The 72,089-nt window shown below is 37.1% G+C and overlaps 1 protein-coding gene across 3 annotated transcripts; it reads left to right on the top strand.

Moving 5' to 3' along the window:
- The first annotated feature begins 23,741 nt into the window (after positions 1-23,741).
- Positions 23,742-70,911, top strand: SAMSN1 (SAM domain, SH3 domain and nuclear localization signals 1). Of its 3 annotated transcripts, none has more exons than XM_059688094.1 (8): positions 23,742-23,885; positions 44,349-44,420; positions 45,734-45,883; positions 49,598-49,727; positions 51,714-51,865; positions 55,098-55,304; positions 58,873-59,023; positions 70,064-70,911. In XM_059688094.1, exons 1-8 carry the CDS (start codon positions 23,829-23,831, stop codon positions 70,264-70,266), a joined length of 1,122 nt encoding a protein of 373 aa, XP_059544077.1. In that variant the 5' UTR covers positions 23,742-23,828; the 3' UTR covers positions 70,267-70,911. The 3 variants fall into 3 exon arrangements, with proteins under 3 accessions (XP_059544077.1, XP_059544080.1, XP_059544079.1); XM_059688097.1 differs by having other exon boundaries at positions 23,775-23,885; positions 44,354-44,420; XM_059688096.1 differs by lacking the exon at positions 23,742-23,885 and adding an exon at positions 38,273-38,294.
- The last annotated feature ends 1,178 nt before the right edge of the window (positions 70,912-72,089 follow it).

Here is a 72,089-nt window from a genome sequence, read left to right as displayed (position 1 = left end):
CTGCCCACTGTACTAACTATTGGGAACTTAGCCCAACTTCCTCCTTTATCCTCTGCTCACTAGTTACAGGTGTTAGGTCCAAGCCTCTCTGCCTGAGGCCGGACCCCCTAGGATGCTGGGTCTTAGACAGAGAAGCCATGAGAGGTTGTGGGTGTATGAGTCTTTATTGCAGAAACTAGTGGCCACATAGTCATTAGACTAAACAGTTCTTTACAGCAGTCCTATATAGGCAGGCAGCCAGACACACCTGCTGGTTAACATGTACATCTTTCCCACAAAGCAGCATTAGTCTCTGCACCCACAGCCATTATCTGAGCAGGTGCCTGCTGCTCCCTAGACTCACCCCCTCACATCGTAGTGGTACCTAAGCTCTTTGCCTCAGCAGCTTCTCTAGCCTCTCTGGCTCAGCAGCTTCTCCTGTCTTCCCTGCCCAGCACACTGGCTGTTCTCTGTAGCCTCACACAGTAACTACCTCTGAGCTCTTTATGAGCTCTTTTTTTAAAAAAATAAATTAAATCTTTATTGTTCAGATTATTACAGATGTTCCTCTTTTTGCTCCCCATAGCTCCCCTCCACCTGGTTCCCATCCCACCCTCTGCCCTTACCCTCACCCCCTGACTGTTCTCATCCATAGGTGTATGATTTTTGTCCAGCCTCTTCTTGCACCCCCACACCCCTTTCCTCCCCAAGAATAGTCAGTCCACTCCCTTTCTATGCCCCTAATTCTATTATATTCTCCAGTTTATTCTGTTCATCAGATTATTTAATCACTTGATTTTTAGATTCACTTTGTCGATAGATGTGTATTTGTTGTTCGTCTTGCATCGCAGCAGCAGCTCTCAGCTCCATCTGAGCTCTCTAGCCTCTCCTCTCTAGCCTACTCCCTGGTCAGTAACTTGTATATTACTCCAGAGACTAAGAAGGCTAGTTGCCAACAGTGACATCAATCATTTGACCATAGAAGGGCACAGCTTACCATGAGATCGCTGTGGCCTTACAGCTGTGTATGATATCTTAGCCTAGGCGCAGAGTGGCCTTGGACAGGCCTCTGTGCTTTAATTGGCCTTGACTATCAGGCTTCTCTGGCGTGGTTCCCACAGTAAGTGTACCAACTCAGCCACCCCATGCAGATATAGGGTATTTTTTTGTTTAACTTTGCTACTATTCTTAATTGTGCCATATTATCTGTTCAGACTTTTCCTATTTTGGTGATTCTACCACTACTGATACTTACACAAATGTCCATTGCAGAGATACAGGGCACCCACTATCAATATACATATCCATGATCCCTCCCAAATATTTCACATATGTTCTTCCTTGGAGAAAGTGTGTTTTTCATGGTAAAAAAAAAAACAAACTATCATACAATACTGATTAAGGCTTCCAATGTGTATTAAATGTCATTTTGTAGGAACCACTAAGTTCAGAACTCCTGTTGTTTGTGTAGCCATAGCTTAATCGCTGTGGAAGAATTTCCATGATGACAGAAAGCTGCACCACATATGACAAATCTCGGCCTCTAGATCCAGTGCTGCCCCAGCTACCTCGGTTTCCTCCGTCAAGCCTCTTCATCTCTGAGCCTTAACTTTCCAAAATTAATTCTGTGATCTTACGTATCCGTGTTCAAGACATCTGTATACACGAGTTTTTCCATGTTTATTTAGGAATAACCTTAATTTAATAACCTCATCGATTTTTGAATTTATTATATTGTGTACTTCATATTTAAAACAAAGGGAAGTCATTTTAATTTCTCCTTCAGTATAATACAATTAGAAACATATACTTTACATATCTGGTTATGCCATAAAACTAATATTTTGGTAACATTGTTGGTTACAGTTTTCAGTAAATTAGACATGTTTTACATTCATCAAATCATTTATTAATTTGTGCCAATACAACATGTCATGTCTCAGGAGATTATGATGAAGTTGCAGAACAGGAAGCAGAATGCTTTAACTGTGTCTTCTTGCTCTCGTGTGAGTCCTATCACTTTAGTAAAGATATGTCACTTGTAAAATGTGCATGCATTTATGTTGCTTGACATACTGAAAACATACTCATCTTCTGTATTTATAATGGAATCTATTTAAACTATTCAAGATTAGAAAAATCCAGAAAGTATGTAGCTTCAGAGTGTCAGAAGTTTGAATTCCATCTGCCCCATTAGAAAGAAGACATTCGCTTGCATGAGAACTGACAATTATCCTCACATTTCATGACCTTACCAGGAAATACACATAAAAGAAGTAACAGCTGTCCTCTAGCATCCTTAGTATTGGTCTAAGTGATAGTATGTTTCTTAACAAGTGTTTTACTTGCATAGGAATAGACATTTCAAGATACAGATATAGACCAATATTTCCAATGAAGATAAAGATAAAGAAAAACTAGTCTTGGATCTCAGATAGCTTGCTACTGGAAAATTAATTTTATTTAATTCATGGTTATGAGATTTTCAACTTATTTTTTTAATTAGTATCAGAATATCAATATCAAAATCATTTTAATTGTTTTTATTATAGTACTATCATTTTTCATTGTGACATTTCCATCCCTAAATAAGGAAGGCATTCTGGCAGGATTGAATTTAATGCCTCTTTTTTTATTCAGGTAACATTATGCAGACAGGAGAGGTCTGGCATAATGTTTTGAACCAAGCTGAGAAAAGAAGGTGATCTTTTCTCCCTCCTTTTTGGTTGTTTCATAGGTGAGGAGATACTGAGGAAGTAGAGAGGTCAATAAGTTTTAAAACTTTTGCAGATTTTCCCCATTCCATATCTCTAATCTATGCTCCACAGTTCAGCCAAACCTTTTATCTAACACGCAAATCTGGTCGTGTTGCTCTCTTGCTTTGGCAACAGTTCTTCCATAGTTACCATCCCATCCAAATGTACACTCCTATTACATTTAAATCCATACTACTTAACATGTATTAGTTTAGTAGGGCAACCATAATAAGGTACACAAACTGGTTTTGCATATTAAGCTTTTATTATATAGGATTTCTATATCTTTCCAGACAAAACAGGAATTTACCCTCTATTCCTACCCTGCTCATGCACCTTGGATTGATACAGAACACATTACATTGGATCCTACTGTCTATTGATTTGCCTTTCTTCCCACTAAACTAATAACTCTTGGGAGGTATTATCCATTCCTCTCCATCTTTAGATACCTGGTAAAGTGACAGGCCCACACTGGACATTTAATAAATATTTGTTAAACAAGTAAGATAGGACTCCTTCCCCATATATTGGAATATGACAAGAATGAGAAGAGCCCAGAAACAGTAACATGCGCTTGTGGGCATTCAGGTCCTGCCCAGTCTTCTCTGCATGACTAACAGAGTGATTTGGCCAAGTCCTCCTCATCAGTGCAAAGGAGTCACAGGAAAAGCCTTAAAGCATTTTAAGGTTTTCCAATCTGGTGGCCAGAGCTGTGATGACTAAAAGACCAGCAACAGACTTCTGCAGGTCCCAGAAGGGTACCTTGTAAGGATGATACTGGGTGGATTCTGTTCACCCACTAATTGCCAGCTGAGGAGTGACCTTTGCTGCCCGAAATGAAGAAGTTGGCTTTGCATGAACCATATGACATACTGACTGGTTGTACCAAGAACTAGAAAAAAAAATCCACATTTTCCCCCTAAGTATTTATCATTTTGTAAAGAAAGTTTCTTTTCTCTTTTAAAGGAGAAGTGTTAGTTTTCTAAAGCATGAAGATGAGCTGGTAAGTTCAAGTCAAGTTCTAATATTGAGAGAATTAGAGGGCCAGAGTTTTAGTGGACATAGGGATAATAAAATTTTTTTCAATAGGTAAGGAGATATTTCATTTCAATGAATGCTTTGCAGGCTCCGCCTTAGAAGTCCTGTAATCAGGACCTGAGTTGCTAAAAGTGGAAATTCAAATAGTCAGTTTCTCGTATGAATAAAATTACAATAAATACTTCATAGGAAAAATGCTAGGGTGAATGATTTATCAATAACAGATCATTATCATCATTAGGAAAGTATGTTGACATTTCCTATGGATTTCTCCATAAAGGAAAAAGTATTTTTTAAAGTGGTTTATGGTGCCTAAATTTTTTTGAAGATTATTTTATAATGTCTAGTTAAACATTCATTCTGTCTACCTTATTCCTTTGGCTTTGAGGGTATGAATTCTGAGGCTTTGATGCTGATACTTATTAATTCAAGAAGATGATGTGCAAATATATAGAGTTGAGTTTATTCCTCCACTAAACGAACACATTCTGAGCCTCTCTCTGTGCCGTGATCTAGGCTAGAGCTAGCAATAGGCCTGGACTCTGCCTTCTAGGTAATCAAACCAACAACCAATCAAGAGTACTAACAACTAGCAAGCACTTATATGGATTCAGTCAGAGAAGGCCCTCTGTGCAGGTAGCATGAAGGCTGATGCCTTAAGGATGACAAATGAAGGGAAGAGCACTCAAACACAAGACAGGTCTTGGCCAAATGCCCAAGGCAGAAAAGAACTGAATGGTTTATAAGCACAGAGAAAAGACCAGCATGATGGGAGCAGAGAAAGAAAGAAAGAGAGTGGCAGGACTGGAAAGGCCAGAAATTCAGGCCTTCCTGGTCATGGGAAAGGGTGTGGAGTTCGTTTTAAGAGCAATTGCAAATCCACAGTTAAATGCGTATTACCAAATCTAAATGAAAGTAGAACTAAATTTCCCTGTAGAAATTTCTCCTAGCTGGTGGCTTGGAATAAACATAATATGCAAATAGCGTTATAACATGAGACAGTAAGAAAATATCAGATTAAAATAGAAATGGTATATGTACAGGCTTTAGAAATCAGAGGGCAGACATGCTACCAGGAAGTTGGGTAACACTATGACCACATCCTACATGAGAATGGGTCTTGCTTGAATCCCTAGATACCTCAAACATTTTTATCTTTGTATTTGAAGGAGGTGGATGAAACTAGTATTTGTTAGACCTTCTCTGTATTAGAAATTTTGTAGAAATGGTCTTATTCAATCCCAACAAGAATCAGATGAGAAAATACTATATTCTCTCATCAGAGAAGAAAAACTCAAGAGGTCAAATGTTGGACCCAAGTTTATATAGCTTGACTGAACTCAAACAGATGTCAGTCCTCCAAAGTCCTTACACTCTAATCCCACAAGAAGACCTACAAGGGTGGCAGGAGGAAAAGGAGACCCAAACCAGGCTTTCTCAGAAAAGTGCTAGTCACCAGAATGTGTTAGCTGCTATAGGGACCACTTTGGTTGGTTAGAATTCGATGCCCTTAAAAATAAGAGAGGAGATTTGATTTCGCTCCAAGTAGATACTAGTTTTTCATTAATATATTAGTTTTTTTGAGCTTCTGGAAACAGATGTAAATGGCTATTTGGTTCACCATACTACTTCATTAACAAAGAAAAACTGACTTTTTTTTCATTCTCACAGTATAGCTGCAAAAGTTACAGAATATTTTCTTATTAAAAAAGAGAATAGAATTGAGTTGTAGGTAATATCCTTATAAAATCCTGTAAGTGATCACCTGAGTTTTCCCTTCCCAGAAATGACAAATACAAATGCAATAAATTTAGAATACAAGAGTGTTTTCAAGAAGCTGTGCCTCACTGTGGCTTCACGCTATACGTGTAAACCTCACTTCATGTGTGTTGGGTTGGGGAGGGCAATGTGTACCTATTTGAAACAAACTTGGTCTCTAAGAAGATTTTCATTACACTTTGTATGAAAATGAAAAGATGATATTCCATCTAAATAAACACAAGCATATATATATATATACACACACATTTATATGCATATACACATACATACATACATATATGCACATATATGTGATATGTGTGTATAAATATGACATTATAATATTTGACTTTGCGGTGGTAAACATTTTTACATTAAAATTCCACCCCAGCCCTAATGGGTTTGGCTCAGTGGATAGAGCGTCGGCTTGCGGACTGAAGGGTCCCAAGTTTGATTCCGGTCAAGGGCATGTACCTTGGTTGCGGGCACATCCCCAGTAGGGGGTGTGCAGGAGGCAGCTGATTGATGTTTCTCTCTCATTGATGTTTCTAACTCTCTATCCCTCTCCCTTCCTCTCTGTAAAAAAATCAATAAAAATATACATATATATATATATATTTTAAATTCCACCCCAATCATATTTTATTCATTTCTTTGGTTATTTATTTTATTCATTGAACCGATATGCAATTAAAGTATTTCACTTCATAATTATATTATAGGCAATGTTGATGGGATTAAGATCACCTAGGGGTTTTGATTGTTTAAATAAATAGGCTATATATTACTATCTCTTATAGGTTTTCAGCATTAGCATGGTTTCAAACAGTAAGGTCTGAAAAACAATCTGGTCACTCCTGAATCTATTATAAATTGTTCTGACTAGTGAAGGTGGAAAATATATAGAAATTATTTTGTTCTTCCTGTTTAAGAATAGCTTTTCTTCAGCAATGTTTTACTAATTATATTTTTCTTCAGTAAGCAAAGGCAGGAATCATGGTCTGTTGATCAGCCCAGTCTACCTTCCTCTTATGCTTCTGGGGAAAGAAGTATTAATTAAGCAGGGGATTTTAATAGCACATGTGGAGTATACTGTGTTCAGATAGACATTAATTGAACAAACACTTTTGTCCAAAGTTAGTTCAATTTGTTCTGTCAGTATTGTACCATGGACAGAATTTTTTTTCAGCCTAATGAAAAAGGATTCATGCATGTTTCAGGTGGTACTGAATTGCATTCTTAATTTAAAAATTACTTCGAACACTTTTAATACAAATGTAAGTTTTTTATTATTTTATACTATCTATAAAAATGAAAAGGCAAACTATTTCACAGGATACTATATTTCTGAGCTTCTGAGAAGAAATGTGGAGAGAGCACAATTACTTAAGTGTGAGAATGAGCTTCCCTGTAAATTCTTTATGTTTGTATTAAGATTGATTAGGACAGGCCAGTCCTACATCAATCTTAAAAAATTTTTATGGTAGATGTGATGGTGAAAGCGATCAGTTTTATTTAATTAGCTAGACCTTCCATATAATTTGGAGTTTAGCAAATAGGATAAAGAGATGCAAACATTTTATTTTATTTTATTTTTGAATTGATTTTTTACAGAGAGGAAGGGAGAGGAATAGAGAGTTAGAAACATCGATGAGAGAAAAACATCGATCAGCTGCCTCCTGCACACTCCCTACTGGGGATGTGCCCGCAACCAAGATACATGCCCTTGACCAGAATCGAACCTGGGACTCCTCAGTCCACAGGCCGATGCTCCATCCACTGAGCCAAACCGGTTAGGGCGAGATGCAAACATTTTCAAGGGCAGCGTGAAAGAAGAGAGTCAGAGGTAATAAAAATGTGAAGAAATATAGTTGACCAAACTATATTTTGCTTCAATATAGTATACTAGAGGTCCGGTGCATGAAATTCGTGCATGGTGGGGCGGGGGGTGTCCCTCAGCCCAGCCTGCACCCTCTCCAATCTGGGACCCCTCAAGGGATGTCTGACTGCTGTTTAGGTCCGGTCCTGGTGGGCAGTCAGTCATCCCTCTCGTAATCCAGGACTGCTGGCTCCCAACCGCTCACCTGCCTGCTGGCCCAGTCACTCCTAACTGCCCTCCCTTGCCGACCTGGTCACCCCCAACTGCCTCCCCTGCAGGTCTGGTTGCCCCAAACTGCCCTCTCCTGCAGGCCTGGGTGCCCCCTGCCCCAACTTCCCTCCCCTGCAGGCCTGGTCACCTCTAACTGCCCTCACCTGCAGGCCAGATTGCCCCCAACTGCCCTCCCCTGCTGGCCTGATTGCCCACAACTGCCCTTCCCTGTCGGCCATCTTATGTCCACATAGGGGCGGCCATCTTGTGTGTTGGAGTGATGGCCAATTTGCATATTACCTCTTTATTATAAAGGATTATCCACATACATTTACAGAGACAAAGACATATATGATGAAAGGAAAGGAGAAGAGGTGCGTGCCAACTAGTGTATGGGACGATGGAGGTGAATGGAGAACTGGAGGAAGTAGCAATCTCAAAACCTGCAGAAAAGGATGCACACTGAAGTGAGTCAGTGTGTACCACAGACCCCCTGAGAACTTCAGCATTTGAAGACTGCAATGAATATAATCCCTTACTCCACATCCTTCCCAGAACATGAAGCGATTATTACCTGAAGACCCTGAATGGTCTCAGAGAATAGAACTCCAGAAATTGCCATCTGAGGGTCTTCTGATGAAAAGGCTTCCTTGCTGCTGATCCCCCTACCAGCCCACCCATTTACACAGTGGTTCCAGACAGGATTTTCATAACATGTCCTAACTGATGTATCAACAGCCAAGGATCACTAGACATTTGAAGAAAGCCTCAAATATGAAAGACAAAGATCAGAGCAAACAGAAGAAAGATATCAGAAAGAAAAAAAAGGAATGAAAAACACCGAAGTAAAATTATAAAAATTATAACTAATAACCTTAGAAAGAAAACATATTTTATGTATTTATTTAGTTCTTAGTGTCTAGTATATGCCATGCACATTTTTATAAGAGTATCTTAATCCTCATATAAATCCCCTTGAGATATTTAACATCTTAAAATATATCTGTAAAATAAAGGCTTAAAACCTCAAAAATAACCTACCGCCATCTAAGCAGAACCCCCATCCCATCCCCTGACACCCTTTACTCAGGGAAATCATTATACCAAATGCAGTGTTCCTCACTCCCTTGTTTGACTTTTTAAAAAGCTGTGAATGTGGGTGTGTTCTTTTAAAAACCATCATACTATATTTAATCATTTTGGAATTTCTTTTCACTTAATATTTTATTTCCATATTGCTGCATGGCAATTGATTTCATTAATTTACTACTTTATTTTAAAAATCTTCTTCATGAAAAGAAAGAACTGTTGCAAAAATAAAATATTAAAAAAAATTTAGAATAATTAGAAAAACTAATGGAATTTTCTTAAAAATGAAAACAAAACAAAAATGTAAGGTTTTCTGTCAAGATGGTGGCATAGGTAAATGTGGTACTCTAATCTTCCCACAACCACATCAAAATTACAACTAAACTACAGAGCAACCCTCATTCAGAACACCTGAAATCTAGCTGAACAGATGTCCTACAACTAAGGATATAAAAAGAAGCCACAATGAGACTGGTAGGAGGGTGGAAACTCAGAATGAGTCCCACATCCATGTGTGGTGGTTAAAAATTGGGAGGGATATCTTGTGTGGAGGTCCCCCTTAAGAGCAAGGGGTCCCAGCCCTATACCAGGTGCCCCAGCTCAGCCTTCCACCACCAGGAAGAGATGTCCCTATAATTTCTGGCTGTAAAAACCAACAGAGAATGTGGCTGAGTGTGACAGAGGGCTACTAGAGTTCCAGGCATTCCTCTTAGAGGCACACACATGGAGTTACACAGGATCACTTTCTCTGAACTCCAACACTGGGGCAGCAGCTTGAAAGGCACCAAAGACATACAGGAAGGAACTGAAGTATAAGGCATCAGGGAAAGAGGTAGATGGGGTAGCTTTCTTCCAGACAGAGGTGCTAGCAGAGGCCATTGTGCCTTTTCTGAGCCCTCCTCCCCACAGAGCCTGCAGGCACCATATCTGAATCTCCATCAACCTGCCTAACACTGTTAGCCATGCCCTGGTGATTACCTTTGACATCACTTCACCCAGCTTTCAGGCCTACCCAAGCTATTTCCAGTGCCTTTTTCATACTAAAGGCTGCCTTATCTCATGCTTCAGATTTTCCTAAATCTCTCAAACAAGCAGTGTGCCCCATACCTCTCACTAAGTGGCCCAAGTGGCAGCTTGCCTTTGTTTGCAACTTGTCTTCTCCTGGGTACTTCTTAGCCCAATACAAGTAGCAAACATCTGCAGATCATTTTGTAACACATGACAGATGGCTTACAGTAGAACACAGGTGGTGGTTGACCTTGGCCTGAACCTCCCAGGAGGCCCCAGAGAGAGCATATCTGGTGGATAGCTTCAGATCACACGGAAGAACCACCCAACCACCTCCAAAACAACACACTAAGGAGCAGACTCAATGGGCACTAGAGCCCTATGAAAGTAAGTGCTGCTCCATGTGGCGGGCCCCTGCATAGCTGATCCTCCATGGTGGTTGGTGGTCATAACAAATCCTTGCAGCTGATTGCCCTGATGGTAAAACCTTCCCATTGATGTGCCAACAGCAATGAAGGCTCAAATACAACAGGAGGGTGGATAAGCTCACATGAGGTGATGCAGCGGGAGTGACCAGCTTGGGTGATCACAAAGTCTGTGCCACTGGACTCTACAAGAAGACTACTATATAAGACCACTCAACCAAGTCCAGGAGATGTATAAGCTCTACCTAATACATAGAAACAAACACGGGGAGGCTGCCAAAATGAGGAGACAAAGAAACATGCCTCAAATGTAAGAAAAAGCAAAAAACAAACCCCTAAAAAAGAACTGAATAAAATGAGACAAGCAATCCACTAGATGCAGAGTTTAAAACATTGCTTAAAGGATGCTCAATAAACTCAGGATAAGAGTAGATGAACTTAATGAGAACTTCAACAAAAAGACAAGAAACATTAATATATGCTGGGGTCCAACCCCAGCAGGTCCAGGGGTTCCCAAAGGTGTGGATGGAGTCAGCGAAGAGGGAAAGACTCAGAGGCAGCGTTCAGTTGATCAGCATGGTTGGATTCTCTTGCCTGGTTCTATTGCCAGGTTCTGTAGGTTCTCCAGCCAGGTCCTGTAGCCATGTTACCTCGCTAGGTTCTCCAGCCAGGTTCTGTCCAGGTTCTCCAGCCAGGTTCAGTCACCAGGTTCTAGTCAGGTTCTCTTGCCATGTTCTATCCAGGTTCTGTAGCCAGGTTCTGTCTCTAGGTTCTTCAGCCAGGTTCTCTCACTAGGTTCTGTCTCTAGGTTCTGTGGCCAGTTTCTGTCCAGGATCTTTTGCCATATTCTCTCCAGCGAAGTTCTTCTGTCTCTAGGTTCTGTGTAGGTTCTGTATCTAGGTTCTGTGTCTAGGTTCTGTCTCCTGTTGTCTTGTTACATCTGTATTTATACCAGTTGATTCCAATCCTATCAATCTCTATTCCAAAGGTTAGGGCGTTTCTTATCTCCATTCCAGGGAGTAAAGATTATGGAGCTTAAGCATGATTGTTCGTAGTTAAAGTGATTAATTACCCACCTGGCACTTAGTTAAGGGGTTTTATTCCCTCCCTAACTTCAGGGGAAAATCCCTACCTGGGGAAACAACCTTTCTCAGAGAGGTGACCTTGGTTAAAACACAGTGCCAAGAAGGTGAGCAAACATATTAAGAACAGTATGCCATATATGCCAGGTCCCTTGAAACAGCAAGGATGGACCGGCTCCCGGCAAATATAGAGCAAGAAAACATAAAAAAATAACCAGTCAGAAATGAAGATTAAGTTAACTGGAATAAAGAATGCATTACCAGGAATCAACAGTAGAATAGATGAAGCAGAGGATCAATTCAGAGATTTGGAAGACAATAAAGCAGAAAACACCCAATCAGAATAGCAAAAAGAATTTTTAAAAAATGAGAATAGTATTAGAAATCTCTGGGATATTTTCAAGCACACCAACATTTGCATTTATGTGGGTGCCAGATGGATAAGAGAGAGACCAAAGAAATGAAAACCTATATGAACAGATAATGATGGAAAACTTCCCTAACCTGGTGAAGGGAATAGACACACAAGTCCAAGAAGTGCATAGAGTCCCAAACAAGATAAACCCAAAGAGGTCCACACCAAGACACATCATAATTAAAATGCCAAAGGTTAAGAAAAAGAGAATTTTAAAAGCAGCAAGAGAAAAGCAGTTAATTATCTACAACCGAACTCCCATAAGACTATAAGCTGGTTTCTCAACACAGAAACTTTGCAGGCCAGAAGGGAGTGGCAAGAAATATTCAAAGTAATGAAAAGCAAGGACCTACAACCAAGATTACTCTACCCAGAAAAGCTATCATATAGAATCAAAGAAAATATTTAAAAAAATTCCAGACAAGAAAAAGCTAAAAAAGTTCATCACCACCAAACCAGCATCACATAAAATGTGAAAGGGTTTATTTTGTTTTATTTTATTTTGTTTTTAGTTTCTCTTCCTGTGAGTTCATTATTGGTGTATAAAAAAGCCATAAATTTCTGGGTGTTAATTTTGTATCCTGCTACATTGCTGAATTCATTTATTAGTTCTAGTAGTTTTTTGATGGAATCTTTAGGGTTTTCTATGTACAATATCATGTCATCTGCAAATAATGACAATTTTACTTCTTGTTTTCCAATTTGGGTGCCTTTTATTTCTTCTTCTTGTCTAATTGCTATGGCTAGCACTTCCAATACTGTGTCAAACAGGAGTGGTGAAAGTGGGCATCCCTGTCTTGTTCCTGTTCTTAGGGGAAATGGTTTTAGTTTTTGCCCATTGAGTATGATGGTGGCTTTAGGTTTGCCATATAAGGCTTTTATTATGTTGAGGTATGATCCCTCTGTTCCCACTTTGCTGAGAGTTTTTATCAAGAAAGGGTGTTGAATTTTGTTAAATGCCACAATTTATAATAGCTAAGATTTTGAAATAGCCTAAGTGCCCATTAGCAGATGAGTGGATTAGAAAAGTGGTACATCTACATAATGGAATACTACACTGCTATAAAAAAGAAGGAATTCTTACCATTTGCAAAAGCATGGGTAGTACTGGAGAGCATTATGATACATGAAATAGGCCAGTCAGAGAAAGATAAATATCACATGATCTCACTCATTTGTGGACTATAATGAACAACATAAACTGATGAACAAAAATAGAAACAGTCATAGAAGCGTCGAACAGACTGTCCAACCTATAAGGGAAGGCGGGGGGTGAGAGGGGAAGAGATCAACCAAAGGACTTGTATGCATGCATATGAACATAACCAATGAACACAAACGGGGGGTAAGGGGGAGGAGGGAGGGCATGTGCTTGCGGGGGGGGGGGGGGGGGCATGGCCGGGGAGTGGTCAATGGGGGAAAAGGAGACTTATGTAATACTTTAAACAATAAAGAATTTAAATTAAAAAAATAATAAAAATAAAAGAAGAGGATAAAAAATATGTTAATGGGTCTTCTTGAAGAAGGAGAAGAAGGAAAAGAAGAAAAATGAAGAAGAAGAAGAAGAAGAAGAAGAAGAAGAAGAAGAAGAAGAAGAAGAAGAAGAAGAAGAAGAAGAAGAAGAAGAAGAAGGAGAAGAAGAAGAAGAAATATATACGTATATATAGATATAGATATATATAAATAATAAGATGGCAATATATACATGTCTGCCAAAAATTGAATGTAAGAAACAATAAATTAACAAGTAGAACAGAAACAGAGTAATAAAATGGCAATATATACATGTCTGTCAAAAATTGAATGTAAGAAACAAAATAAATTAACAAGTAGAACAGAAACAGAGTCATAAATACAGAGAATATTTGGGTGTTTACCTGATGGTTGGGGGATGGTGAAAAAGGTAAAGAGAATAAGATGTACAAATTCATAGTTACAAAATAGTCATGAGGATGTAAAGTATAGCATAGGAAGTATAGTCAGTAATATTGTAATAACTATGTATGGTGTCAGATGGGTACTGGATTTATCTGAGTGATCACTTAGTAAGGTTATATAATGTCTAATCACTATGTTATACACCTGAAACTAATATAATATTGTATGTCAACTGTAATTTAAAAATTATAAAATATAAAATAACAAAAAGAACTTGCAAATTAGGAAATCATTACTCAAAAGATTGGCAATAAGTTCTTGAGTCACTTAAATATAGAGTTGGTTTAATAACTGTTGTAAATGTAATTATAAAACTATGTAGGGGACCAAATAATTGGAGGAGATATTCTAAAGCAAAAAGTAATATAAGAGACTATATAAACATTTTAAATGAATAAAACATTTTAATGAATAAAATATATAATAATAAAAACATAATATGCAAATTGACCAAATAGTTATCCAGACTTCCTTCTGGACAACCTTCTGGACGAAGTCGGGCCTGCATCTACAGGACTGAGGCAACTGCCGTGGCTGCGAAGGGCTACTTTGCAAGAATTTTGTGCATCGGGCCTCTAGTTATTTATAAAACAGAAAAATCATAAATAAATAAATAAATAAATAAATAAATAAATAAATTTGACAACAGAGAAATATAATACAATGCGAGTATCAATCAATGATGTCTAACATTGATTGAATTAATCATATCCCAGAAAGACAAAACAGAGAAGAAATGATAAATAATTTATCAAAGAAATCCAAACCCAAAGGTGTGTTTCCACTTTAAAAGAGCCATTGAGTGAGCAGTACAAAGAATGAAAAAAAGTAACCCATATCAAGTATAAAAGAAAACTACAAAGACAGAGAGAAAGAGAGAGAAAACCATGCACAAATAAACCAGGAATCATAATGACATTAGACTTTTCAACAATAATTCTGGAAACTGGAAGACAATGGAGAGGCCTCCTAAATTCTGAGAGGAAATGAGGCTAGAATTCTATTTCATGTCAAAATACAATTCAAAGAATTGTAAAGAATCTACAAGCATCTAAAATGTTTTCATTAGGGAGGTGTATTTCTGCAAATGAGAGAGTAGACAAAAATGATGATGTAAGACTCAAGTCAGAGAGAATCCAAACCAAGACAAGATTGAGAAGTTCCATTTCCATTTCAGCCTTATCACTGCATACTTGGATAATAACCAAATCACATTAGAAGAAAAAAAAATCTGAAAATGTTGAGCATTTGAAATTATAATGTGTGAACTTAAATATTCAAAACAAATAAGTTGTTAAATTTGATGGGGCATTTATCTGGGATACATTACAACACATAAAGAATCAACCATAAAAAGGAAGGCAATTATAAACTCCAAAAAATGGATAACAAAGGGAACATAAAGCATTAAGCAATTTGACTTGTCCATCAAATCAACATTATTTACAAAATAATAATGAGTAATAGTTTAACTGAATAATTATAAGGGAGTTGGAAGATGAAAAGAGTAAAGAATTTACAAGGAGAAAAGCAGGAATCATTAGACAATAACTAACACATAAATCAAGAAAGTACAAGCCTATCACATAGAAAAATGAATCTAACAAATGAGAAAAATGATTTTAATACTGGTGGGATCAGAAAAGAATTGAAATAGGAAGTCTGGGAATAAAAAAAAAATATGACAGGGAGCTTCAATTTTTTAATCCTTTAGGGTAAGCATTTTATTTTTTAAAAAAAGTTAAAATGTTATTTAGAAGTGCAGAAGGGAAATGTATTATAGAAATGTAAAGATTATGACTATAATTTGGATGTCACCTTAAGGCAAGAAAAAATGGTAAAATTAATAGTTAATGGATAAGATAATAATAAATACATTTAAAAAACATAAATTGGGATGCTATAACTCCAGATAAATGTAGAAATAAAATATGCTTATAATAGTAACTTCACAGATAATATTATTCATAGATGGATTACTTTATCAAAAAGCCATCAGCAGGAAACTTCAGGACCTAAGGAATTTAATAAAGTGTGGAAAAGTCTAATCTGTGATTCTATCCTGATTTATATAGGCATGAAGTAAGAGAAAATTATTATTTAAACTAGTATTAAAGGGCTCTTGACTCTTCTTGGAATCACAAAAAAAGGTAGCTTTGGTTGCAAAAGGAAAATGAAGTAGTAGTAAGTTTGTCCCTGTGGTGCTGAGTCTGAATTAAAGAAGAGGGTTCTAGATTAGTTGCATACTTAGTGGTTTCAACTTTTTATTCACACTTAATGATTGAAAGAAACATTCTCTCGAACCAGTAGCTCAGCATTACCCTGGACCCAGCCCTTATCACTCCTGTCTCTAACAACCAAGTAAACCACTTCCATTTTATGCCAGGTCTTTGTGTATGCCAAAGCATAACGATGAGATAGAGGGATATTTATGTGCTGAGGCTTTGGATTGAATCCTGACTCTACCACTTACCAGCTGTGCAAATTGGACACATTACCTCACCTCACCTGGAGGTAAGAATGATAACATTAGCAACATGAAGATTTTGTGAAGATTACATGGGAAAAATGTATAAAGCATAGAGCACAATGCCAGGCATATAATAAGCACTTAAAAAAGATAGTCATTATTATTATTACTTTTGAGAATAAGATTATTTCAATAATCTTGTAACTTTTAATCATAAATGGGTAAAATTGCATCATTACTTATTGTGGCAACCACTTAGTATATAATTAGAATTTATTGAAATAATTTGAGTAATTTGTATTTACTTAGAATTTATTCAGTTCCCCTAATTGTTTTAGTCACTGTTGCACTGTGCTCCTTGTATTTTGTTTACAAAGTCTTAGCAAACATTGTTTTCCAACATCTTTCCATGCATAGATATGATGTGAGAAGTTTTTTTGTCTCTTTCTAGATAGTTTGTCCTAGAATAGGTTCACCATTCACCTTAGACCATTGGTCCTTGTTATTTACCTCAATTCTTTATTTTCTCTCTAAGATAATGGAGATAATGTGCCACATTATCTCCATCTAATCCTCCTTACCAAAAAAACGAGAAACATGGTAATTGGCATATGACTGCTACCCTTCCCATTGGCTAATCAGCGAGATATGCAAATTAACTGTCAGCCAAGATGGCAGCTGGTAGCCAGGCAGCTTGAAACTAACATGAGGCTTGCTTGCATCAGTGACGGAGGAAACCAACGTTCCCTGCCTGCCTTGCAGGCCTCTGAGCCTGCAGTTTGAAACATTTTAACAAATATAGAAGCTGCCGAAACCGGTTTGGCTCAGTGGATAGAGCGTCGGCCAGCGGACTGAAAGGTCCCAGGTTCGATTCTGGTCAAGGGCATGTACCTGGGTTTCGGGCACGTCCCCAGTAGGGGATGTGCAGGAGGCAGCTGGTCAATGTTTCTCTCTCATCGATGTTTCTAACTCTCTATCTCTCTCCCTTCCTTTCTGTGGAAAATCAATAAATATATATATATATATATATATATATATATATATATATATATATATATATGCTAAAAAAAAACCCAGAAACAAGCTTTCAGAGAGCTGGGATCTCAGAGCTGGAGTCAGAGCTGGAGTTATACATTGTTTCGAACCAAAACAAACCAGATACCTACTTTCAGCAGCAGAGGCCTAAGAGCTGGAGCCTCAGAGCTAAAGCTGGCCCAGAATTAAAAAAGAAAAAAGAAAAAAAGGAGCGGTTGGGAGCTTTAGTCACCCGCCAGCCTGAAAACAGCCCTCAGCCCCTCACCCAGGCTGGCCAGGCACCCCAGTGGGGACCCCCACTCTGAAGGGTGTGTGACCAGCTGCAAACAGCCATCATCCCCTCACCCAGGCTGGCCAGGCACCCCAGTGGGGACCCCCACCCTGAATGGTGTGTGACCAGCTGCAAACAGCCATCATCCCCTCATCCAGGCTGGCCAGGCACCCCAGTGGGGACCCCCACCCTGATCCAGGACACCCTTCAGGGCAAACCAGCCAGCCCCACCCATGCACCAGGCCTCTACCCTATATAGTAAAAGGGTAATATGCCTCCCAGCACTGGGATCAGCTTAGCCGAGAGGCCTCCCGACACCGGGATCAGCGTGACTGGGGGCAGCGCCCAAACCCCCTGATCGCCCTGCGGCTCTGTGTGTGACAGGGGGTGGGGCCACAACCTCCCTATCCGCCCTGCTCTGTTTGTGACAGGGGAAGGCGCCCCAACTTCCTGATCAGCCCTGCTCTGTGCCTGATACGGGGGAGCTCCCCAACCTCTGAACGCCCTGTGGCTCTGTGTGTGACAGGGTGCGGCGTCCCAACCCCCTGATCGGCCCTGCTCTGTGTGTGACAGGGTAGAGCCATAACCTCCCCATTGGCCCTGCCCTGAGTGTGAGAGTGGCGGTGCCCCAACCCCCTGATCGGCCCTGCTCTGTGGGTGATAGAGGGTGGCGCCACAACCCCTCCCCCCCCCCCCCGCCACGGGCCCTGCTCTGTGTGTGATGGGGTAGAGCCATAACCTCCCCATCGGCCCTGCCCTGAGTGTGACAGTGGCAGCGTCCCAACCCCCTGATCCACCCTGCTCTGTGTGTGACAGGGGGTGGGCGCCCCAACTCCCCTATCAGCCCTACTCTCTGAGTGAGAGGGGGGAGCTCCCTAACCCCCTGATCCGCCCTGCTCTATGCGTGAGAGGGGGGAGCTCCCCAACCTCCTGATCGACCCTGCTCCGTGCGTGACAGGGTAAGGAGCCCCAACCCCCCTGATGGGCCCTGCTCTGTGTGTGACAGGGGACAGTGCCCCAACTTCCGGATTGGCCCCGCTCTGCGCGTGATAGGGGGTGGCATCGCAACCTCCCGATCCACCCTGCTCTGTGCATGACAGGGGGAGGCGCCCCAACACCCCCATCGGCCCTGCTCTGAGTCCGACCAGGGGCTGCACCCAGGGATTGGGCCTGCCCTCTGCCACCCGGGAGCAGGCCTAAGACAGCAGGTCGTTATCTCCCGAGGGGTCCCAGACTGCGAGAGCGCACAGGCCAGGCTGAGGGAACCCCCCACCCTTCCCCCCGAGTGCACAAATTTTTGTGCACCGGGCCTCTAGTTTAAAATAAGAATAATGTTGCAGGGCCAGACTTCCTACCAAAAGTCATCCCAAGATATGTTGGGCCTGACCAGCCCATTTCCTCTCTCAAAAGCATCATGGTTTGGGCACACCCAGAGTGGACCCTTATTTTGAGATACACTATAATTAACAACCATGGCAATTTATTACTTTATAGTGAGAAATGTAAATTACAGGGTTTAAGGGATTTGATGTCCATATGAACAATGCATTCTCCTCCTGAAGAGCTACCTAAAGAGCCAAGTCATTGTTAGAAGGTTATTCTTAGGCTTAAAATAAAAATAGACAGAAGTAGTTAGACATATTTGTTGTTTAAAATCCAGCTAAAATTGCTTGATGCAGCCTTCTCCACATGATGAATCATCTTGTCAGGAGAATTAAGACACTAAAGGTTGACTAAAGCTCTCTCTTTCTTGAACTAAGCAGCTTAAGTGGATACTATCAATATTTACCTCTGTTACTTTCGTTTTTCTTTGTAGGAAAAATGATCAACCCCCCAACATTTCTAAGTGGTTTGAGCATTAACCCTATCACTGCTAGTAAATGTATGAAGACTCTTTAGTAAAACTAAGGCAAGGCACCATATCACAAGGAGAAAATAATAATAATATAGTAATTTTTATGTAGACTTGATACATGTCCTTAAAAGAAAATTAATCTATGATAAATATGCTTAATTTCAAGTCTTTGGGGAAAAACAAACCTTGATAGCTCCCAACTTCTTTACACACCCAGTTAGTAGAATCAGAATTATTTCTTCTTCCAACTTTCTCCTTAAAGCTTGAGCTCATCACTCCCTAAAGCAGGTCACTAGGGCAAACTATATAGTTTTTCAATTAGTAAGACACTAGAAGGAATTTCAAGAGCTTGGGGAATGGGCTGGGTTCCTTACTGAAAAGGATTAGTAAATAGGGACTACAGAGACAGAGAATGGGTAAGCGATTTCTGAAGCTAGAAAATGTAAGAGATTCACAAGAAAGCTACCATCCCCAAAATCTTCCTGTAGACTTGGGGGAACATCCATCCCACCATTTCTCTGTAAACCCCCACATCTAAACAAGGAGGTGCTTTATCTACCATGTGGTAAGAATAAGCTAGATATCTAGATGGGATAATACCCAATATATTGTATATGGCTATATAGTTTTGAAACTAATATTGGAATTACTGAGTAAAGAACTACATAGAATTTCATGAGAAATCCTGAGTAGGGTTAGATTTGTATTATAGTGTAGGATCTCCAATTCCAGCAAGCCATAAACAGGCAAGAACTCATACCCCCACTGGACTTCTTTCTATAAGATTAACTTTCCCATTCTGTAGAGAAAAGCCTACTTGGAAGGGGCAGAAAGAAAAGAGGAACTATCAAGGTTAAGGTGCTTTTATGATTTACTCCACCTTTTCTTTATGATAAGTGACTAAATTATGTACAACAGAATGGAATAAAATCTATTCTTTTTTATAATTATTCTATCTTATATTAAACTAGAGGACTGGTGCATGAAATTAGTGCATGGATAGGGTCCGCAGGCCTGGCTGGCAATCAGGGCCAATCGGGACCTTCTGGCTTCTGGCCAGGGCCTCCCTTCCCCTGCTACCAGCTGCAAGCCAAAGCCTTTCTTTGTTCACACTTCCCTCCTGGTGGTCAGTGCACATAATAGCAAGCGATCGAACTCCTGGTCTCCTGGTTGAACTCCCAAGGGGAAAATTTGCATATTAGCCTTGGGGGATGTCAGAGATCCCACAGGCCAGACCGAGGGACCCCACTGGTGCACAAATTTGTGCACAGGGCCTCTAGTGTTATAATAAAAGACTGGGCACTCTTAAAAAAAATCTATAGAGCATTCCATCAAGATGGGAGCATGGATAAATGCAGTACTAGCATCCTCCCAGAACCACATCAAAATTATAACTAAACTTAGGAGGGGCAGAAACACGGAACAAGCTGACCCCACACTCATGTGTGACAGACGAAAGTCAGGAGGGATGTCTCCTTTGCAGAGGTCCCCTCTGAGGACCAAGGGATTCTGGCCTCACACCAAACCCACAGCCCAGGGTTCCAGTGCCAGGAAGAAAAGTCTCCATGACTTCTGGCTGTATTCCATGATAACAATATTATTCCTCTTATTTTTCAAGTTCTTGAAAGATGTCTTTCTGTTTTCCTCCTTCAACAATATATTTGATGTGAGGTCAGAAGTAGTTTAGGTTTACAGTTACTAAAATAAGCTTTTTCATCATGGCTGCCCCAAAATACATGGAAGTGTTAGATTTATTGTAACCAAGCCCACTTGTTGGAGAAGGTGTAAAAATTAAGGCAGTATATAGATTCTAATCCCATTTTTAAAGATTTGGTTTGAAAACACTCCATCCATTGAACAAATGTGTCTTGAAATAACATATAGATTAGGATTAACCCAAACATTACTATGTAATTTTATCATTCAACTTGGTAACTGGAAGCAAAGAGATACAGATAGATGTCATCAAGTAATCAAGATGTCAGAATCAAAGACATCAGACAGCATTTTCTCATATCTATACTTTTCTGACACCTATGGTTTGAATTTGATTGTTTTTTATACCACTGAATATTTGTTGCACTGTTGAAACAACTCTTTCCTATCTCACCTTTCTTTCTCATTAAAGACACCATAATACCTATCATTTAATTGCAATCTCTTTAAAGTTTTGACTCACCCTGTATGACGCAGAAATAGTAACCAATGTATATGCCACGACGTCCCAGCCTTGTTTCACTTCCTGGGTAAAAGACCATTAAGGTAATGTGTAAAGCAGTCCATGGAGACAGCTCTTTTGCAATTTCCCTGTTTCAGAACATGTCTTAAGCAACATGTGGCTTAGTGGTTGAATAGTGATAAGGAGTTAGGTGTGCTCTATAATGACTCTCTACCTCCTTCCTGTACTGTCGACCTTTAACTTCTGAATTTGCTGGATCGCTGTGGGTCACTTATTAAATATCTCAGCAGACCCAGAATTTCATAAAATAGATAATTGATAAAATAGTTTCTACCTTGTCACCTGAGATTTTTTTTAGTATCAAGGAGTTAAAAACAGATCGTAATAGGATCTCAAATATCAGGTCTTTTAATCTCCAGCAAACATCCCTCTTGAGTAGAAGATTAGAAAACTGTTTCTCTCATCTGTAGTTCTGAAGGAAAAGAGTCCTGTTTTATTTATATTTTCAATATTCTTTATAGTGTTAATGATCATAAAATTCCTAGAGATCATACATTGGGATTTTATAGAAACTGCTTGAGTGTAATACTTTTTAAAACTACATATACTCCAGTTATAGTCTCTGTTCTTTAGTTATTATTACAGAAATATAATCACTAGCAAACACCACACTAAACAAAACTATTTGAAACCTCATGCTTCTTTTAGATCTACAAAGATCTCTTGATATACAACATTACTTAAATGATGTCGTATAATAAGTATATTTTTATTGGTATTTTCTTATCCTCACCAAAACCCTCTCAAGTAATAAGTAAGTTAGCATTACCATATTATTGATTGAACTTACATTTGAATTAAATTCTTATTCACAAATGAAGAAATGGGGACAAAGAGGTACAGATATTTCAGTTAAGACATGTTTCTTCATGACTTTCAATTTCTGGAAATGAAACAAAAATTTATTTAGGCCACAAATTCGACCTAAACCCAAACAGAAAGTTTGAAAGAAGGCATACTTCCAGGTGATTACCCAAACGCAAAGTCCTGAGAATTTTCAGTGTTATCCTTTGTGTCATTAACTTACAAATATCAGCCTGATAATTCTTGAAAATATAAATCTCCTCTTGATATCTAGCAGAAGCATATTAACCACAATCTTGACAAGTATATTCCTTCAGTTCTATTATATAATAAAAACAATATTTTAGCGAGTCAAGAGGATTGATATTATTGTCATACAGCATGCAGTGAATACTCAATTCAATATTTGTTAAACAATTAGCAAAATTTCAACACTGGAACTGGACCGTAGTGAGAAGGGGCTTAGAGATGTGAGGGAAGACTGAGAAATAGTCAGTTGATTTGTTATCTAGCGAAACTGATGTTTTAGAATATAGCACCACTACTTTTCAACCAGGGGTTTTATAGACAGAAATCTAGGTTGATTTCCAAAACAATAGAACTGGAGTTTCAGATATTCCACATTTCCCTTTAGTAAATCCCTAATTAAAGAAAGCTTGAACTTCTTGCTTTTACTTCCTGGGTATCTTGGTTTTGACATTATAATAAAAATTTGAAACCCTTTAGTTTGACAAGGAAAGTCTTTCTAAGCCATATTAGCTCTATTCCAGACATATGGACCTATTAAATAGGGACTCTGGAGACTTCATTTGAAGGTATGGTTGATCCACTGGATCATCACCAGAACAGCAATAATCAGTGTATGGCATTGTAGTTTGTAGCAGAAAAGTGTCTGTTTAATTGAGGGGTCTGTTTAATTGATTTCCATATTAATCAGGACTTTACAACATAGTAATATGTTAAAACAGTAACAATATGCATAATCACTTACGTTTAGAGTCAGATTCCCATTTATATTAATATGAATTTCACCCATGCTCTATTTTAAAAGTATGCATACATGCTTTACATAGAATTACTATTGTATAAAGTCTAGGTAATTTAATCTTCCAACAGTTTACTTAGAAATGTAAAATTGACTACACTGAGTATTTTCTTAAATTTTTTGTACTAAAAAACCTACATCTCAAATTTTATTTATTGGCTCAGATGTTTTCTTCCCTTTATCCATAGATTGTGTTATAGATTTTTATTTTATATAACTTAAAAAATTAAGTGTTATTTTGAAATCCTTATGGTTCTGATAATAACTGTAGGTATGTCAAAGTGTGACATTTAGGAATTTACCTCATAGAATATAGAAGAAACAGAACATTAAAGAGTTACTAAAGAACCACTGTAAAAATGCCAAAAAACTTTACCCATGTAAATGTGACGTCATATCCTGACCAAAGGAGGAAGTGGCAGGTCACAGGGCTCAAACTGACTGCTGTCATAGATAGCACACTGCTGTCTTCAGTTGTTTCTGTAACGACATAAAGTGCACTCACTTGGAGTAGTCTGAATTCAAAATGCTGAAGAGAAAACCATCCAACGTTTCAGAGAAGGAGAAACATCAAAAGCCAAAGGTAAGGCAATTTTATACATAGTCAAACAAAACTAAACCACTTAATAAATTACACACACAGAGAGAATTCTTATCTGCCAGTCATATAAATTCAACCATAGGGCTGAATGTCTCATGGCAAATATGGAAAAAAAAATTGCATTACAAAGTTAGATGTTAAATAATACCTGACAGTTATATATGGTCTTTGTAATTTAACTTATAGGTAATATTTTATTGTTTATATCTGTAACTGAACTTTGAGCACAGATTATCAACTTCCTGGAAATCAATTTGGCGATCTCTGTTTGAAATATTGATATTATAAAATGTTCTTGCACATTTTTAATGACAGTAGACTTGTCAATGTCTATTTAACAATTTACTGAATGCATTTTACCTCTTAAGTGCTCAGGTATTCACAATAAATTTAATTATGAGAAGATTTTAAAATAGATATTTTGGTTAAATATTTGATATTTTTTATTTTTAATATTAAAATAAGACAGCTTGTTGTACATATTATTTTTCTATTCTGTTTTTTGAACTAAGGAGAGAATTGGGTTGTGTTTTGGGAAGCATCTAAACCCCATAAATTAATAGATTTGACAAGTTGATTCTATTTGGCATGTTTTTCTAGTCTTTATCTTGACAATAATTGCCACTTAAAAGAAAAAGTAGGGCTGCCTGGTCAGTGTGGCTCAGTGGTTAAGAGTCAACTATGAAACAGGAGGTCTTGGTTAGATTCCCATTCAGGGCACATGCCTGGTTGCAGGCTTGATCCCCAGGAGGGGATGTGCAGGAGGCAGCAGATCAATGATTCTCTCTTATCATTGATGTTTCTATCTCTCTCTCTCCCACCCCTTCCTCTCTGAAACCAATAAAAAATATATTTTTTTAAAAAGTAGGGCATGAGGTAGCAAAGTTTAGGTTCTATTGTAGAAATCTATATCAGTTATTGATTTATGAAATCCTGGTATAGAGACTTTTTCTAACATTTGTACATTCTTGAATTTGTTATATAAATAACATTTTAATTCTGTTTTTGAATAAATAATAGCTGAGTTCCAATATTTTTTAAAGAACTGATTTATTACCTATTATTGGTCTTTATATACTTGACACCCATTCTCAGAGAAAAGATTTGGGAATTGTGAACTTTTGACTTGATGTGGCACTGAATAATCATCAACATTTGAAAACTCCATGCAAATTACACACAACCACCCTGAAATAAACTAAAATTAAATGATCTCTAATCTTTGGAATAAATGATTTTTAATATTAATTCTTACTGACACAAAGATCTGATAAAGGATAGACAAGTATCTTTACTGAAAAATAGGGCTAATAACATGTCAGAATTTCTGTCTTTTTCCCTAATGTAATAAACATTCAAAGTAACATTTTCCAAAAAGCACAAAACAGTTTCTAAAAGCATCATTTACCTTTATATTTAAGATTAATTTTATATAAAATTTACTTGATTAAATGCAATAACATTGAGTTTATAATAGTAGTTTAGGAAGATTACAATAGTAGATTTAGGAAGAACAGTAGTTTTCCTCCAAGTATTTAAAATCTGAAGTTAGAATATTTCATAAAAACTGTATTATGTAGTAGTTAATATGTCATTAAACTATTTCCAAAATGGTATCTCAGTCAATTCTCAATTGCCTTAATTGCAGAAACTATTATAATACAAATAGAGTACTGCTCATCTTATTGACTTTGTTATTAATAAAAGTAAAAATATATTGATAAAATGCATATCTGGTAACAAAATATATTACAGAATATAGTCACATTGGAAACATTAACTCTTGTTGTAAATGAATTTCCATTTTCTTCAGATAAATAATTTTATTCCATATAAATTTTAAAATTAATTTTCCAATTACAGTTGACATATAAAATTATATTAGTTTCATATATACAACATAGTGATTAGATATTTGTATATCTTACAAAATGATCACCCCAATAAGTCCAGTGCCCATCTGACACCATACATAGTTATTATAATATTATTTATTATATTCCCTATGCGTGACTATTTTCATTACTGGCAATTTGTACCTCTTAATCCCTTTCACCCTTTGCACCCATCTCTTCACCCCCCTTCCATCCAGTTACCATCAATTTGTTCTCTGTGTCTATGAGTTTGTTTCTCTTTTGTTTGTTTGTTTATTTTGTTTTTTAGATTTCACATGTAAATAACATAATATGATACTTATCTGACTTATTTCATCTATCATAAAACCCCTAGCTTCATTCATGTTGTCAAAAATGACAAAATTTCATTCTTTTTTTAGCTGAGTAATATTCCATTGCATATATACACCACCTCTTCTTTCCCCACTCTATATAAATTAGAAGAGTTTTGTGAGTGTATATGTACAAGTATGTTTTTCATACATTTCACATTAACTAAATTACTTCCTTTTAATATGGAGTTAATATTTTCCAAGTATTATAATTATGCCTTATAAGCATTTATTTTTCTGGGTAATTTTTTGAGCCTTTTATGGAAAAAGACCAGAATCCCTAAAGATGGCACAAATAATGTTATGACAATCCCTATAAATACATAGGTGATAAAATGAGGAGTGCAAATTCCTTCATCTACTAAAAGGGAACACAGGGCATGTATTTAGAAAGATAAAATAGAACCATCAAGGAAACTGTCTGAAGTATAGGAAATCACTATCTACACTGACTAATTACATACTCAGAAACATACACACATCGTGCTGCACTATTTCAGAATTTTTGAGAGAGATTTCCTTGTGTGTTATTGTAAACTAGAGGCCCAGCGTGCGAAATCGTGTGAAGCACCCCACCTCCCACCACGCTGCACAAGGTGCCTCGCCTCCCACCGCACTGGAGAGCCGTTGCTCGAGGGCCACGGGGGGAGGGGAGTAGAGGGGGAGGCGATGGCATACCAAGAAGTGCTCCATGCACCTCCTGGTGACAGGTCGCTTGGTCATTATGGCATTACAGTGTTACGGCCAATAGCTTTTTATAATTTAGATACTGAAGTAAGTAATGGGCAACATTAAAAATTAGGAAAATATTATTTAATCATTTGGTTCATGTTAATTACTATAGGTTTTATTTCAGGTGACATAGTACTCAATTCAAATGGTGGATGCATATTATACCTCAAATAAAAGTTATGAAACTGATCATTTGAATAGGAAATAAATGGAAGAAGACTTTTTTGTTAGTATTTTTAAATGTCTTATACTTGTAAGAAGAATTCAAACCATTCATAGATATAAAATGTAGCAATAAATTGTGTAAGTGTCCTATTTCTAAAACAATTTATTATTTTCTTATGTTCTCAAGACTTATTGATAACATGTCCATCAATAAAAAATAATAGGTCAAAACACATATTAAAATACAGTGTACTATATATAATTTCATCATTAATGTGTCCTCTTTTCCACCTTTTATTTTTGTTTCTCCATTTTGAATATGAGTTCTTTCTTTCAAATAGCTCATAAATACAAACAATAGTGTTCGTATTTACTTCAAGAGATTCATAATGCAGGTTAAGAGGGAGAGACAAGAGATATTTTATAAGGGAAACTAAAACGGCCTTGGGAAATTATTAGAAAAGAAACCCACAATGTATACTGGAATGTTAATAAATTCCAACAGGTTCAATTTGTGACTCAGAACCCTCTATGGTGATGAGGTACATTTCAAATTAAGAAAGGAATTTGATAAATACTTGTGCAGTATTCTACCTTTAGTCAATCAAAAATAGCCTTGGTTAACATACAGGCAAGGAAGTGTACTGTACTTTCCTTCTTTGATTTTGTTTCTACTTTATTATCATGAGTGTCCACTACAGATATATTTTTTCCAAAATTTAAGCATACCCAGGATTCATATTTAATAAGATATATCATTTCACTCAATAAATGCTTACATTATAGAACAGAATTTTTCTTGACTATTTTTTCAACTAAAACGTTTTATTTTTAGTTTTCTATATTTATTGTGAGTTTTTTACATACCTGTTGCTGTGTTCAGAGCTTTTCATATACTAATTGATTTAATATTTGTAACAACTCTGTGAGGGAATCTCTTAGCCTCACAGAGGAGAGGGCATAGAGAAGGTGAATTAACTTGAGCAAAGACACATAGGTAAAAAATAAAACTGTGTGATATGAAATGCATATGTCAATTTTCAGTACTCCTGTTCTTAAATATTAGGCTGCCATTACAAGTATAGGAACAGTAGATATTATTTCTAATTGTCTTAATTACCAGCTACATTTTAATGAAACTCAGCAGAACATATTTGTAAGAGCCTCTGTAGGTTGGATAGGAATTTAGAGCTTTTCCATTCTTATCTCTGATTAAATGCAAGAATTCCACCTACAATATTCAACAGTTACTGAAAAACAACATTAACAGCTTCTTTAATATTCACATTGTTCAAGAAAAATCAACCTAAGATTGAAGTAAGTATAGCCATGTATCTCCTTCCTGCACCTAGCATAACACCTTCCATGTAGTAGGCTCTTAATAAATATTGGTAAAATGAATCAAGTTTCTTGAGTCTACTGTACATAGTCTGGTTCTAGTTTGGATGTTTACTAGTGTTTTGTACTTTCATTATTCTTGGATCAACTCTGATGGTATGTACATAAGAAACTTTGTATTTAAATGTGTAAATATAACTAATTCATAGTTAAATTTTATTTTAAAAAGAGCACCAACACTGCAAATGTTGTGCAAAACTCCTAGAAAGGCCTGTCATGTCACAGTAGAATTTTGTTCCAGGTCAGGGTATATGGTAGAAAATTCAAATATGGAAAAGAAATAGATCCCATAAATAAAACTCTTCAACTGAATCAGTGGGGCTTTATTTGGCTGGGATTAAAGATCTGTGTTAGTAAATTTTAACAGAGGTTTTTCTTTGAGTAAAAGAGATTCAAATACCATTGTTATTTTAAAGGAAAACACTGAAATGATGGCAGTTCTGGAAATAGATTTTTTAACCATTTTTAAAAACCTGAAGTACTTAGTAAATGAGATACCATTAGTGTCACAGATGCTAATTTTTACCAGCAATGACTGAAGTGGCATTCCTTCCACTTGCATTTGATCCTAGCAATGCTAGGAGGTGAGGAGTTGATTATGAACAGTTTTCACTGCACCGCCTGCTGTGCAAATTTATTCTCCTGAACAAGGATGACACATAGTTGTGGCATTAAAGAGTTTTTTCATTGCTTTTCCTATCAAGACTGTGAAGATATATTTTAACTCTTATCTAACCAAGTATGAAAAAAGAGAAGCGTATATGCTCTGCTGCGTACTTTAGGCAAGGCATTTGCACAAGGGCTTATGGCATTATCTTTTCCCTCTAATTTACAGGAAATAAAACAGTCCTGTAGCTCAAGACATGACAGCTAGTAAAAAAGAAATTGGTTTGGGATTATATGAGACAGTTTTTCTTCTAATCCTGTGGGCTTCTACCCTACTGCTTCTTTTGGCTTCTTCATCCGGGGTATAATTTTCAGACTTCAATTGATCTGAATTCAGTTGAATGTTTTGTTTTTTTAAACAAAGTGATATCAAATAAAATATGTGATATACAATATAGGTAATATTTTAAGTTTATTTTTCCCATTTAAAAAATGGTGAATGTATATAAATGTTTATTTTTTGTTTGTTTGCTGACCTCCCTCTGCAGCCAAATATCTCTCAAGATGATCTCTTCATTTATGTATTTAGTCAGTGTTTATGTCATATTTGTTTTCCAAGAAATATTTAAAGTAAATTATGATTCAAACCTAAAATAAAATAAGACAAGTCAGGAGAAAACAAAGCATAGACCACAATAAACGGTGTCAAAGGGCCATCAAGGTTGAGTTAACATTGGGTAAAAGTACTTGCTCCTCAGTGTGGTCCTATAGACCAGCAGCATTGCCATTCCAAGAGTTGGTTAGAGATGCAGATTCTCAGGTCTATGCAGGCCTATTAAATCAGAACATACCTTGTAACAAGATACCCAAGAGTTCTGTGAGCACTTTAAAGTTTGAAAACTATGTTCATATTGATGGTTTTCAACCTAGTCTGCATATGTGAATCACTGAAAAGCTTTAAAAAATACTGATAACTGTGTTCCATATTCAGATATTCTGATTTACTCATATAGAATATGCCTGAGCATCTAGAATTTTTAAAGTTTTACAATCTGGAGCCATTTTTCAACTAGTCTTTTCAAAAGACTTAGAAGTTATTTCATTAATTCATGTACCCATTCATTAATTCTTCAACGTAACAAATATCTACCGAGTCCAGACCATAAGCTGGAAATACAGTGGTGAATAAAACAAGGACCCCTGCCCTGATAGGATTTACATTTACTGGGGATGACAGACGACAAGATAAATATGTTAAATATATAGCATGCTATGCAATGACAAATTCTAAGAAGGGAAGGAGGGATGTGAAATATAGAGAACCAGGGAAGACTTTGTGAGAATGGGATGTTTGGAAAAGGACCCGAAGGAAATGGAGGAGCTGGCCATGAGACTGGCTGAGGAAATCTATTCCAGGCAGAGGGAGGAGTTAGGACAAAGCCTTGGTGTGGGAGTGTCCCTGGTGTGTTTGGAAACAATGAAGCAGAGCGCACAGGGGAAAGAGCGGTCAGTCACAAAGAGCCAGATCACAGAAGGCCTTGTAGTCATTGCAAGGATTTTGCCTAGTATTGAAAGACTTTGAGAAGAAAAGGGTCTCACATTTTAGTAGACTTATTCTGTCTTTTGTGCTTCGAATATATTGAAGGGAGTGAGGAAGGAAGCAGGGAGATGAGATCCATTAGAAGGTATTACGGAAACTCAGAAAGAGATGGTGTTGGCTCAGACAAGGGAAGTGGCAGGGTGGATATTGAGAGACGCTGAGATGTATTTGTACATATTGTATACATTTGAAAACATATAAAAACTTACCGCATGTGCTTGAAAGGTGGTAAACAGAAAGGTTGCCGTTGCCCTGCACTGGCCTTGCTTCCAGCTGGTGCCACATTCCAAGGAGAGAGAATCTCATTCCTCTGCTCATAGCCAGCAGAAGTTCACTGCCAAAATGATGTGCCACTTCAGAAAGGTTTCTGCTTTTTCCTTCAAAACACAGGTTTTTCTTGGACTTAATTTTCATTTCTAGGGCACCTCAAATAAGAGACAAACTAATAATTTCCTCATTTTACCATGTTTAATTATTTGAAACTTAAATAATTTTAGCCTTGAAAACTCTCCCAAAAAAGCACAAATTCATTTTAGCATTCCTATTATTATACACAATATAAACCTATAACACAGTTGTTTTGCAAGCAATTAGCAAAAGGTTTGAGGCCAACCCTTTGGTTATACTGGAAGAAACGCAGTGCCCAGACACTATATGAAAATTCAGGAGACAAATGGTTGAGAGATTTGATGGAAGTACAGAATCCCCTTTGGAAATTTGGATGTTATATCCTGGAATAAAAATACAAAATCACTACTCTGACTACCAATGCACTGGATTTGTTAAAAATCAATTTAATGAGACACTTATCTCTTTAATTTTTTCTTGCTTTGCTTTAGAGATAAATGGCTTCATTATCCCTGCTAGTTATTTTTTTCTAATGGAATTAAGTCCATATTCTACATATCTAAGTTTCAAAATTTAGCATTACCAAACTGATCCAGTTCTCTTTCTTTCTAGCGTTAAGGATTTAGGTGAATTTCTAGAAATAAGACATTTCATATTTAGCTTCTTGGTAGAGAAAAAAATGTCTTCCATTAAGAATTGATTAATAAGAATAGAAGAGGGTTTTAAACTGGCCCTGGTGGTAGATGAAGTGGTTCTTTCATAGGTAGAGACATTTGTCAACACAACTGGCTATGTCCTCTTTCTTCCCTCATATGAAGAGCTTTGGAATTTTTCGCCTCGTCTGTATTAGTTTTCTAGAGCTCCCATAACAAAAACTATAAATTGGTGGCTTAAAGAACAGAGCTTTATTTTCTCTCAGGTCTGGAAATTCAAAGTGCTGGCAGGGTTTGTTTCCTCTGAGGGCCATGAGGGATGGATCTGTTCCAGGTTTTCTTCAGGACTTGCAGATGGACACCACTTGCTGCCTTTTTTCTTGGTTGACCCTCTGAGCATGAGCATTCCTCCTGATGCCTTTCTTTGTGTATCCAAATCTCATCTCTGAGTGGCTGTGACCACTGTCATGCTTTCCTGTCTCTGTTTCCCTTAGCCTAGAATGCTTTTACCCACTTTTTCCAACTCATGAACTCATAACTTTTAATACCTCAAGAAAGCCTCCACTAGTTAGCTAAGGCAGTGCGTTAGAGGGCAGAGCAATAGGGAACTAAAGTATTATAGAATGGGTTTGAGGTCTTATTCTGAGATGTCTTAACATTTTTTTAAACATTTCATTAAACCTTTTTGAGGTTTTTTGTGCTGTCTAAAGAAAGGAATGTGTCACATAGGACTGATGTGAGAATTAAGTTAGTTACCACATGTAAATTTCCAAGCATATAGTACATGTTTGATTAATAATCTCTCCCTCCTTTCTATTTTTAATAGACTGTGTTCCACACCTGTATTGTTTCTCTTACCACAGTTCATTTCAGTATGTCCTTCCAACTAGAGTAACCGTCAATAATAGTGGCTGTATCTTATTTGTATTTGTATCCCTGCAGTTTTTGTTGGGAAATAAGGAGAATTAAACTCTATCTGATGTTCAGTCTCCATGTGCTTTCTAATATACTTTGATTACCATCAAAGCATTTGTAATATGGAACGTAGTCATGACTTCTCAATATATGTACCGTAAATGTAGAATGATTAGTGGATAATATTAGTCATCTAAAGAAGTAACCTACTTCAAGACACAGTTTTTAAACAGGGCACTGATAAAGATCTGGTACACATCCACATAAAACAAAGTAACCATTTTTAAAATAGAATGAAGTAAAACAAAATAATAATCAAAAATTGTAATCTGTCTGAAAAGGGGAAAAAAGCATTTTCAAAGGGTGTTACTTTTCACAGAGCCTAAAAGGAGTGGGAGAGTATAAATTTGACACTGTGGTATGAAGAACCATCCAGATCAGCGTAAGCAAATATCCTACTTGGCTCAGCAGACTTGTTCACTTAGGTGAGGTTGGAACTTTTGGCTGTTATAAATTTGTCTCTGTAGCCCTTAATATCACCTACTTCACTCTACTGTGACTTTACTATACCAAACACAACAAACCCCCAACATGATTTTGTGTCCCATATAGTATTTCTTCCAGGGGAGACAATCCTTCCATCAGTCAACAAGAGAACACATTCTTCTTGGCAGTTGAATTTCTCATACTGAATCAATATATGGTATTCCCAGTTTGGGTATCCTATCTGCTTAGTTTATGACTCAGTACCCCTTAAGGTTGTTTATTTCTACAAACCTAAAAAAGAAAGTGTGTATATTTATCAAAATGAAGACCTGACATTGGACATGAAGACCTGGCCACGGAACTAGTTTCCTAGAAAGACTGGCCTGAGCTGCCACTGGCTCTACCTTTTCTCTATATACATACAAGAAAGGCAAGAAAATAATGAACTTTTTTCTACATTTTTTATGACTTTTAATAAGTTAAATTCTTAGAATAAGATTCAAAGCAGATTTTCCTTCTATCAAATTCTATTTTATAATTCAGAGTGATATGACAGTCTGGATATTTGTTTAAATTTTTTTCTGAATATTTCACATGGTAATAGCTATGCAACTTTGATTTTTTAAAGTAATAAATAGATAATTAAACATAAATTTTATAATTCTTACAGGTATATATTCCTTATAGGGTTAGTTATTATAAAGCTACCATCATCTTTTCTAAATTAGGCCATCTATAAATTTCAAATTACTTTAAAATTATGAATATCTCACTATAATTATCAATTTTGAATCAACCAATATCAATGAAACAAATGTTTATAATTTTAAAAATAAAATTCCTTCAAAGAAAAATGTTCTATAATTATCAGACATTATATTGTTGGTTAGGAATTATCATAAACTGAGTTCATTCCTACCACTACTATTACATTTCAATACCACTATTATCTCCTGATTAGATTGAAATATTCAAATAGCCAAATCTAAATTTACTGAAATGAAAATAAATATAACATACAATGAGGAAGTCAGAGAACTCAAAATTCTCTTCCAAATATTCTAGCATGAACTTACTACAGTTTTTTTCCCACCTATTCTTTCCCTGTTTGGGATTACATGTCATATATTTGCCCCACATAAACATGTCTGTTCTTACTAATAGAAAAACGTTTAAATTCCTAAGTACAGTGGCAGTGGGTACTGCCTGAGAGCAGAATGTTTATAAGCTTTATGATATTAACCGCAGCACTCAACCTCAGGTGGCATAAAGCATGCAAAAAAGTCAGTTTTATTATTTATAAAATGGTTCCCCTTGAAGCAGAAGAGTGACCTTGCTCTGCTGAGCTGACATATGCCACTGGATTAATGGTCGAGCTCTGCTGGAGGGAAGCTCACGGAGACATTACAACTCCAGAAGCTGGGCTGGCAATGACCATTAATCAGGGGACCCAAATCATGCATCAAAAACACTGATTTAAAAGTAGTAAAAATGGCTTAAAAAGCTTTTTGAGAATTAGCTTGTTGTTTGTCATTACTAGTGTTCAAGGAGATTACTACATGACTGAAATATTCTTTGGGGATACCTTTAGAAAGGTTATTATATACCCAGAGGCCAAGGAAAAGCAGAGGACATTTAAGTCTAATGGAAGTAACTATGATGGAGTTTTTGTTCCAGAGAATTGGATGGAAAAGTTTATTAAATGAATTCAATTTTTTATAATTCATTTTTAGTCCTTTATTTAACCATGATTTCTAAGCAGGAGGTACTGTGAGTGTTTGCCTCTTTCTGATAATTTTATTTTTTATTTTAAAGCCAGAGCAAATGGATTTAGTGGGATAAACATTTGACTGGTGAACTTGTTAGGATATTTTTCAGGAACATGAGTTTGAGTCAACACATTCAATGATTACATATGTTAAAAGTATCTAAAGGACGTAAAAGTACTATATGTTCTTCTACCATGTGTTAGCTAGTGAAAAAATTTTTAAGACTTTTTCTTTCTCTGATTACTGAGAAGGAAAAAAGGCCTAAGTCTAAGATCCTTAAAGAGTATGTTCAGTTTAATTTTTCTGATAATAAGTTCTTCCTGCTTTTTAAAACTGCCTTTGATAAAATTGAATAGGCAATATCTTTTATATTTTAATAGTTTATCTTTTAGATTAATGATACTATACATAATATATACATATAATTTCATTATTATGTAGAACAAATAGTAGAATCAGGACTTTATTTAAAAAACACACAAAATATTTGATACTTAAGATTATGGTTAATGTTTTAAGGCCTGTTATGATTAATTCTTCAAAGTTATTATTCTAAATAACTGTTGCTTTCCCTAGCCAGTGTGGCTTAGTGGCTGAGCATTGACTTACAAACCAGGAGGTCACAGTTCAATTCCCGGACAGGGCACGTCTCTGGGTTGCAGCTCCATCCCCAGAGGGGGGCGTGTAGGAAGCAGCCAATCAATGATTCTCTCTCATCATTGATGTTTCTCTCTCTCCCTTTCTCTTCCTCTCTGAATTCAATTTTAAAAAACATAAAATAAATAACTGTTGCTTTGTTTTAACATAATATTCAATATTATCTTCTTTTGTTAATTACTTATTCAGAATTATTTATTGTTTTTGAAGTTTAGTTATAAGATTAAAATAGTTGATAATAATGTGATCAAAGTTAAAAATTATTTAATGGTTGATTATAAATAGAAAAAATCAATATGCACATAATAAAGAGTAAATTTCTAAATTTATGGGAAGATAATATGTATTTCTTATAACTGGATATCTGAATTATTCTTTCTATCAAACTACCTACTAGTAGAAAAAATAGTAATGGAAATTTGATCAGGGAAATAATTTATCTTAGAGTAGGGATAGCAAATGCTTAAAATATGTTATCTTTAATTTCTAATTTCTCTCCCCACTATCTTCCCTAAACACACACTATCTTCTATAACCATGATGGACATGGTTAATAATGACCTCATTAGTCAGAGTCCTTTCCAACACTGCTCTCCTTGAAGGTCTTAAAAAATTATCCATGTGGTGCAAGAGCTGAAAATTTCTTATCAATTTTGGTTTCGAGTGATAGACCATCCAGAAATGGATAATCCTTGTGAAATATTCTTGTATCAAATATACAACATAAAATGATTATATTCACTAAAGACAATCTTTCATTCCCTTGAAGAGTTAAGGAGATAATTATATTAGACACATTTTTTTAATCCAGTGCTCCTTTTGATATACAGTGTACGGTTCCTCAGCTTTTTGCTACTTTACTACCACTTTAGCAATCACCATCTTTGGATTTAGTGATTTCTAAAGAGTCTCCCAGTCAATAACTTCACAACCTCTTAGAGTAATTTTTGAATATGGTTAAGAAAGTTGAAATTGTATTGATTTCACCTAATTTCACTTCCAAAATGTGATTATTTTAATGGGCCTTTCTTCAAACTGACTATAAATTATGTACATAGACCTATAAACACAAAATGCCTCTCATGTATTAAGTAGTCAATACAAATTAGTACTTGTAAGTGGGGGAATATAAATTTCCAAGTTGACATCTATTATACATTATTCATTTCATTTTTTGTTTATAAATATCTGCTTTTAGCAATTGCTTCTATATTTGTATACCATTCATTTGAATGTGGCTCTGTGTAGCTCTTATCTACTGAAGTTATTTGGTTGATGGCACCAATAAAGTGTAAATTCCTCCAGGATAGATTCCTGCCTGATCATGGTCACATTTTTAAGAGCTTTTCATTTCCTTTATATTCTCTAGGATTTTGTAAGAATCAATGATATCAAGTGACTGAACTTTTGCCAAATTATCTTTTTACCTGAAAAAGAAGAGATATTTAAGACATAACCATACTACTTATTTTAAAAACTCCTTTCAACTAAAAGAGAATATCTTACTCTCTATTCCATTCCTGAAAGTGCAGCATGACTTACACTCTATTGTTGCAATGCAAATTATAGGATACAGTGATAAATCATGCAGAGGTACAATTAAGAATTTAAAATGTTTTGAGTCTGTTTTACTCTCAAAACTTGTGGGGTTTTTAAAAATTTTTATTGTTGAAAATGTTACATAGGTCCTCCTTTGTCCTCCCATTAACCTCTTGAGTCTGCCCTGTCCTCCCCCACCCCCCCCACCCCGCCCCAGCCTCTCACCAGCCCATTGTCTGTGTCCATGGGTTATGCATACCAGTATATGCATACAAGTTCATTGGTTGTGCTCTTCCCACCCACCCTCCCCTGTCTTCCTCTAAGGTTCAACAGTCTGTCCATACTTCTATGACTCTGGGTCTATGTTTGATCATCAGTTTATCTGGATAGGCTGATATGAATGCGAATAAACACCTTTGCAGGTTAGAGATTCTGCATTGATTTAATTTTTTTAAAGTTCTAGTCTATTTCCTTTGTGTAATTTTCTTTGAAGCAGTTTCAATTTGCAGAAAACATCTCGTGACACATCATCTTCTGAAAGTAAAGCTTTACCATGGAAATTTTGACACAATTTTAAAATACTATGGTTGAGTCAGAATCTGCACTTCCTTTAGATATTTTGCAGCTGATGGCAACGATAGTGAGCCAGACAAATCAAGTCGACTAACTGGTCCTCAGAGTCCAGATGTACATTAAAAATATTTATAGCATTGACATGTATGTGAGCATTGGCTTGTGTTTACCCAAGGTTAAAATATTAAGTATGCAAGGCCATGTTTCACAGCTCTAGTTGTCTTTTAGCCTCAGCACCCCTGACATCCCAAACAACTATCTTCCATTGGCACCACATGATAGTGTAATTATTTAACACTGAAGCAATCCTAACAGATTATTTTAAGTCAGTTAAATTTGTGTCACATTCTTCAAAACATTTCCATGGCTGAGATTGTTAGAACAGTTAAAACCTCGAATGTCTTTGGATAAAAGCTGATAAGCTTATTGAGATTTAACATACTATTATTATAAAATATTCATAAAAGCACATACACTGAAACAATTTCTATCGTTTAGAGCATATTACTAACCAATGCTCTCTGTGCAATATTGAGATTATGTGAGAACTGACTGGAAGAGTGTGTGTAATTTTTAATTTTCCAGTACTTTCAAAATACTGTGGATGTCTGACTCACATATGCAAATGTTTTCTTTGAAATAGACTGAAACTTTTCCACCAGTGCCTTACACAAATATTAAGTCAAGCTGGAGGTAAGATTTTACATGAAGACCCCAAAGTTGGTGAGTGGTGAAGAAATGAAAATGAAGGTCAAGTTTTTTCTGGTGTTGGTCAAAAGGATGATTTACATTTTCAAAAGGAGACTTCCTTATTCTCCTTTTCTGCTGCTGATAATTTTAGGCTGGCCATTGTTCTAAGAAGCCTATTCAGTTCCACTCTTTCTATCAAGTCTTTCCACACTTTCCATCCTGCTCAGATAGCAAGTTTCTTTGAGACTAAAAGAAAATATCAAAACTTTGTAATGGAATGACATAGTGGAGAGTTGAAAAAAAAAATTTTTTTTGTAAAGCTCTGGTTCCTATAATCGTTTTCTCATTGAGTTGAACTAGATGATTTCTAAGAACTCTGCCAGCTTTATATCATCTGTAATTAGAATTGTTAGAAAACTAGAGAGGAAATATGACTAGCAAAAAATAAAGTGAATCTTCTTAAGTTATTTTAACTACTCATTGCATTGTGTAGAAACACACACACACACACACACACACACACACACACACACACACAAACTTGCTCAAGACCTAAATGACTCGATCAGCTCTACTTTTGTGGAAACCAAGTAGACAGTATGGAAAAAAGTGATCTTTACCGTGTGAACTCAGATGTCTTCTAAAGGCAATCCAAAAACATACATTTATATCAAAAAGTTAGTTATACTAACACAAATTACAAAGCAGCACTTTATTTTCTCTTTAAATACAACTGTACTAGTACTTCTAAACAACTATGAACTAAGCAATACTAATGATATTTTTACAATCTGGTTGCTTAGAAACTTACAATACCATCTACCATCTTTCTCTCTCTCTCAGAGGCACCTGCATTAACTCTTTTACTTTAAGGCTAATTTTTTCAGAACAGTTGAACAGTTTTAGGTTCACAGCAAAATTGAGAAGAAAGTACAGAGTTTTCCCATATACCCCATGTCCACACATTATTAATTAATTTTTAGCTATTATACATGCACATTTCTTTTTTGCTAATCCAACATTTTGTTATGGAAAATTTCAAGCATATATAAAATTAGAGAGTAGCACAATCTATCCCATATATCCACCATTCAGGTAATCATTAAATAATGAACAATCATTTTTTCTTCTTTATGCCCACATATTTCACATACTTGCTGCCCTTCACTGGATTTAAATTACAAATAAAAAATGATACTTCCTTAATATCATCAAATAGCTACTTATTTTAAAAAAAATCCTGTTATTTTTTGAATGTTTTAGTTACAGTAATTTATTTGATCTATATTTGAACCATTCTTAAAGGCTCTTGATATGTACTTTATTTTTTCTCTTTTATTTCTATTGATAAGTTTAAATAACCAGGTTACTTGTCCTGTAGATTTCTCATTGTCTAGATTTTTATGGTCAACTGCATTCTCTTCATGTCGTTTAACATGCTCCTCTGTCTCCATATTTAATCTAGTAATAAGATACATAAAGTTGGTATAATTGCTTTTTTTAAAGAATATTTCATTGGTGGAATTAGGTGCTTCTATTATGAAGTATACTAGTACTCTCTTTTTGTGATTTTAGTAGCCATTGATAATTATTTTCTGGATCCATTATTGCAGTAGGTGTTTACAAAATAGTAATTTTGTAATTTCATCATTCTTAATTGATTAGCTGGGATAAACATACATAGAGAGAAACAGATTTTTTTCATTATGTATGTAGTTACTCTGAAATATATTTCATACAAGAAGGACAGATTAAATGTTTGTCTTTACCTTTACTTGCCAGTTCTAATAATATAACTGTAACATTTGCAAAGGTAACTACTGGGTTTTCTCTTTTTAATATCATCATGAACTCATGAATTTTGAGGTATTTTAATAGAGTTCAGGTATTATTCTTATTTGTAATACAATTACCCCATCTTTTGATACAGTCTACTCCAGTGAAAACATTTCCAGAATGATCACTGTGTTGCTTTGGCCCCAGAAGGCTTTGAAACCTTTCTTTATTGATGGTGTGACAAGATGAGAACTGTGAGGATTCTGACTAAGAATCTTGACTCCAAATTTAATTGACATCATTACTTGTTTGCACTGTCCCTAAACCTTTTATTATAAACCAATATTATGAATAACAAGGTGATTACTAACAACAGGTTAAAATTTATTTTGCCATCTTTTTTGTCAAATTACTGTTTTTTTAATATCACTTAAAATAATTCTTCTTTCTTAAGCACTACTTAAATATGGAATTAGGCTCATTTGTTTTCACTTTTATCTGGAATTTTTAAGGATGGTTTTTATTTCATATTGTTTATAAATATTTAAAATATAATATGTGAAATAGTTACATTATTTTAAAATCAAATTTACAAAACAAGGCATATTTAAATAAGTCTATTTTCTTTCCTCTTTTATTTTGTTTATTTTGTCCCATTTCTCTAAGAAGAAAAGTACATATTTGCCATATGAAAACACACTCATACATTTCCACTCTTAGAAAAATTTCAGCACACTACATATGATTTTCTTCACTGGACTTTTTTTCACTTACACTGTATTCTGAAAATCATCCCATAGCAGTATAAATAGATATATTTTAATTTCTTACAGCAGCACACAATTCCTTTGTTTCACCATATATTATTCAATGAACATTGATTTTTACAGCTTTTGATAATATAAAAGTTTTACAATGAATGTGGATGTGTAAGTCAGTTTGTATACAAGTGTATCATCTCTGGTTTAGATGTTTAGAAATGGAAGTGTTGGGTGGAGGGGCAAATACAAAAGCAATCTTGATAGTTTGCCAAATTACCCTCCACAGCTATTATGCCAGTTTACAAACATGTTTAAATATTTTGATTGATTTTCAGAGAGAGAGGAAGAGGGAGGGAGAGAAACATGGATGTGAGAGGAGAACATCGATCAGCTGCCTACTGCATGGAGATTGAGCCTGAAACCCAAGCATGTGACCTGACCAGGAATCCAATCTGTAACCTTTTGGTGCACAGGATGACACCTCACCAACTTAGCCACACCGGCCAGGGCTACAAACATATTTAATTGGACAACAAAAGACTATAGATTTATAGAGTCAACCTAAAGACTAATTATGATCTATGTCAACAGAAACAAAGAACTATCTAAGATCTAAATTGCATTTCTATTTGTAACTCTTCTGTTGGTAGTCAGTGCACAAACAAAATTTGTGCATGGGTGGGGTCCCTATGCCTGGCCTGCGATTGAGACTAATCAGGTTCCCCTCCTCTCCACCTCCCCGCCTCCTCCTTCTCTCGCCACCCACGCTCCACCATCACTCGGTTCCCTGCCTCCCCACTTTCCTGCCCCCCGCCTCCTCCTTCTCTCAATGCCTGTGTCCACCACCACCCACCCCTGGTTCCCCATCCCAGTCCAGGACCCAGCCCTGATTAGGTGATTGGGACCTGCCTGCCAGGGGGAGGGACTGGAAGGTTGTCCTCACCTGAGGGAGGGGCTAAGGGGAGGGGCCAACTGCTACCATGGTGGGTGGGGAGTGGGACGATTGGCACCTCCTGGCTGGGGGAGGAAGAGGGAGAGGGACCCAGGAGGCCTTGAGGAGGGAGCTGTCTCTCAGTCCCCCTGGGAAAGAGGCCGAATCTGTTGCCACCCACCCCCAATTCCCCACCCTAGTCCAGGGGCCCAGCCCCAATCAGGCCATGGGGCCTGCTGGCTGTGGGGAGAGACCAGAAGGCCCCATTGGTGATTGGAGCTTGCGGGCTGGGGACAGCTCCTGCATTGGGCATCTGCCCTCTGGTGGTCAGTGAGTATCATAGTGACCAGTCATTCTGGTTGTTCCAGTCATTCTGGTCATTCCATCTTAATGGTTGTTTAGGCTTTTATATATATAGATACTTCTGTCTTGATGGGAGCTTCTGTCACAGGATAATATTTGCTAAATCTAATCCATTACAATTATGCCATGCACCATTACCAATATTCCAGTACATTCTCATTTACAAAGGACTATTATCTATGAAGACAACTTGCTTCCACATGATTCACCTTTTCAACAGAAACTTAACAGGAATGGAAATGATAATTTGTGCATTGTCCATAACTCAATGTAGATATTAGCCCTTTTTTATTATAAACCATAACCTATACATCAGGAAACCATCTCAGAAAGTCACCAACTTTCAGACTTATCGAATAATAAAATTTTAAAAATGTCATTTTAAATACATAGATTTGCTTCTTAAGGATATCTTAGCATGGATTGCTATTATACTCCTCTCACTTAAAACTGTTGAGTGAATCATAATAAGATGACTGACACATCCAAAGTAATAGTCCTGAAGCTTTCTTAAACCACTACTCCTAAACCTGCTTCTCTTTATTGATATAATGAGGGGGGATTAACTTTAAAAGGTGGTGACTATTGATTACTTAATGGCAGAAGATAGTGTAGAGAAATACTGAAGTGAGCCTATTCTGTACCCTCTTGGGCCACGTAACCCCATTATCCGTGGTGGAAACCCTGCTGTAACCCTCATTAATATTTAATAGGCAGGATGCCGGCTGGATGAGGGCTACAAATGTACCCTAAGCATAGGCTCCAATAATGCATACGACTGTCCCAAGTATATAAAAGAGTAGCAGATTTCCCTGTGGTGAAATAGTTTATAAGCTGTACAATATTACATCAATCCCCTTTTCTGATCTCTGGCCCATGATAGCCTGGTGGAAACACTTACTAGGCATGCTGGAGTGATTAATGCTTTGGGAAGTCACTCTAGGTTAGTAAGCTCTGCATTAGAAGACTGTATTTTCCAGTGTGGTTCTCAGTTTCAGCCCTTTTTCCCTCTCCTCCTGCCATAAGCTGAAGGGCTCGTTCAGCAGGGGTGGCAAGTCAGCAAAAGGGCTAACCCCTTGCCACATGTCAGGATCTTTTCATTTCAGCTCATTTAAAATGGAAACAAAGAGTTTTAAAGATAACTATTAGGGAGAGATGAGTATAAGAGTGCTTGTAAGGACTAAAAGTCTGTGATGCTCACTTGAACTAAAGTGGGCTGTGACATCTGAAAGGACAAAGTTTTCTAGGTTACTGGTTCCCATTATTAACTTTTCTAACCACCAGATTATGTTTTGGTACCACCAGCTTATTTTGAGAATATAAGCTTGAAATGAGATGGAGTTCTTAAGACAGAACATGTTCTTAAGATTTGTGGATATCTAAGGACACAGTATTAAATATCTACCTTCTCAAACAATGTACAAAATTAAACAGGGAGTGAGGAAATATCAATTTTTTGACTCAATGACTAAAGATTTTTGTAAATATGTTTAGGAGAATATCAGAAACTATTTATAGTTACCTGTCTAGAATGAGTTGCGTAAGAATAAACATTTATCTTCACAGGACAAAAAGTAGCCAAGGGAACAAGTCTTTTATTAACATATTGAGTTTTTTCTCACAGCCAGTGAATGAAATTGACCTAAGTTCTCATTGTAATTCCATGTTAAATGTGGGAAAATTCAGGTTTATTTCAAACCTTAGGCTGTGCATAACTAAGTGCTGTTTTCAATTTATTTATAGGTCTATGTGTATGCTTTCTCTTTCTGACATCAAGTAGCGAATTTAAACTTAGCAAGAGTTAGAAGTGGAAAATGTATTTGTGCTTATTTTCATTTTGCTTTTTGATTCATATGATTTTCATGAAGCATAATGTTGTATCTACTCAGATGTTTTCTTTGTTTTGTTGTTTATTAGTTGTTTGGTGGGTTAGTAACACATGCCATTCATATGAGCAAAATTAACACTATAAAATAAAAAATTAACAGATTTTCTCCAAGATGTGTACCACTATAATATAAAACCTATGAAGATAATTGATCAAATGTACAACTTCAATTATAATAATAGTTATACATTCAATGTCCTTATTCCAGAGATAATTTTTCCTTTTTATTGAATTTATTGGTTAATAACATTATGCCGGTTTCAAGTATATAACTGATGCTTATCAAACCATAATATGTTTTGCACTTTTATCGGTGAAAGTCACAAACCCTAAACCTCCTTTCCTTTTCCTTCATTTCTATTTTCTAGCGCAGCAGCAGCTTCGGGAGCTTTGATCGTTTTCGGAATAATTCTGCATCAAAACCAGATGATTCCACTGAGGTATTTGTTATGTTTTTATGCATATTATGCGAACACACAAATATTATAAAGCCAACATCACTTTTGTAAAGTACAGTAAAACACAAATATGTTTAAACATAGCCTTCGATGTTTTTGGTGATAAATAAATAAACATTATTACATTAAGTTATAATTCTCTTTTTAAATTCATGTTCTGCCTTCCCAATGGTCGGTTAGGCTTTTTGGGTAGTTCTTTGCTCCCAGCATGATGCTTGGCACTAATGTGACTCAGACAGTCACAGATTTTCTGAGCAGTTCCACCATAAAACAATATATATTTTAAATTTTATTTAAGTTCTAATTCCTTTAATTTAGGAGATGGTTAAATAGCTTAATAGTAAATTTGTTAAGGAAAGCATATGGCTACTCAATTACACTCTCACACTTCTGCCATCAGCACTGAAATATCTCAGAGGTGACCATTCCATACGCATTTGCAAATCATGAACACTTTAAATATAGCTTAAGAAAAGCTTCCTATGTTACTGCATGTGATACATTTGTTTTAAAGCAATAGGTTTCAGGTTTTATTCACTTCTTAATTATTCATTCAAACTAGTGTATCTGTATTCTTTGTTTTCTATGTAGAATTAGATCCCTTTATTGGATATAATTTCTCAAAATACTTTCTAGATTCTCATATACATCTATCTATAATATTTTAAAATATGTTAATTTCAAAAGTGGATATTCTAGACAAAAAATGAAAATAAAGTGACACCTTTTATGACTTCATAAATCTCTATTAGTTCTATACATGCATGTATGTATATTATATACCCTTTTATACATATATATTATACATATCCCCTTTTATACATCTATATATTTATATATATGTGCTTATAGGTAAACTTGTATATAGCTATATTTTCTATCAACATTTACATAATTTTAAATACTACAATGTAATATATTTTTACATATGTAATTATAGATACACTAGAGGCCCAGTGCATGAATTCGTGCATGGGTGGGGTCCGGCTGGCCTGGCCCCAATAGGCAGATCGAGGCCAGGCTTGTCAGGAGGAGGTGAAGGCGGAAGGTGGGCCGGCCAGCCCGCCCCAATCAGGGCCTGATCAGGGCAGGGCCAACTGGGGCGAGGGGCCACAGGTGATTGGCCAGCAGGCCCTGCCCCCGATTGGGTTTGGGGGAGCCGATTGGAGGTGTATATTACATTATAAAATATATTAATTATACTGTCACATTGTCTTATTTTGTGTCATATAGTAATTTCAGAAAAATGCTTTTTATTGCTTATTATCTTGTCTTTTGCAAACAATTCTAACTAGGTGCATGATGGGGAGCCTATAAGTGAAAGTGGAGAAAAAAATAAAAATTCAAATCATGGAGGAGGTTTAGGCAAAAAAATGAGAGGCATTTCCTGGACAATGAAGAAAAAAGTGGGTAAAAAGTACATCAAAGCCCTTTCTGAGGAAAAGGTAAGTGTACTCTGTTAATCACTTGTATTTGTCTATTAAACTTTTCTTAAAACATTTAGCATGTACTTCTAGATATAGAAATGCTTGTGCTTTATGAAGGACTTCAGCATCTATTTCTCCTCAATAATTGTGCTTATAAGTTAGGTGGAAGAAAGTACTATTACTCCCATTTTAATAGAGAAAACTGAAGTTCAAAAAGACCACACGTGTATGTGAGAAACATATGCCATTTATATTATAGAAAACAGTACTTCATTCCTTTTTATTGACAAATAATATTCCATTTTATAGATAAGTCACAAATTATCTTTTCATCAGTTGATGGACATTTGGGTTGTTTTCACTTTTTGGCTATTAAATATAATGTATAAATATACTACAGGCTGGTGCATGAAGTTTATGCATGGGCTGGGGTCCCTCAGCCCGGCCTGCACTCTCTCCAATCTGGGACCCCTCAGGGTATGTTTGACTGCCTATCACAATCCGGGACCGTTGGCTCCTAACTGCCTGCCTGCCTGCCTGACTGCCTGCCGGATCACCCCTAACCCCTCTGCCTGCCTGCTTGATCGCCTCTAACCACCTCTGCCTGCCTGATCGCCCCTAACCACCTCCGCCTGCCTGCCTGATGGCCCCTAACTGCTCCCCTATAAGCCTGATCATCCCTAACTGCTCCCCTACTGACCTGATCGCCCCTAATTGCCTCTGCCTCACCCCACACCAAGGACCCTGGCTTCCCTCCCTCTGGCGGGCTGCAGGCACCCAGGATCTGAGCCAGCTTCACCCGGGCCAGCTGCAGCTGCAGGGAACCATGGGCAGGTGGCTTCATCCAGACCACAGCTGCAGGTGCCCTGGACCACAGGGTGGGTGGCTTGTCCCTCTCCTGGGCCATAGCCACAACTGCTGGCACCCTGTACTGTGGGGCGGGCAGCTTGTCCCTCTCCTAGGCAGCAGGCGCAGTCCCAGCCACTGGCACCTGGGACCACGGGGTGTGTGGCTTGTCCCTCTCCCAGGGCCACAGGTGCAGGTGCAGCCACTGGCACCAGGGACCATGGGATGGCAGCTTGTCCCTCTCCCAGGTTGCAGCCTGGCTGGTCCCCATTCCTCCCTCATGAGCTCATTTGTGCCTGGTTGCTCCCCATACCTCTCTCCCCAGTGTTGAGTGTCTGAGCTATTACGGTGTGATGGCATGAGGGCGTGATGACCATTTGCATATTAGCTCTTTATTATATAGGATTTTTGCTAATTTCTGCATGAAAATATTTTTTTTTCATTCTCTTAGGCAACTCTGATATTTTGAGAAACTGGAAAACTATTTCCCAAAGCAATTGCATCATTTTACAGTCCCACTAGCAGTGTATAAGGTTTCCAGTTCCTTCACATGCTTTCCAACACTTGTCATTGTCTGTCTTTTCTATACTACCCATCCCAACGGATGTGAAGTAGAATATCAATGTGGTTTTAATTTGCACCTCCTTGAAGACTAATAATATTAAAAACCATCTCATGTGCTTATTAGCAATTTATATATTGTCTTTAGAAAAAGGTTCACTCAAATCTTTTGCCCACTTTTTAATGGGCTTGTCTTTTTAATGGACTTTTACACATTTTAAGATATATTCTGGATACAAGTCCTTTATCAGATATCTTATTTGCAATCTCATGCATTTTCTTGCATTCTGTGGATTTTATTTCTGCTTTCTTGATGGTATAATTTGCAGCACACGTGTTTACAGTTTTGATGTAGTGCAATGTATCTGTTCTTTTTCTCTCATCACTTGTGCTTTTAGCATTGTATCTCAGAAACCATTGTTTAAATTTCAAAAGACTTACTCCTATGTTTCCTTCTAGGAGTTGTTTAGTTGTAGCTGTTAAATTTTGGTGTATAATTCATTAATGTTTCTACATGGCGTGTGGTAGGAATCTAACTTCATTTTTTGGAATGTGTATATCCAGTTGTCCCAACACTTCATTAATAAGACAATTTTTCCCCATTTTACTTATATTCTTGACACTCTTGTTGAAAACCAATTGATCCTAAATATATGGGTTTATTTCTGGACTCCCAATTCTGTTCCATTAATCTATATGTTTAATGTCCATTCTCTGTTGAGCCCACTTCAATAGGACTTCCAAGACAGTTGTCACAATCAGTGTTGACCTCTGTGCTGCCAAGGTCAATTTTCTTTCTTCTTACATTACTTTTCAGATGCATTTCACTTTGTGATGATTCCATTACATATGAAAGATTCTCTTTCCTTGTTGTTTTTTTAGGCATTCTTCTGGCTTTCCTTATTTTTCATAACTTCCCTTATAAGCTCTGCTTTCTTTCCTTGAGCTATAGATTTCCATTAGAGGAGCCCTCACATCCCACCAGAATGGACTCAACCAGTACTCAACTCATCCCACTGTTTCAGTCGTTGGTAGGGAGCTAGGTCCCATGCAAACACAGTGGTGGGACAGAGGGGCAACAGCTGGGGCTGTCAGTAAAGAAGGGCACCTCAGCAAGAGGACTGAGTGGCACATTTCCATGGCCCCCTCATGTGGTCTATAAGGTTCTTGGTGCTCTGCCTCCAGTCTACTTCTCTTAGATCATATTCTCACACTCTCCTTTCTTGTTGTTTCCCCCTGCATAACTCAAGTTAATTCTGAGTATATTTATTTGGATCTCACTGTTCCTTTTCCTTGAAAAAACAGTTTTATGTCCTTTGTAGCACTTATTCTCTGATTTTTTCTTGCCTATTATGTTTACATGTGCCTCCCCGAAACAGTACACACACACACACACACACACACACACACACACACACAGTCTGACACTAAAATGTGCCTCATTAGAGCAATAATCCTGTTACCTTGTTCACGCTGTATCCCTAGTTCCCCAAACAGTGCCAGGTACTTAGAAACTGTTCTATAAATGTGGGTTGAGTGACTGAACAGAAGGATAAATGAATGAATAAAAACAGAGAATAAAACTGAGTGTAAATAAAATGTATATTCTGAAGTTTTGTTAATGTTTAGAAATGCTCAAAAATTAAGATTATTAAATTACAATTGATGAATATTAAGAAATTTATAGGTTTTGTCCAAACTATCTAAATATGGAAAACATTTGAGATGTTTTCAAGCAGATGTAATTTATTCTGAAATTGTCTGTCTTTCTAAATTTATGCAAGATTTGCTTTTCACTTGACTAGGTGGCAAGCATGGTATGAGATTTGTAAAGCTTTGCTTTAAAATTGTGAAGTGTGCATGTTTTATTCATATCTAGTGATCTCATGGGGTACAAATAACTGACATGAAATAACTATGCAGAGTTTAGACTTTTAATGTCAGATCTCAAAGGATTAGTAATAGTGGTAAATAGGGGATAAAGAGCACATATATAAAGAAATAAAAGTCTTTAACAGAAAGAGCATAGATGTCAATAATCTAACATTTCTGGTTAAATAATCTTGATACAATATTCATCCTGATTTACAAATTGCACTATTATAATTTTAGTTGAATTCCATAATGAGAAATGTTCTATTTAAAGAATACTATACATTTCTTTGCGAGAAGTGAAATTAAAATTAATGATACTCATATTTCACATTGATGTATTCCTAAGTCCTTTATTGCTAAACTATATCTTGTTTGTTAAACCAATGTGCACAGAGAGCATCTCCAGGGAAAGCAATGATCTACCCTAACCTCTGATATGTTTTTCTGAAGGATGAGGACAATGGAGAGGATGCCCTCCCGTGTCGGAACAGTGACCCCGTTATTGGGATTCACACAGAGAAGCTCTCCCTCAAAGCCAGCGATTCCATGGATAGTCTCTACAGTGGGTGGAGCTCATCAAGTAAGGCTACAAAACAGGAACAAGTTCCTGATGGGAGGACTGGGTTAAGTTAACTAGAAACAACAGACTTGCTTCTCTGGGACTGGTTCCTCAAATTAGCAACAAGGCTCCAGCTACTTGATAAGATAAATAGTAAAAAATGTATGGTGTGTTGAATTTAAAGCATTGCTATTGTTTAAAATGTTACTTAATATATTAGATAGAATTATGTACTATTTTGAAACTTTTGACACTGTTGTCAGAAGTGTCCTTGGGGATATGCCTCAGAAGATCATGTTGGGTAATTAAATCTGCATCCCTAAAATAAAAACATATGCTGGGGAGAACTAGTGTTACATTGAGTCAGTATTTTTAAAGTGACTTACAGTTTTCAGATAAATAAAATCCTCTTCTCTGTCTCTTCTTTCCTTCTTTCCTCCTCCCTTGCTGCTTTCCTCTCTGTCTCTCTCTGTCTCTCTCTCTCTCTCTCTCTCTCTCTCTCTGTCTCTCTCTCTGTCTCTCTCTCTCCTCTCTCTCTCTTTCTTTCTTTTTTTTTTCGTCTCTCCCATGTCCCTTCCTCCTTGCCCCTCCTCTCTTCTCCTGTCTTCTCTCATTTTTTCCTTCCTTTCCATTATTTTCCTTAAAAAATTCTGGATAAAGCAGGGCATTTACGTCAATTCTGACATTTAAATTCCCCTCCAGCATTAGTGGGTAAAGAGTAAAGTAATATGGAAATATTAAAAAGTAGGAATATCACCAATTGGGTGACAAAAAGAAATCAGCACATGATCAAAAAGGATTTTCTTAAAACATTGATATATTCCTAAGAAGATCAATCACTCGGGATTCAGTCACATATCCTGCTACAATATTTGGAAGTTGCTGCTATTGCAGGGCACTTTACACTGTTTTACATCCCTCTAATTTTGTAAGGGCTTTTAAATTTTTTTGCAGTTTATTTTTCATTTCCTTTTAAATCAGCTGCTTCTGTTATTTGAATTTAGATAGCAAAGACCAGATGTTTCAAATATCCTGAATTTTATTCCTATTTTCCTATTGGCTGTTAAACAGTTATTTTGTTTAAAAAGCAACTTCAGAAACATTTGAAGGCTATATTTTTGCATGTGTGAAATTCAGATATCATTAGTATTCATTTCTGCTGGCAATTTTAAAATTCTGAAGTGTGATGCTGAATGTGGGAAGAATTTTATTAACTAGAATGTACCATGAAAAAACAGGGCCCAGGGTGGTCATGGAAGGGAGGTGTGAGGAGACGGTGGCTCACTTAGCTGTTATGTACAATTTACTTCTGTAATTAGAAGAAACTACCCTTCTTTTACACCAGTTCATATACAATATGGAGCATCCCTAAGGATCTTGACCTTGTTTCCACAATAATTGTTATTCATGGTTGAGAAACTGAGGCTGTCGGTCATGAACTGAGCACCCAAAGGCCCACTGAAGGAGAAAGTGAAGTGACACTGAGAGGGGGACACTAAGAGTGACTTCCACTGGAACGAATCCTTGCCCCCAGACACACATCAAAATAGAATCACTTTCCTCTTAATCCCCTGAGGTTCAAAGTCATAAAGGAAGAAGACCAAAGAGCAAGGATTTAGAGCAGCTTTAAAAAGTCCAGTTTAGAACATTTTTGAAAGCCATATGTACAAACTTAATTATTTGGCTTGTCCAGGGAGTTAAGTTTACACTATCTGCTTCTTTAACAAGTACCCATACTCAAAACACTGTCCAAAGTCAGATGATATTTGGGTTAGTGGTGGAGGAAAGAGTGGTAGGATTGGCTGGAGAAAGGTCCAAAGTGGCTCAGAGGACAGAGGTCGCTGACGGAGAGTGGCTGGGAGGCAGAAACAGGAGGGGTCCTTGGACCCCTGAGGGAGGATGGCATCCGATGTTTCAGCATTGTCCCCGCTTAGTTGTTCCAGGTGATGGTTCAGAATGCTATGAACGTCCCATGAGGACTGTTAACCTCTGCTTTACCTTCTTCAGGCGGAATCACAAGCTGTTCAGATGGCACAAGTAACCGGGACAGCTTTCGACTCGATGATGAGGGCCCCTACTCTGGAACATTCTGTGGCCGTGCCAGAGTGCACACCGACTTCACGCCAAGCCCCTATGACACCGACTCCCTCAAAATCAAGGTGTGTGCACACACATCTGCATTCTGTATGGTGTGTCCAGTGCTGGTTGTGTGACCTGTTTCTCAAGGGCAAGCAGTGAGAACTGGGGGAAGGCGATGTGAGTCTGTTCTTCCCAACAGGAGAACTGGAGACCAGATTGCTGTGGCAAGAGTTTAAACATAACATGCCAGGCAGAGTTGGGATCAGTCCTTGGGGCTATTAGCATAAGCTGCTGGGGCTATTAGCATAAGCTGCTGTTATGTAGATAATGCATAACCAAAGCCTATCAGAGAAGAAGGGATTGTGTACATTTTCCTGAAAGCAGGTGCCCAGCTCTGCCTGATCATTCCTGAAGTGAAAATAATAAAGCAAAGGAGAGGGAGAAAAGGTGGAGATATTAGGCAAGAGTCCAGCAGAGCAAAGGCCTTGGGAGCCAGACTTGTCTGGGGCAACTTCAGTACTTAAATTGGTTACTCTGAGTAACCAAACATCTTCCTACCAATGATATTCCCTCCTGAATTCCCTCTTCTTACTCTTATCCTCTGTATTCATTTTCTATTATTGTGTAACAGATTACCACAAACTTTGGGGCCTAAACAACATAGTTGTATTATTTTCTCATAGTTCTGAAGGTCATAATTTGGGCATGGTTCATCAGCTGAAGGTCTCACTGGGCTGAAATCAGGTGCCAGCTGGAAATGTGATCTCGCCTAAGCTCAGGTCATCTTCCAAGCTCACTGTCTGTGGGCAGAATTCAGTTACTTGTGGTTGTAGGAGTGAGTCTCATGCTCTCTTCCTGGAAAGCACCCTGGGTCATCCTTAGCTCCTGGAGGCGGCCGGCCGTGGCCCTCTCTGTAACAAGTTCTGCAGGAGAAACACTCATCATGCTTCAAATATCTCTATTTTTAAGAGCTTCTACCAGATTAAGTCAGAAACACCCAGATAATTACAAAATTAACTAGTCTGGGACATTAATTACATCTGTATAGTCCCTTCTGTCATGTAACACAACATAATCACAGGGGAGAAATCCATCATTTTCATTATCCTGCTTATACTTAAGGGGAGGAGCTGGTTGCAACAGCACAAATAGAAGAAGGTTTAGTGCTAAAATATTTTATAGATGTCAAATTATTCCTTTTAGTAACACAAAGTGCTATATAGCTAAAAGGACAGAATTTATGAATTTTTATGTTGTCAGCACCAAGCCAATGTTAACCAATATTTATAAGTTATGAAGTATTGATATTATCATTTAACATTCAAGGCACACAACTCTTCTCTTTGTCCACCTGTGGTATCAAACCTGAGCAAGCTCAGTTGGAGGAGGAAGAAAGCATTATTCTCTTCAATTGGCCCCTTAGTCATTTCTTAGTTCCTGTTTTGGGGAATGGAGGGGAGTAGAAGGGAATAAACTGAACACATTTTGATTCAGGATAGCTGTTCACCATCCCTACAGTACTGTGACAGTTCACTACCTCAGTGCTGCCTAAGGTGATGCTTGCAGAAAACTTGTAAGACACAATAAGAATCCCAGTTACCACTGCAAATTGAATACTAGTGTTTCCAAAAGGGTCTTATCCAAAATGACATTGAGTCTTTGCTTGGTGACCTTTCCTGGAATGTACAATTTTTACAAGTTTTTAAGATACTAGGAAGTATGCGGCAGAGGGCTGCCATGCTTAGAAACTCCCTTCAGAGCTTCTAGGGATTTTCTAGGACTGGTTAGCTGATCCCATCGAGCCTAAGATTTGATGCCTTTATAGTGAAAGGCAGGAAAGAGCTAGATTAAAGCTCATAGGGTCAGAGAGGCAGACAGTTACAAATCAGAAAGCCCAGATCTTTTAATCATATTGAATTCTACTTCACAAATAAAATCTGTGTTTTAGATGTTAGAATATACATTCACAGAGCAGCAGGAAAAAATATTCTTAGTAGCCGACTAAATGCTTTGTTTATGTAGGGGTAGACCCCTAATATGGCAAAACTATCAGAAACTATAATGTCTTCTCTGGGAAAGAAACTTATGTCTCAAGGGAGTAACTATTCTCTTAAATGCAGGCACTGTATTTGCATCGATATCCATTTTCTTTACAAATAATTACCCCTGTGGGGTTTTCTGCTCTTCCAATAACTGGCAGCATGGAACCAGATAGGATCATATGCGAATAAAGAAAAGGACCAATTTCTTTGTCTATCCCAATGTGCTTCATTGATACTTCAACCCAAACTTTGTTGGGGAGCTTGATCTAAGAATTGTCATCTCTAGAATAATTAAGTAACAATTTATCCTTACTGCATACATACTTTTATTATGTATTTGGTATGTACAAAGTTCTGAACACTTTCATTATGTTATATGAATGCAATAATTTAGGTGTGTTTATTTTGTACTGTGGATGAGTATTTCAGATACTAGAGTCACAAACCGAATCACAGATTTCTCTTTCTTCCTTTCCCTAATATGGGAGCCCCTCCAGGAATAGCAGCTTGATTTTTGCTACATACATAGTGCTTTGACAGGATGAGTGAAAAGATCATCATTTTAAAGTTCAGACAACTTAGTCTTGAGTTCTGGTTCTGCCATTAAATTCCTATAAGCTCTTGGGAAGTTATTTAATGTTTGTGTTTATTTTTCTGTAATATTTATAGAAACAATGACACTTTGTATTTGTACCTAAGAGGTGTGTTGTGGGCATAAAATGACTTCATTTGTGCAAAAATGTTTTGCAAATTACATTGTGCTCTACAAATAAAAGTTGACAAATTGATATGATACCAAACACAAAAACATGTCACCAAATGCATGTAGGATATTTTCTTCAACATGCTGTTTTCTTTGTTGTCACTAGTAAATAGTTTCCTTAAACTTTTTTTAAAAAAAAACATATATTTTATTAATTTCAGAGAGGAAATGAGAGGGGAAAAGAGATATAAACATTAAATATGAGAGAGAAACATTGATCAGCTGCCTCCTGCATGCCCCACCCTGAGGATCAAACCCAAACCCTGAGCATGTGCCCTGACTGTGAATCTGACCATGACCTCCTGGTCCATAGGTCGATGCTCAACCACTGAGCCACACTAGTTGGGCTTCCTCAAACTTTTAAAAGAAATTTCCTCTTATACTTATTTGTTATCTCGGAATCATCTTAGCATAATGCCCTCATTATTCTATTTTCTATTATTCCATTCTTTCTACAACAGCACCAGAGTTCTCTGAAATTTGATTTGCATATTTCTTTGTCCTCAGAAAGGTGACATCATAGACATCATCTGCAAAACACCAATGGGGATGTGGACAGGAGTGTTAAACAATAAGGTGGGAAACTTCAAGTTTATTTATGTGGATGTCATCTCAGAAGAGGAATCAGCCCCCAGGAAAATAAAGACACGCCGAAGCAGTGGAAGAGAAAAATCCAAGACCCTGCAGGAATTCTTAGAGAGGATTCAACTTCAGGTTAGCAAACATGTGGCCTATTGGATTTTTGTGGCATATGGACAGAAAAATTAGAGAGACTATATCAGTGTTTGAACAGAATTGTTAAAAAATATATGACATACAGCAAAGGAAAATCTGTTTTTCAAGAACAGTTCTTATTTCCCCTTTACCACTTTTATTATGCTAGAATGGTTCTTGATATAATATCCTTTGGACTAAACTCTATTGGTACTCAGCAATGACTGTAGAGATTAATTTGAGAAAGGGTAGTGAAAAAATAAAAATAAAGAATACCTAGGAGAATAAATGACCCAGAGGAAACATGTAAAGAAGAATCATAAAGAAAGTATGAAGAGTGAAAATAAAAATCCAGATGTTATCAATGTAAAGATCTCCACATCTCTACAGGTTGCTAGTGGGAATGGGTTTCTTGTGATATCCCCAGAAAAAGAATTTTCTGAGACTTGCAGGGGAGGACGTGGTATTGTAGAAAGCTTTATTTCTGATCAATTAAACCCCTGAGTTTCCAAGGTCCCATTTTGCTTTGTCCTTCCAAGGAAATGTTGCAGAAGACTAGAGGAAAAACCAAGCGATGCTTTAGAGAAAAGGAGTGACACTGTTTATTTATGCCAGCGGACTCGGGGAATAACTTTCCAAATCTGAGGAAAGTAACATGCAGGGGGCTTCTCTTTTATATCTTCCTGGGGTCTTTTCCCCACAAATATGGATTATGCTTCTGATCCTTTTCACGGGCCTTGCAAGAAGGCCCCCAGGTATTGGGGGTCTCCAGGCCATATCTGATGGTCTGGCCTGGCGCCAGCGTTAATAACCCTCCCTCCGGGGCAGTGCGCTGTTCACAGTTTTATGGCCTCCGTAACAGGTTCTGCAAGACCAGTTTCTGGGAAGGAGGCAGTGACTTAATTACAGGTTATCAAGAATGCACACTGAGCTTGCTGGCATGGATTCAGATTGCTAGCCCTCCCCCCCGCACCCCCAAAAATCAGGGTTACATTGGAATTAGCCTTTTAGCTTCCTCAGAAGAAGTCCATTTTGCTTTTAGCAGGGCTAAAATCAAAGCCAGTATCCCAAGTTTCCATTCTAGGTTGAGACACAGTCTAATCCAGCACCAGGCTGGCTTAGTTTGTGCTCCCAGATACAGTTCATCAGTCCCTTACATGTGGGGTCCACATGGCCACTGGCTATGTAGGAAACACAGGTTAATGCAAGGAAGCTGGAACAAGAGGGCCGAGAGAGAACATGAACTCCTTTTGTTTAGGGGATTGTATAGTCCCAAATTTTTGCAGGTTTGCAATGGCCTTGCCCTACTCTAGTCAATTCACGGTTCCCCAGGCTTGACTGACAGCCACTTTCCCTGTGGCACCCCAATTCACTATGCATGCGCTCATCTTCCGCTTTGTCCAATTCCATCCCCCAATAAGCTGCAAGGAAATGGGCCAGTGGGTCCCTGGGAGTGTGAAATTGCAGCTTCCTAGTGAAGCTGCCCAATTAACAGGCCGATAATGTCTGGTCTCCCTTATGCTTCTTTCCTAATATTAGCAACTAGCTAATTACAACGGTACCAGAAACTTGAAAGAAAAAAATGAAAATTGTATTTTCTTTAGAGCAGAGATCAAAAGCAAGTCAGAGGAAAATAAGTAAATATAACTCTTTTAAAACTAATTTGTTAGGAAACAGTGATCTTAAGCCTGCATAATAATTGAGTTAAAAAAAAAAACTGTGTTGTCTATATTCATAATAAAATTATTTTCTCATATATTAACAAAATATCTACAGTGTTAAATAGTGTGTATATACAATATACCTAGCCTCACTCAATTTACTGTTTTGCAATCCATTTTAAAAGTTAACCCGGTAGTACTTTGATACTTTTTGAAATTCATTAAGGCAATAGCTAATTGAACTTTCCTTAATTGTTTGTCCTGAATTATCTAGTTACAATCTTGTCTGTAGACACACTGCCTAGGTCTTCCTACATTACTACTGGTGCCCCAAATTGGGTGCTCCTTGGAAGAAGTACAAGTTTGAATCCTGCTTCCCTATTTGTTTTTATCATGACCTATGAGAAAACCAAGGTCTAAGGAAGTGAAATAACTTAGTCATGAACCCTCAGTTAGATGGCTATATCAGAATGGGAATTTCCGTTTTCTCTGTCCTAATTCAGTGTTCCTTCTAGGATACTTTTAAAAGAATTGCTACTGTTTTTTGTTTGTTTGTTTGTGTTTTTTTTTTAACATTAAAGGGCTAGTAATAAGCTCTTTCTGATTACCTAAAACTTTTATAATTCCTCTTATTCAATTTTAATAACTAAATAAGGATATTGAAATAATAACCAAATAAAATGGGAGGAATTTTTGAGAAAGTTGAAAAGCATTAAACTTCACTTTGAATTTTTATGCTGTTAGAACAGAGGTTACATAAATAAAATACAGACTTTGAAATCAAAAGCCCAGGAATTTTAAACTAGTATATCTTGATACAAATGATGGACAAGATATATGTGCTGAGAAAAGGAAACAATACTTTTTCCAACCACAGTACTTTTGTAAAGCTTAATAAAACTTTTAATTAAATAGAAAGCCTTGGATTCCTTTGGTTAATAACCAAAATCCTAAGTCCACTTTTATATATATATCTATACTGATTGATTGATTTCAGAGAGGAAGGGAAAGGAAGAGAGAGACAGAAACATCAATGATGAGAGAGAATCAGCTGTTTCCTGCACACCCTCCACTGGGGATCAAGCCTGCAACTTGGGCCTCACGCCCCCCCACCCACCAGAACAGAACCTGGGACCCTTCAGTTGTCAGGCTGACACTCTAACCAGCTAGGGCCTAAGTCCACTTTTAAATTGCATCTATTTCAAATTTACTTTTTACCCTACCCCAAGAAATTAATGAGGGTAGCTGTTTTTGCAATCAAGCAAATAAGAGATGTAGATTCAAAAATATTACTATAATATACTCTATTAAAAGCACTTTGTTGCCCTAACTGGTTTGGCTCAGTGGATAGAGCATCAGCCTGTGGACTGAAGGGTCCCAGGTTCGATTCTGGTCAAGGGCATGTACCTTGGTTGCGGGCACATCCCCAGTAAGGGGGTGTGCAGGAGGCAGCTGATCAATGTTTCTCTCTCATCGATGTTTCTAACTCTCTATCCCTCTCCCTTCCTCTCTGTAAAAAATCAATAAAATATATATATATTTTTAAAAAGCACTTTGTTTATAAACTTAAGGCACTCTAGTTTTGTCAATTTAGCAAATTGAGAAATGAAAAAGTGCCAAATAGGATGAATGATCCAGCTATTTAATTGATCCATTATCTAGCATTGTATATCTTAAGGTAATTATTTCTTCTCTATGTTTGTCCTTCCAGAATGTCAGAATTATACCTCCAACTCTTTTAAATGCCCTAGAGTTTATATGTGGAAAACTAGTACAAGTAAAATAAAGTTAAGCAAAAGTTTTATTGGCTTCCATAAGCATTTCTACACTTTCTATAAATCTACAGAGAATTAAAAGTATTTAAATCCAACTAGCTCATATTATACATAATTTTTTCTCCCACACAGGAATACTCATCAACACTTTTGCTCAATGGTTATGAGACCCTAGAAGATTTAAAGGATATAAAAGAGAGTCATCTCATTGAATTAAACATTAAAAACCCAGAAGACAGGAAGAGGTTACTATCAGCTGCTGAAAATCTCCTGGATGAAGAAAGTAAGTTTGCACACCTATTTTTCTCCCTAGCTGATAATAACAGTTTAATGTAAATAGTGAAATCATTAAAAACAAAGTCCCAATTTAATTTGCTGAGAATCATATAAAGCATTCTTTCTCATAAATTAAGTGTATTCTTACACATTTATAAACAACAACTCTGATCAAATATATAATTAGAAAAAGGTCTTTTTTTTCCCTTTTGGACTCAGAAAATGAAAGGTCTTTTCTGGATCCGTCATTTAGATTCTGCAGTTACTAATTTACATGCAAGTGCATGTCTGCATTGCCAAAGACTGGAGCAGATAGAGGCAAACATTTAGTGGCAGCATGCGCCATTAGTGAGAAATGTCATAAGCGGCTCCTGTACAACAGCCCAGAGCTTGGCTCCAAACTAACGAACCTTCATGCCACACAAGAAGATTCATTTTATTACCATATAGTCGCATCTTGTATGTGTTTATACTGTTCTTTCAACATGTTAAAATAGCTTGCAAAAATATTCAGCACTCCATGCTATTATCTGAGATGGCTCTGTGTGTTTGTGACTATAAACTGAAGATGGAGGAATATATGCAGACTTACTTGTGCCAGAATACTGGCTATACCAACTGGGTTTGTAGAGCTAGGTTAGCTTTTGCTTTTACAATTGCCCAGTCTGAACACTCTTCTTACTAAATCTGGTCAGGCTCCCAGAACCCTGAGTTCAGAACATGCCAAGCTCTGCAAGGAATATTTTGTTAGAAAAAAGGAAAGAAGTACCTAATTTTAAAGATGAAGAATAACTTAGATCATCTAATCCAATCTTCTCTTGCCAAAGTAATAATAATAATAAGCATTAACTACTCTTTTAACATGTTCTGAGTACAATTTTGAGCCAGGTTCTTCACATTTATTGCCTTCTGCAATGTTCTCCATAACTCTGTGAGTAAGACAGTACTGCCCCCATTTTATAATGAGAAATTGAGAAGATAAGTAACTTGTCCAAGCCCAACCTACCTAGCAAATTGGAAAGCGAGGACCAGTGTTTGTGATGCAGTGCTATACTTTCTAACACTACAAATAACAGTCCAGAGTAGGGAGGAAAGCTGCACTTAGGACCCAGGCCTCCTGGCTGTCCCTTTGTGGGCTCCCCTACATCCTCTCTCTTATATCCCCCAATGGGCATATTTGCACAGCACATATTTATAGATACTGGCCTGTTATCTAGAAGGAATTCATTTTTTTAAGAAATTGTACCTTTACTTTTTTTTTTTTTACTTGCTGTCTTGAGTTTGCATAGATCTTCATCCTTTTCAAAAAGCTTTCATGTGTATGACTAATTTGAAACCTGCAGAATTGATTTCACCCTTAGGCCCATGTGCTTATGTGCATTCTTTGAAAAGTTGTGGAAGCTAGGAGATGCAAAGAGAGGGGATAGGGCCACAGCGGCAGACAAAGACCAAACTTAAGTAGCCAGTGTACTCAGCAGTCCAAGCCCAAACAGAACTGATCAGCTTAAATTGATGTAGCAGTATCTTTCATGTAAATGAGGCAGTTTCTTGTCACATCTTGTCATTTTAAAATATGTCTCCTCTGTAAGCAATGTTAGGCTAAGAACAGATTCTGTAGATTTTTTGTAATTGATAATGTTCAGTATCATTGTCAATACTCTTCAAACTAATTTGACATTGAAGTAGGGGGAAGAAGACAGTATTTTTTGGACACTTGCACAAAATTGCTTTTCTTCTACAATACCATCCGTGTCGGTATTTTGCCAATTTTGCAGATAAGAAAACATTTTAGAGATGAACTTCAAAGAGGCTGGACAGCTAGATAAGTAGCAGAGCTAGGGTTTCAATCAAAGGCAGTATGCTATAAAAACCCACATTTTTCCTTCCACATAGGCAAATTGATAAATGTGAAAACAACAACGAATGTTTAAAAACTTAAAATTACTACTACTTTCCAATTTTTTCAGCAGCTTAAGTTCAGTTTTCTACCTCAAAAAGTGGAAGCTAGTATTTAAATGAGAATGGAAACCTTATAACAGCCGGACTCACTGAAAGGTGGGAGCTGCTGTGGTTGCACTGCAACAAGATTATATGTTTTTTGTTGTTAACAGAGAAAGTAGAGCCCCAATAAGCCAGCTTTCAGCTGTAGAGCAGTTTTCAGCGAGGACCCACAGAGGGAAGATCAGCCCAGTACCAAATGCTTGGGCCACTTTCAGTGTCCACTTCCAATTTTTCATTCCAACTCTCTTATCACCCATCTACTTTCTCTGTTAACAACAAAAAACATATAATGATTTATCTTACCCAAATTCTTCCTTTGTAACATGAAGGAAGTAAAACTAGAGTAGGTGTCTTTCTCAAGGTCATGTATCTAGAACCCATCTACTAAATCCAGATATTTGAAACACATACTGCTATACCCTGATCTCTGAAAACAAAGCACAATATCTCCAAAGCATGATGTGAAATGTGATGTTTGCTATAAAAAAAGTACAAATCCTCCAAATTATTTCCCTTGTAAAACTTTGGAAAATGGTACTTGAAGGTCACTAGAAGTTGATCATTTAATAATAGCCAGTAATGTACAAACATACATACACTGAGCCCAATTCTGGGAGATGAAAAATGGAAAAAATGCAGATTCAACTAGTGTTTGTTGTAAACACACAGCACAGGGATTTTTCTTATTTTAATCTTATGGTCAAAAGAACTATTAGAATATACATGTCAAAAAGATGCATATTGCATATTAGGCTATACTGACTGAAAGCTATTTATCTTACATGAAATTTCTTTGCTGAAGAAATAAAGAAGAATGACTTCTATTTGTTGATAAGATGTTGAGTTCTGATGATTCGGCACCATGCTGCTATATGCTTATTTTTATCTATTCTCTTCTCTGTGAATCATATCTCCTACAACCATGCTAAAGATTAAATGCACAACCTTCATGTACCTTCAGGGATAAAGACCTTGAATATATGGTTTTAATAAAACTAAGACAAATACATGTCACAGGTTAAAAATAGTTAGCTTTTTGTATGTGTGTGGAAGAATGGGGTATGCAAATTTGCCAGGATTTTATGTATGTATTTTATTCTGATCATTGAATAACGTCAGTTTGGGAACGTCAATAAATTTAGTTTAGAGCTTCATTCTTTCTTAGGTTGGGAATTGGAATGTTTTGCTTTGCTAACCATTCAATATAAAACCTGAGCAGAGTGGGCACCTGTTTTGAGGACAAGAATAAAAACTTTGCGATAATGTAGAAAGACCACAGTCCGATGTGAGCCTTTACATATCTAGAGAAACCAAGAGAATGGGGGTTGGGGCAGGAACAAAAACAGAAAACTAACACTTCAAGCAAGCACTTTTCCTTTTCTCTTTAGGCCAAAAGAGATAGTGTTGTACCCTCTTTGACTTTGAAGATGTAAACAAAATTAAACTTTGTAGATTACTGCTTGACAGGAGGTAGAGCTGCTTCTCCATCAGGCTGATGGAAGGGCTGGCAAGTGGTGCTAGAGCTGATCACAGGGTTACCTCTGGAGGAGAACAATTTGGGGCTCTGCAGTCCCGGCAAGACTGGCACAGGGATGTTCTGAACTCACTCCTGTGCTGCATTAGAACTGAGCAGATGAGGTCACGGGCTCTCAGCTGGGAATCCAGATCAGGTTAGAAGGAGAAGAAAAATCAGGGTGAGACGGCTCTTAAAGGAGCAAAAGAGCAGAATCTGTTTATTTTGTGCACATTAGGGTTTCTCTATTCATCATCTGAATTTTAGAATGGTCTGTTCACTTAGAATAAATATTCCCAGCAAGAAAAAAAGAGTAGAGACTATATGTGTGTGAGTGTTTGTGTGTGCATTGTTCCCTAAACACAACCTTCAAGACCCCTTTCCCTTGCTGAGAAATGTCCCTTTAGAATAAGTTAATTGTTTTTAATAGTAAATATTTTCTCTTTATTCTGAACTTATTCTCTCCCCACATTTAGAAACACTTTGATGTGTCTTAAAAGTGTGTCTATGAGAATGTATACTGTTGTCCTGGGGGAAAATGGGTGATGGAAATATCTTGTCTTCCCTTTAGCACAGGGATAATTAAATTTTAAAATAAACAACAACAACTTAGTAACTGAATAAACAAACTGTATCATAATCTGTGTGTATTGTAGATACCTGCAAACTTTATTTGTAGTGCTCAGTGAGGAGGAAGGGGGAAGGGTGGATTGTGTGACAAGCTGTTGGCACCAGCTGTGGTCACAGCAGCCCTCATTGCTCAACTATCCCCAGTTGTGCCTTCCTGTCTGCCTACCTGCCCAAAATGATGCAGGGCAAATGGCAAGGCCCAGCCAGGAGCCTGGAACATGAGCTGCCAGCAGGGGAGACTTGTAGTTATGCCAAGGAGCAGTCCAGCAGTTGGCCTGAGAGCGTGCCAGGGCAGGCTGGTGCTCTAGCCCCTGACATGTGTACCTGGTGTTTCCAACCCTCTTGCCATATGATTTCAATCTAGAGTCAAGACACATACATACAACTTAAAAAAAAGATATGCTAACCATCCATATATACAGAGTAGAGGAGGCATGTAGACATTTTCCTATACTGTGTTTATAAATATGCCTTTCATATTTGTTTCTAGTCATAGCTATTTGGCCTTATATTAATTTTGACCATTTCATTTCTTCAGATTTGAGGAGGGGGTTTATTCCTAAGATTTAATTTATAATTTATGATATATGCCATATTTTATGTAATACAATAAACACAAATCAGTCAAATGAAATATAAACATTTATACTCTTCTACCAGACAACAATTCTGAGAGAAGGGAGTTATCGGATTTCATGTCAGTCACCTAGGAAACTTGTACTGCCTGTGCGTGCAGGGCACTCCTGTTCTTGTTAGATTGCACTGTGATTGTGTGCTGGGCATGGCTTTGTGATGATTACCCTGGCCAAACAAGACTGAATCCTCTGTTACCATGTGCCTTCCCGATGTCCCCAATTCTGTGCTTGCATTAAGAGGATTGTTAACAATGCCTGTAGAATTAATAAATGTTGAGTGCAGGAGTAAAGAGATTTTCAAATAGTAAGCAAGACTTTTTTTGGTTATAATACCTAAAGTCCCCCACAACCCCACAGCATACATAAAAGTTTTTGTAACAGGCAGGCAAGAGTTGGTGTGCATTGTCAAGATTTGTTTTCTGCATGTCTTAACCATGTGTGCATGTGTCCATGATAAAATGTAAATGAGTACTTTCTAGAGGGCAATAATGTAAAACCTATCAAAGTTTAAAATGTGCATACTTTTATTTTATACCCAGGAATTCAGTTCTAGGAGTTTGTTTGGTTAATTTTGCCGGGGTCCAACCCCAGCAGGTCCAGGGGTTCCCCAAAGGTGTGGACGGAGTCGGCGAAGAAGGAATGACACAGAGACAGCGTTCAGTTGATCAGCAGCCTAGCCAGGATCTCTAGCCAGGATCTCCAGCCAAGTTCTGGTCTGGATCTCCAGAGAGGTTCTGCTTCGGATCTCCAGCGAGGTTCTGTAGCCATGTTCCCTCGCTCGGTTCTCCAGCCAGGTTCTGTCCAGGCTCTCCAGTCAGGTTCAGTGCCCAGGTTCCAGTCAGGTTCTCCTGCCAATCTCTGTAGTCAGGTTCAGTCCAGGATCCCTTGCCATGTTCTCCCGCTAGGCTCTGTCTCTAGGCTCTGAGGCCAGTCCCTCTCCAGGATCCTCCGGCATGCTCTCTCCAGCGAAGTTCTTCTGTCTCTAGGCTCCGTGTAGGTTCTGTCTTCTTGATTCTGTTCTAAGTTCTGAGTGTTTCTGTCTTGTTACAACTGTATTTATACCAGTTGATTCAATCCCATCAATCTCTATTACAAAGGTTAGGGCGTTTCTTATCTCCATTCCAGGGAGAAAAGATTATGTAGTTTAAGCATGATTGTTCGTAGTTAAAGGGATTAATTACCCGCCTGGCACTTAGTTGAGGGGTTTTATTCCCTCCCTAACTTCAGGGGAAAATCCCTACCTGGGGATTCAACCTTTCTCGGAGAGGTGACCTTGGTTAAAACACATAGTGCCAAGAAGGTGAGCAAACATATTAAGAACCGTATGCCATATATGCCAGGTCCCTTGAAACAGCAAGGATGGACCGGCTCCCGGCATAGTTTAACTTCAACATACAAATACATGAAATACTAATTAAATTACTAGTAGTTTTAGTTTAAAACTAAAATAAACTTCCATCATTAGTTCTTTTTTTTATTATTAATTCTTTTAAATACAGTGGGGCCTTGACTTAATTCGTTCCGAGACTGAGCTCATTAAGGAGCTCATTAAGGAGCTTGTTACCTTAAATTACTCTGTCAACTCAATGCAAAAAATCGGTGGAGAGACAGCTGGTATCTCAAAAAACTCGTTAGTCGGGACACTCTTAAGTCAAGGCCCCACTGTAAATTAAGATATATACAAACAATAAAGCAGTATGAAGGTGTTAAGAGAATGAAATGCATACTGACATAAAAAGATGTTTAAAGAGAATTCAGAGCTGAATTCAAAAAAAATCCTTATTTGATCTTCTTTAGTTCACATTTCCTTTAATTAATCTAAAAATCACATTCTTTTTATTTAAAAAATGTTTATTGGGTACTTTTGTTGGCCAGGCATCTCCCTATGTTCTCTAAATCACGTTATTTCATAGTCCTTGCCCCAAAGAACTAGAGGCTTCAGACCTAAGTCAAACAACAGAGTAAAGTCAGTATCTAGAATATTTGAATAAGAAACCTGTTAAGTCAAACAAAAATTACATTTTTAGTGAATCCTTAACTTTCTCAATGTGAATATTGGACAGATTTCTTTCCTTAAGGTTTGAAAACTTTTTACCATAATTAGGACCTAGTTTGATTTCCTTAAAGCTTTCTTCACTTCTAGTATAATTGAGATGCCTATACTTAATTAATTAAATGTCACAACTCCAATATAATTATTTCATGAATAATTGTATTAGCTGTCATTTGTTTTAATCACCATGCCGCTTTGTATTGCCATTGATGACTATCTTAAAATATTGATGAGGATAAAATATTTTAATATTCAAATTAGTACCTCATGACAAAATATTATCTAAATATTTTTTTCTTATAATTATGTTTTCCTTTTTATTACATAGAGTACAGAACAGTTTGGGGATGTTTTCCTGACTTCCTATTATACCTGCTGTTAGCTGAAAGCAAAAAGGACATCTTTTTCAAATTATTTAATAATTTCCAATATACTCAGATTTGAAAATGTATAGCCTTTAGAATGTTTGAAAACCATTCAGGGGCTTTATAGTAAAAATGTACCATTTTAATTTTTATTAAAACTAGAGGCCCAATGCACAAAATTCATGCAAGAGCAGGCCTTCCTTCCTCTGGCTGCTGGCACTGGCTTCCCTCTGGCACCCAGGCTTCCCTCCAGCCGCCAGCAGGCACCAAGGACCTGGGCTTCCCTCGCAGCCCTGGCTTCATCCGGAAGGTCATCTGGTCTAATTAGCATATTATGCTTTTATTATTATAGATAGAATATAAAACATTGTAGATGATCTGAGGAGGATAGAGGAAATATATCTAAAACTTTAATTCTTTCATTTGTAGATTATATGCATATGTCTATGTGTTTATATAACGTTTATAAGAGAATACATAAATTAGAAATACTGAAATAAAGTATTAGAAATAAGTTAACAAATCACAAACATTTTGGTATAAAACAGATGCACTCAGACATCCTATGGCAAGTGTGTAATTTTGGAAGCAAACTGTTTCTTATTCCAATGTTACTTGCCTGGTTAGCTCAGATGATTGGACCATAGGACAAAACTGATGAAGGTTATAGTTTCAATTTGTAGGTAGGTCAGTTAGCTTTACACTGTTTCACGGTCACATGGAGGGGCTAAACGACTTAGAAAGGAAATGTGGGTGCAGTACTGTGAATTCATCCCCTCTGCTGGGAAAACCACCCACAGCTCCAGTGCTAGGTTTGTGCCAATCCCAAAGTCATTAGTGTCAGGATGAAAAAGAAAGAAAAACCAAAGAGGAAATCCTGACCCTCACAATACAAAAATGTAATGCTATGTAGCTCTCATTTCCATAATATAACATAATGACCTGCCTTTTCTTTTTATAGTTATAGTTGAGGGGCTCCAGCTGATCACCTGCCTGAAATTACTGCAGGCCTGGTGGGAAGCATTTGAGGAAGCATAGTCATGTTTTCATTTCACTAGGAAATCATTTAGCAAATCACTGCTCTTCTGTAAATTACTGTGCTGCATGACTTTCATACTGAGAAACTATTTCCTTTTTCTATAAAAATTGCAGATAAAAGATTACCACAATAAATGATCTGTATTTAAAATAAACCAATTTCTAGAATTTAGAGAATGTGACACATCGTTTCTCATATGGGAATATAAACAAATACATTTTTATTACTAATATTAAAAATATATCCTCTGTTAAAGTCAGATTTTCACTTATTTTGTTTGTTACCCTTTGAGATGAGGGTAAAATAACAAGCCAAGTACTTATTTTTAAAGGAAATAGCTAATTTTGGAAATCATAGTACTTTAAGCCTAAATTTTATCTTTAAGAGAACCTCACAGTCAGTAATCAACCTATATAGAACATGGTATTGAGAGCACTTTTTATTGTGTGAAGTCCTGTGTAGATGTCAGTCTGAAGGGAAGTAACTCAGTAATTTTAATTTTGCGATGAAGTGATAGGCTCTAATATAACCTAGGGAAATAGCCTCACAACCATTCTAAGAGGATCACATTCTAAACATGGTGATCATTGCTGAAGTGGCAGAAAGCTCACACCAGGCCTCGCTCCTCTGGTCTTTTCCAGACACTCGGATCGTGGAACTCAGACCTGGCTCATCCACATCAGTGGCAATAAAGATAGACAAGCAGAGGCAGGGAGGCATCTCTTCCTCAGGGAATGAGGTCCCATTTTCAGACCTGCTTTTTCACACACAAAAAAAGGGGGCTTGGAAACAACAGTGAAACAGAGTCTCATAAAGACTAAGTAGATTTTCCCAAACTTAAAGGTTGTCAAGACTAATAAAGAAAAAATGCTTCATGGTAGCTAAAATTTTAAAATAATTATAATAGGTGCATATTGAAATTAAAGCTCCTTATACCTAGAACCAGCTATAATATCACTGGATTTAAATATCTGATAATTGAATCTGTAATTAAAGTTGTGGCAAACCTGGAGAAAATTCAGAAAATGACACAAATTTGGTTTCATTGTTGCAAATAAAACCTTGGAGGAAAAAGTTAAAAGGACTGCTATGATTCATTTTGAAGATGAGGATAGTTAAGAAATGATTTTTATTATTTTTTTCAGACTTTCTCAATCTGTATTCCTCATCTAAACTACAGAATACTGAAAATAATTTAAGTGACTTTTCAATTCCTCCATGGATCGGACATAACTAGCATTATTCTCCATACATTGAAGAGAAGTTTACCCATTACATATAAGGCTGCCTTAGGGCACCAGGGCTAAATTCTCTCTCATAATGGAGGTTGATAACAATTAGATACACAGTGAACCATAAACTAATGTCAGCAAGATATCTGTAGCCTAAAAAATGCATTTATAAAGCAGATGAATACAGGGTGAATTTCTTAAAGATAAATTACTTAGCATTATATGATTCTATTGAGGAAAATTACACAATATCCTTCTCCCAAAGATTTTGAAGGTGGGATTTATAGTTCTTCTGGCAAGAATGGGAGGAAGTATGTAGCATTTGAAGGCAGAGGTCTTGAAAAGTATGCTTGTTCTTCCACTTTGGGCTATTCAAAAGTCCACAGTGGGGGAGCCCTGAGGTTAGAAGGGGGAAGAACAGAACATGCTGTGGGCTAAGAGCATCGCCTCTGTGAGGAACTCACTGTAATAATGCAGCGAAATACCCACTCACTGGTGTCAAGAAAGGGAAAGAAACAGTCCTCACAGTAACAGAAAGAATGCTGATGCTGAAGAATTCTTGAGAAAAAATAAATCTTTATAGAGCTACATAGGTTCTTTAGAAATACCTTTTGTTACATCTCTAATATTAATTTTTTCCTAACATATAATTCCAGTTGAATCTAGAATACAGATTTGATGACACATTACCAATATGAACATAAACAATTGTTATTCAGAACTACAAAGATATAGAAGACAAACTAAATAAAGCAGACTCGATGGTGGTAGCTTACTACCTAAAGCAACATGATTCCTATGTCTATTTTTTTATGAATGCACACATAGGAAAATCCTGAATACTCTGTTCTTTTTTTAGTATATTTTTTTAAATTACATTCAATATTATTTTGTACAAGTTTCAGGTGTACATCATAGTGGTTAGATAATCATATACTATACAAAGTGTCCCCCTGATATTTCCAGTACCCATCTTGTAGCATGCATAGTTATCATATCATTGACTATATTTTCTATGCTGTATTTTACATCCCCATGAATATTTTTGAATACTGTATATTTTATGAGTTAAATTCTAAGTAACTGAAGTCCCACTTTATTGTCCATAGTGATCTTTTACTCATTAATCCGCATTATCATGATTCAAAATTGCTCACGAAGATCACTATTAATGTGGACTCTACATTTAAACTTTACAAATGACTTTTTCTAATGTTACTTTAAGGAGTATTTGGACAAGGAATCAGTCACACTGTGGATACAATCTGCTTTCTTTGGCAACATTAATGTAAAATGCGAGTCCATATTGATCTTTGCTTATGCAGGCAGTTGACAAGAATTCCATGACATTGCAGAAGAGTAACAGTGGTTTGCTCACTTTGTCTTCTAAGAAAGCAGTGGTTTGAATATTTGAGTATAAATACCTTTTTTATAATAAACAAGTATATCATTTACTTACAGAAGTTCCCATTGTAATGAAGTCCAGGTTGGAACAGTTAAAATAGCTCAAAGATGAATAACTACATGAATAAAACTTTTCTTAGATCTGCGTAACTGCTGCCCTCTTTTTCATTTACAGCTATTCAAGAGCAAGAAAATGAATCTGTGCCTCAATCCTTAAGCCCAGACATCTCCTTAAATAAGTCACAGCTAGATGACTGTCCAAGGGACTCTGGTTGTTACATCTCATCGGAAAATTCTGATAATAGCAAAGAAGACCTGGAGTCTGAAAATCTGTCTGACGTGGTACAGAAGATGACTATCGCAGAAACAAGTGACTGAACACATTCTCAACTCTATACCCACATCTGCATCCTGTGTAACTCTTCCAGAACTAAAAGGTCAAATAGGAAAGAAAGAGAAGTATTTGAAGATAACAATCTAAAGTTAAGATGTTTTATTCTGAATTATTTTACATAAAAGTTTATATCTCTAACATTTCCAATTACTGTAAATAGTATGTATATTTATTATTTTAAATGCTACATGTTAATATTTCACATGAGTGTATTAGAAAAGGTGTAATAGAAGTCTTTAGTATGTGTGACATAAGCTTTATTTTGCAAGTGCAAAATGATAAATTCTGCAAAATCCCCTCATTTCTCCATACCTGCCAGTTTTGAATTTGTGTCTGTTACTCCAGCAGTGGAGCCTGTGTCTGTTTAACCAGTTATCCAAGCATTATTTACACTCATGTTTATACCTACTAGAAAGTACAAGTTAATATTGGAGACATTTGATCCACAGTGTTTTCATTGTTTTTTGTTGATTTCTTCACTGTTACATGGTATAAAAGTATAGACAATATACTGTTAGTTCTGATTTAGTGAAATAAATTGTAATAATTGCACAGATGTTTCACCTTTAAGTGTAAATACTTTAAATTTTGAAATGCCCTAATTTTAAAAATAAAATGAACTATGTGCATTTGGTATTTTCCAGATTAGTGTTACTTTCATATTAGGCATTTCCATATTAGACATTCAGACAAAATATCTCCTACCAGACAAGGTTTTATAGTCAGTCCTCACTATATATATCCTATATAATAAAAGCTTAATATGCTAAATGTCCGGTCATCCAGTCATCTGTTCAACCAATCAAAGCGTAATATGCTAATGATATGCTAAGGCTGCTCTACCGCTAGCTATAATGTACATTGACCACTAGGGGGCAGACACTCAGACCAGTAGGTTAGCTTGCTGCTGGGGTCTGGCCAATCGGGACTGAATGAGATGGGCCAGACATACCCTAGAGCCCTCCATGGTCCCTCCCCTGGCCATGATTGTGCACTAGTGGGATCCCTCAGCCTGGTCTGCGCCCCTTCGCAATCCAGAACCTCTTGGGGGATGTGAGAGAGCTGGTTTTGGCCCGATCCCTCAGGCCAGGCCGAGGGACCCCATTGGTGCAAGAATTCATGCACTAAGCCTCTAGTATATATAATTCCAAAATCAATTACCTCACCTCACTCTGTCTCCTCAGCACCAGATCTGTGTTATCTAACTTCCTGAATACTTCTATGTATTAGTCAGCTTAAGTTGCCATAACAAAATACCATAAACTAGATGGCTTAAACAATAGAAATTTATTTCCTCACAATTCTAGAGGTTAGAAGTCCAAGACCATGTGGCCAGCATGGTTGGGTTCTGGTGAGAGCTCTCTTCCTGGCTTGCAAAGAGCTACCTTCTTATTGTGTTCTCACATGGCAGAAAGATAGAAAGCTTTCTGGTGTTTCTTCTTATAAGGACACTAATCCCATCATGAGGGCCGCACCTTCATAACAATTATGGCCCAAAGGCCCCATCTCTAAATACCATATATTGGGAGTTAGAGACTCACATATAAATTGGAAGGGTGGCAGGGCATAGTTTAGTTCATAGTACTCTAGGAAGCTTTGACCCAACATAGCCAAATCCTTGCTTTTGTCTACAAATTTGTCTCTTCATTTTTACTCCTAACCTACCTCTCTTTAATAGTACCAACGTTCAGCCAGTTATGCAAAGAAGAAAATAATTTCTCACTTCAGTTCACATGTAGATTCAATAAGTAATCTACTTCATGTAGATTCAATAAGTAATCAAGCCCTATGAGTTTTACCTGTAGAA

The sequence above is a fragment of the Myotis daubentonii genome, chromosome 3 (genome assembly GCF_963259705.1).
Source record: "Myotis daubentonii chromosome 3, mMyoDau2.1, whole genome shotgun sequence".
Lineage (NCBI taxonomy): Eukaryota > Metazoa > Chordata > Mammalia > Chiroptera > Vespertilionidae > Myotis > Myotis daubentonii.
The sequence above is the reverse complement of the archived record's forward strand: the minus strand, read 5'-3'. Positions and strand labels throughout refer to the sequence as shown.

Coding starts and splice junctions, on each gene's coding strand:
- SAMSN1 (XM_059688094.1), top strand. CDS start 23,829: ATGCTGAAGAGAAAACCATCCAACGTTTCAGAGAAGGAGAAACATCAA. Junction 49,728..51,713: donor CAGTGGGTGGAGCTCATCAA/GTAAGGCTACAA, acceptor TACCTTCTTCAG/GCGGAATCACAAGCTGTTCA. Junction 59,024..70,063: donor AAATCTCCTGGATGAAGAAA/GTAAGTTTGCAC, acceptor TTTCATTTACAG/CTATTCAAGAGCAAGAAAAT.